General features: G+C 46.6%; 1 protein-coding gene across 1 annotated transcript; it reads left to right on the top strand.

Moving 5' to 3' along the window:
- The first annotated feature begins 29331 nt into the window (after positions 1-29331).
- On the top strand, positions 29332-69388 carry LOC120927333 (fatty acid-binding protein, heart-like). The gene is made up of 4 exons (XM_040337927.1): positions 29332-29457; positions 47570-47742; positions 61581-61682; positions 67891-69388. The coding sequence occupies exons 1-4, from the start codon at positions 29385-29387 to the stop codon at positions 67939-67941; spliced, it is 399 nt and encodes a 132-aa protein (XP_040193861.1). The 5' UTR covers positions 29332-29384; the 3' UTR covers positions 67942-69388.
- The last annotated feature ends 2701 nt before the right edge of the window (positions 69389-72089 follow it).

The following is a 72089-nucleotide window of genomic DNA, read 5'->3' as shown; positions in this document are numbered from 1 at the left end:
TGCTTTGTCGACATAGTTCCTGAAACGTACAACAACATCCCTTGGGCCGTATCTTTCTGTCTGTTGGGGATTCCCCACTCGGTGCACTCTCTCGATCTTAAGGGGCTTCGATTCTGCTGATCTCTCTAGCAGGGGGTTAAAAATTGTGTTCATGATGACTCTAAGGTCTTCATCCTTTTCTTCTACTATCGCTCTGATTCTAAGGTTCTGTCGCCTGTTGCGATTCTCCTGGTCCTCTATCCTATATGCCGCCAGTCTTTGACTTTCGCTCAGGGCCTTTACTTGCTTTTTCAGGGAGTTTATTTCCTGGTCCTGTTCCTCTATTCTCCTTTCCGTCTCTTCCACTCTTTCGCGGAGCCCTCCAAGGTCTGTTCTAACCTTATTCATTTCTGTCCTTATGACATTTTCCATCCTCAGCAGCATTGCGTTCATCTCTGCCTTTGTGGGGGGTTGTGTGTCTTGGGCTAGCTCTTCAGAAATATTATGGTCTTGCTCGCTTTCTATTGTCGTTTCCCCTTTAGAACTCTCCGCACTGCTTGCGCCTTTTTTTGTGTCGTTCTTCTTCTTTTCAGTCTTTTTTGCGAGTCCTGGGCTTTTAAGGCTCCCTTCTTGAGTCATGTATTGCTGAATAGAGCTATTCCCCGAATTATTCTTGGTTGGTTTTGTAGTGACTCCTCTCGTCGATCTATTCATTTTATTGGAGGGTCTGATTCTCTTCCCCAGTTTGGAATGTTTTTTTTGCGATCTAAGGTTTATTTCTTATACTCAGCCTTACTTAGGTGACTACCCACAGGGATATCTATTCCTCTCTCACTATCTTTTCCCTTCCCTTTCCCCTCGCTCCTCTCCCTTCCACTCACTCCCAGAGGTCAAATCGCATAAATTGTTGTATACTCTGCTCTGCTCTAGTTAGGGTGTTTAACACACACGTGACAAAGTATGCTGGTCTATCTGTGGGGGGAGAAATAAGGAGCGGAGGGGAAAAAGGAGAAACTACAGGGTAATCAAATAAAAAAAAAAACAGACAAGGAAGAAATCCAGAGAGGAGACACCAGGGAAAGAGAAAACCCCGGAGCGGAGCTACCACCTGCGGCCTCTCCGTCCCGTTTCCCTGTTAAGTCCTGTCTACTGCCCGTCTAATACCCAGTTCAATTACTACTATGGTCTGTCCAGCTGTAACTTCCGGATTATCTCCTTATGGGGGTGATACCCGCAGTGTATTTTAGTGATTTAACCTCGGTATTTTCTCTGACCAATCCTCCTTTCACTGGGTGGCCTGCCCGAGCCGGTGTTCAGGTGACGCGAAGAAGATGTTTATAACTAGTTTATAACTAATATGAACTTAATTTCCCTTTTCACTGCCACCCCGTTCATGAGCATTGATAATTTACTAGCATAGACCAGACGCCTATGTATCTTACTTCAAATAAATCCTGCAAAGTTGTGTAATTATATAACCATCATTCACATGCATAGATTTCTGCTCTTCAAACCATTAGTACTTCGGTGCCCACATTAACATGATCACCTTCTCATCTTAGCCCAGGGTCTCTTCCCTGGGCTATGCTCCACAGATGTCCTGAGGGATTTTTATATCAGTAACCGCCTTGTACATGAGGATTATACACCCCCTTAAACAGATGAGGCTATGATATCAGATTACCACCCTTCCTCACTGATCTCTGCCTTAGACCACAATCCAGAGTTACTTCCCTATGCTCAATATCTTGGCATACATTTTATGAGTCACCCGACCAGGTAGGGGGGGGGGCGGGGGGGGACCCCGTGGGGGAGGAGGGGGATCGGGACGGCACCCGACCCTGCTCGGCTCAACTGAGCGTCTCACCCAACCTCGGGGTCCTCTCACGACCCGCTGCCGCTGCTCCGCCTTTCCCTGCTGATCTCCTCCTTCGTCTGTGTCCTGGCAGTCTCTATAGCTCAGCGATGTGTCTGTCCGGACCCGCTGCGCTGGGAGACGGAAAGCTTCAGTCACATCGGTCCGTCGGGAGTCTGTTGAGTCCTGGGTCTTGGGTCCCGCCGGTGTGTCAGGTCGCGCTGAGCGGGGCTGGGGTTCCGACTCCGGTCTTCGGGTTGTCAGCCTCTCACGCTGGCTTCCACCGGACCGTTGCTGGCTCCGTCGGATCCCCGCCACTCGCTACCTCGAGCCATGGAGCGCTCCGGCACCTCCCACCCTCACGCACGTCACGTCCTCATTACGTGCGCCATTACCTCAATTGCTTACCAGACTGTTTAATCATGTTCTGATGGGAGGACAATTCCCAGATGACATGCTATTAGCCAATCTATCACTAATCCTCAAACCCCAAAAGGACCATTCCTTACCACAAAATTTCCGTCCTATATCCGTTCTAAATAATGACCTCAAACTATTCGGAAAACTTCTAGCCAATAGATTAGCCTCGGTCATTACCTCCCTCATCAAAGCTGACCAATCTGGTTTCATACCAAGCAGACAATCAACGGACAACATAAGGCTTGCAACTAACATAATACAAGATGCTATCCTCTTCTCTCTCCCGGTCTGTCTATTGAGCCTAGATATACATAAGGCCTTTGATAGTGTCAATTGGTCTTACTTAAATCTTCTCCTTCCCAAATTTGGGATCTCTGATAAATTCATTCACGGATTTAATGCCTTATATCATGCCCCTCAGACTAGGATTAGAATTCCAGGACACAACTCAGACTTTTTCCCCCTTAGCAGGGGCACCAGACAGGGGTGTCCCCTCTCCCCACTTTTATTCGCCCTAGCAATTGAACCTCTTGCCCAAGCGATTAGACAAAACGATTTAATTAAAGGATATCGAAAGGGCCCCGATCAATTTAAAATAAATTTATATGCTGACGACGCACTGCTCTTCATAACAGATCCCTTGATATCACTACCCAACCTTCTGTCAGAATTAGATTCCTTCCACAAACTCTCAGGTTTGTTTATCAACATTAAAAAATGCTCAGCCTTACCAATCAATTACCCCCCAGACACTCTCTCCTTTCTACAAAAGAATTTTAATTTTACATGGTCTTCCACTTCGCTCAAATATTTGGGTGTCAATGTTACCCCCTCCTACAAATTATTATATAACGCAAACTACCTCCCCCTCTTCTCCCATATAAAAATACTGCTCAAAAACTGGTCCTCCTTCCACATCCCTTTTCTGGGGAGGATTTGTGCTGTCAAGATGACAATTCTACCCAAACTCCTTTTTTACTTCAGAGCTCTCCCCATTAACGTACCGAAAACCTGCATAGTTGCTTTACAGAGAGAACTAAATAAATTAATCTGGATGAATAAAAAACCAAGAAGTAGTTACAATCTTATGCATAAAGCACAAATCAATGGTGGCCTGGGTCTCCCACACCTCTGGTATTATTTTTTATCAGCTAGACTCACACAAATAGCTCAATGGCACTCCCCAGACAGATCCATCCCATGGCTGAGATTTGAATCTTCAGTCCTATCCCCTTCTTCTTTAAAAAGTTTATTATGGTCCAACTCCAGAAAATATTTCAACGCCTCAAAGAAGAATGTAATTGTTGCCCACTCTTTGCAGTTGTGGAATAAGATTAAAGAACCTCTCAACCTCTCTTCATTGATCCCCCCTCTGTCTTCGTATATAGGGGACCATAGATTCCCACCTGCATATCCTGACGGCTCGGGGTTCCATGAATGGACACATAGAAATCTGACGGATCTTAACTCCATGCTCTTGGATAAAAAATTCTCCTCTTTTCCCTCATTACAATCAAGATTTAATCTTCCCAGCACTGAGATATCTCACTACAATCTAATCAAAAATGTCTATGCTAAACACTATTCCCTCTCAGTTACATCCCCCCGTACCATCTTTGAGGACATTTGCCTTACTTCACCCAGAGATCGGGGTCTGATCTCTTGTATATACAAATTCCTAAACAATCTTCATCAACCTGATAAAACCGCCCCCATGCTTAGCTGGGAAAGAGATCTAGACTGCACTCTACCCATAGAAACTTGGCATAAAATGATTGACAATCTACGTAAAAGCAATCTGGCCACTAACTTCAGAGAAACCCCACTGAAGCTCTTTACCAGATGGTATTTGACACCTACAAAAATCCACACTTTTTATCCCTCCTCCTCACCAATGTGCTTCAGGGGCTGTCCTGTTGAGGGCTCCTATATACACATTTTCTGGAGCTGTGACCTTCTGGAACCCATATGGCGGGCAGCTGTGAACAGGCTGGAGGCCTCTTCGGGTTGCAAAATCATTCTCTCACCCTTGACTTGCTTACTATTTGCTGACGCTCACAATATCCCCCTACCATGTAATAGATTGCTCCATTCTCTTATCGGATCAATCCAGTGGATGATTGCTTGCAATTGGAAATCAAATAACCTACCATGGCCACAGGTCTTGTCCAGAATGGATATGCTCAATCTATCCGAGAGGATCTTTCACACCCTCTCGGATAGTATGCAAATATACAATGATAAATGGAATTATTGGTTGTTGCCTTGAGATAATGTCCACCTGTCCATAACGCTGACTACCCATGTTTGAAGTACACATTGTATATCGTAATAATGAGTGCCTGACATTATCCCCCATCCTATGTAATATTATCGGCCTCAGGAATGTCCTATTATAACTATTAGATCTCTGTATTACGTATTACATTTTTCAACTTTTACATTTTTATACTGTAAGCGAAATTACTCTGTCTTGTCATTATCTTCCAAATAAAGTTTTTGTAAACAAAAAAAAGAAAGCCTGAAGGCGGTGATTGGTTTTTGGGGTCCCGTACGTGGCTAGGCTCCCAAAAAGTCTCACACATGTGGTATCCCCATACTCAGGAGAAGCAGCAGAATGTATTTTAGGGTGTAATTCCACATATGGGGGGAGTATGCTTTGCGCGTGGGTGTAAGCGTTACTGGCACTAACTAGCTACCTAGCGACACCAGCGACACTAATACAGCGATCAGAAAAATGATCGCTTAGTGACGCTGGCAATAGGGGGGTGAAAGTGTTAACTCTAGGGGCAATCAGGGGTTAAAACCTTTATTAGAAAATGTATGGGGGTACCTAACACTATAAAAACCTAGCGGGCGAACCTCAAAAAATAACTAGCTACCTAGCGGCACTAATACAGCGATCAGAAAAACGATCGCTTAGTGACGCTGGTAATAGGGGTAAAAGGGTTAACTCTAGGGGCAATCAGGGGTTAAAACCTTTATTAGAAAATGTATGGGGGTACCTAACGCTATAAAAACCTGGCGAGCGAACCTCAAAAAATAACTAGCTACCTAGCGGCACGAGCGACACTAATACAGCGATCAGAAAAACGATCGCTTAGTGACGCTGGCAAAAGGGGGGTGAAAGGGTTAACTAGGGGGTGATCAAGGGGTTAAAAGTGTTAGGTCCAGGGTAGCCCCCTACCCCCCCCCCCAATAAAGGTTTTAACCCCTTGATCACCCCTTAGTTAACCCTTTCACCCCCCTTTTGCCAGCGTCACTAAGCGATCGTTTTTCTGATCGCTGTATTAGTGTCGCTCGTGCCGCTAGGTAGCTAGGTTTTTTTGAGGTTCGCCACCATGTTTTTATAGCGTTAGGTACCCCCATAAATTTTCTAACGCTATAAAAACATGGCGGCGAACCTAAAAAAAAAACTAGCTACCTAGTGGCACGAGCGACACTAATACAGCGATGAGAAAAACAATCGCTTAGTGACGCTGGCAAAAGGGGGGTGAAAGCGTTAACTAGGGGGTGATCAAGGGGTTAAAAGTGTTAGGTCCAGGGTAGCCCCCCCCCCCCCAATAAAGGTTTTAACCCCTTGATCACCCCCTAGTTAACCCTTTCACCCCCCTTTTGCCAGCATCACTAAGCGATCGTTTTTCTGATCGCTGTATTAGTGTCGCTCGTGCCACTAGGTAGCTAGTTTTTTTTTGAGGTTCGCCGCCATGTTTTTATAGCGTTAGGTACCCCTATAAATTTTCTAACGCTATAAAAACATGGCGGCGAACCTAAAAAAAAACTAGCTACCTAGTGGCACGAGCGACACTAATACAGCGATCAGAAAAACGATCGCTTAGTGACGCTGGCAAAAGTGGGGTGAAAGGGTTAACTAGGGGGTGATCAAGGGGTTAAAAGTGTTAGGTCCAGGGTAGCCCCCTACCCCCCCAATAAAGGTTTTAACCCCTTGATCACCCCCTAGTTAACCCTTTCACCCCCCTTTTGCCAGCGTCACTAAGCGATCGTTTTTCTGATCGCTGTATTAGTGTCGCTCGTGCCACTAGGTAGCTAGTTTTTTTTTGAGGTTCGCCGCCATGTTTTTATAGCGTTAGGTACCCCCATAAATTTTCTAACGCTATAAAAACATGGAGGCGAACCTAAAAAAAAAACTAGCTACCTAGTGGCAGGAGCGACACTAATACAGCGATCAGAAAAACGATCGCTTAGTGACGCTGGCAAAAGGGGGGTGAAAGGGTTAACTAGGGGGTGATCAAGGGGTTAAAACCTTTATTGGGGGGGGGTAGGGGGCTATCCTGGACCTAACACTAACTGCCTGACACTAACTGCCTGTCACACTGACACTAAATGCAGTGATCAGTAAATGATCACTGCTATTTAGTGACAGTGTGACAGGGGGGGTTGGGGGGGGTGATCGGGGGGTGACCGGGGGGGGATTGTATGCCTATGTGTACTGGTGTCAGTGTAGTGCTTGTGTACTCACTGTGTGATGTTTCCGCTCCTCCGCCGGACGAATATACCGGCGGGAGGAGCGGTGACATCACTTCCTCCTCTGCCTGTGTTTACAATGCAGGCGGAGGAGGGTGGGGGAGGAAGCGGATTGGCTGGGGAGCGATCCGGAGGGGGCGGACAAAAACGAACCGCCGCCCCCTCATCCCGGATCGCTCCTGAAGCTTACCGGACCGCCGCAAGTACCGGGGGGGGGGGTCCCGATTGGACCCCCGACCCACGTCAAGCAGAGCACGTACAGGTACGTTGATGTGCCTGTCCGTGCCATTCTGCTGAGGTATATGTACATGAGGCGGTCCGGAACTGGTTAAGCAGTGGAGAGATCGCATGTCTTGTACTATGTTACAAAAAGGTTGGTTTTAACTGTATTTGATGTAAGTGCAATATATATTTTAAATAAATCAATATCTCAAATGATTTTACACTATTGGAGGCTCCATTTCTCCCTCTATTTTCTACATGTGGAGTCAAACCCTGGCATGTGAACGGAGTATGGCGTTTTACAGCAGCTGTTCAATAAAATCTTTGAGCTTGTTTGCCAAACACGAGAGTGAATGGCAACATTATCTGGTGAGCTTTTTTTATTAACGGGAGTTGATCTCCCATTCATCGCTGTGGTGGAGGAAATGGTGTCATCATAATTTTTGTGCACTCTTCAATAGGGACTGTCTTGGTGTGGATTCATTTTGTATATATATATATATATATATATATATATATATATATATATATATATATCGTATTTTCCGGCGTATAAGACGACCCCCTAATTTTCCAGGAAAAATTTTGGTCTTGGGATATACTCACTGTATAAGACTACCCCCTTCTTACTAGTCTTTCTGGAAGCTTAGGGGTAGCCAGAACCGCTGACAGAAACAGGCTTTTTCAAATCTCACTGTGCCATTACATTACATTTCTCACTGTGCCATTACATTACATGCCCCCACATTGCCATCACTTGCCCCTCAATTGCCTCTCACTGTGTCATCACTTGCCTCTCATTGTGTCATCACTTGCCTCTCATTGTGTCATCACTTGCCCCTCACTTGCCTCTCATTGTGTCATCAATTGCCCCCCAGTGCAATAACCGTAAACACTCACTTTTTTTTCCAGCGGTGACAGTCTCCCGTGCTGCGAGCGCGAGCATCAATGATTTCAAAGCCGCGCCTTCTCTTCAGAGTGTTCTGTGATAGGCGGAACACAAATCTTCCCACCAGCGCCTCTGTTCTGTTTTCCGCCTATCACGGACGTCTTCTCATCTCGTCCGAGGATGAGAAGGCATCTGTGATAGGAGGAACACAGAACAGAGGCGCTGCTGGGAAGATTTGTGTTCCTCCTATCACAGAACACTCTGAAGAGAAGGCGCGGCTTTGAAATCATTCACGCTCGCGCTCGCAGCACGGGAGACTGTCACCGCTGGAAAAAAAAGTGAGTACTGAGACCGTACCCGGCGTATAAGACGACCCCCAACTTTGGATGCATGTTTTTGCATCCAGAAAGTCGTCTTATACGTCGAAAAATACAGTATATATATATATATATATATATATATATATATATATATATATATATATATATATATATATATATATGATTTTTTTCCCATATATATATATATATATATATATATATATATATAATTTCATTATTAGGGAACTTGTAATTTTTTTCACACAATTCTTTGCAAAATCAAGATTTTTTTTATTTTTATTTTTTTTCACAACATTTTCATATTAGCAGGTTATTTCTCACACACAGCATTTGCATACCACAAAATACACCCCAAAACACATTCTTCTATTACTCCCGAGTATGGCGATACCACATGTGTGAGACTTTTACACAGCCTGGCCACATACAGAGACCCAACATGCAGGGAGCACCTTCAGGCGTTCTGGAGCACCCAGACCAATTCTGACATTCCTCTCCTACATGTAAAAATCATAATTTATTTGCTAGAAAATTACATAGAACCCCAAAACATTATATATGCTTTTTTAGCAAAGACCCTAGAGAATACAATGGCGGTCGTTGCAACTTTTTATCATGCACGGTATTTGCACAGCAATTTTTCGAACACGTTTTTTTGGAAATAAAACTGTTTTGTGCTTTTAAAAAAAAAAAAAACATTAAAGTTAGCCCAATGTTTTTGCATAATATGAAAGATGAAGTTACGCCGAGTAAATAGATACCCAACATGTCACCCTTCAAAATTGCACACGCTTGTGGAATGGCGCAAAACTTCGCTACTTAAAAATCCCCATAGGTGACGCTTTAAATATTTTTACTGGTTACATCTTTTTATTTGGAGAAGAGGTCTAGGGCCAGAATTATTGCTCTCGCTTTAACGTTCGCAGCGATACCTCACATGTGTGGTTTGAACACCGTTTTCATATGTGGGCGGTACTTACGTGTGCGTTCGCCATCTGTATACGAGTACATGGGAACAGGGGCACTTTAAAAATGTTTTTTTTTTGTTCTTTTTTAATCTATTTATTTTAGTTTGACACGTTTTTCCCCAAAAATAAATGTTTTGATCACTTTTATTCCTATTACAAGGAATGTAAACATCCCTTGTAATAGGAATATAGCATGACAGGTCCTCTTTACAGTGAGATATGGGGTCAATAAGACCCTCTAGGCTGGGAAGCCTGAAATAATAATAATAAAAAAAAACGATCCTGGCTTCGATCGTAGCGGTGAGTCGGAAGAAGCACCGGAGGGTGACGGGGGACGGGGGGGATGTCCCCTTTCGCCTCCCGTAAGAATGATCAAGAGGCGGAACAGCCGCCATGATCATCCTTATGGTGTAGAGAATCGCCGGATGAAAAAGATGATATCTGAATGATGCCTGTAGCTGCAGGCATCATTCAGATATCCCTGCACAAAGTCAAGGATGTCATATGACGGCCGGCAGGCAGGAAGTGGTTAAAATGCATTTTTTTCCCAGAGTATTTTCTGGGTATTGCAGAGTATTGGTCGGGGTATTGCAGAGTATTGTGCGGGGGTATTGCAGAGTATTGTGCAGGGGTATTGCAGAGTATTGTGCGGGGGTATTGCAGAGTATTGTGCAGGGGTATTGCAGAGTATTGTGCGGGGGTATTGTAGAGTATTGTGCGGGGGTATTGCAGAGTATCATGCGGGGGTATTGCAGAGTATTATGGGGGGGTATTGCAGAGTATTGTGTGGGGTATTGCAGAGTACTGGCAGGGGTATTGCAGAGTATTGCGCGGGGGTATTGCAGAGTATTGTGCGGGGGTATTGCAGAGTACTGCGCAGGGGGTATTGCAGAGTGTTGTGCGGGGGTATTGCAGAGCATTGTGCGGGGGTATTGCAGAATATTACGCGGGGGTATTGCAGAGTATTGTGCGGGGGTATTGCAGAGTACTGCGCAGGGGGTATTGCAGAGTATTGCGCAGGGGGTATTGCAGAGTATTGTGTGGGGGGGTATTGCAGAGTATTGCGCAGGGGGTGTTGCAGAGTATTGCGCGGGGGTATTGCAGAGTATTGCGCAGGGGGTGTTGCAGAGTATTGCTCGGGGGTATTGCAGGGTTCTGTATACAAGCACACGGGAACAGGGGCGCTTTAAAAAATGATTTTTTTTTTTATTGTTCATTTTACTTTATTTATTTTAGTTTGACACGTTTTTCCCCAAAAATAAATGTTTTGATCACTTTTATTCCTATTACAAGGAATGTATACATCCCTTGTAATAGGAATATAGCATGACATGACCTCTTTACAGTGAGATATGGGGTCAATAAGACCCCACATCTCACCTCTAGGCTGGGAAGCCTGAAATAATAATAATAAAAAAAAAACGATCCTGGCTTCGATCGTAGCGGTGAGTCGGAAGAAGCACCGGAGGGCGACGGGAGGGGGGATGTCCACTTTCGCCTCCCGTAAGAACGATCAAGAGGCGGAACAGCCGCCATGATTGTTCTTATGGTGCAGAGAATCGCTGGCTGAATGATGCCTGTAGCTGCAGGCATCATTCAGATATCCCTGCACAAAGTCAAGGACGTCATATGACGGCCGGCAGGCAGGAAGTGGTTAAAACTCATTTTTTTTCCAGAGTATTTTCCGGGTATTGCAGAGTATTGGTCGGGGTATTGCAGAGTACTGGCAGGGGTATTGCAGAGTACTGGTAGGGGTATTGCAGAGTATTGCGCGGGGGTATTGCAGAGTATTGTGCGGGGGTATTGCAGAGTATTGTGCGGGGGTATTGCAGAGTACCGTGCAGGGGGTATTGCAGAGTACTGCGCAGGGGGTATTGCAGAGTATTGCGCAGGGGGTATTGCAGAGTACTGCGCAGGGGGTATTACAGAGTATTGCGCAGGGGGTATTGCAGAGTATTGCAGGGGGTATTGCAGAGTATTGCGCGGGGGGGTATTGCAGAGTATTGCGCAGGGGGTATTGCAGAGTATTGCGCAGGGGGTGTTGCAGAGTATTGCGCGGGGGTATTGCAGAGTATTGCGCAGGGGGTGTTGCAGAGTATTACTCTGGGGTATTGCAGGGATGGCTGAGCAAGGATGGCTGGATTTGTGACTGCAATAGTCACAGATCCAGCCCACAGCGCTGCTGACACCCGCTCTCTCCTCTCACACTGCACCGATCGGTAGAGAGAGAGGATGACTCTCAAATGACGCCGGTTTGTTTACATGTGATCGCTCCGTCATTGGACGAAGCGATCGCGTGGTAAACGGCCGCTATCAGCGGCAATTTACCGTGATCCGTGATCCTCTGGACCAGGCGGTCATGGACATTCCCGTGTGCGCACCCCAGGGGGCGCACGGGAGCGCGATTCTGGGAGGACGTCAATATACGCCCTCCCAGAGTTAACGAACCGCCCTGTAGACGTATTTTGTCTATGGGCGGGTGGTTAAGTGATTAATTACCATCTTAATCAGCCACAGAACCTGTGTAATTAATCTGTGTTTGGTTTTAAAGGGATGAGGTGGCAACCCTAGACAGGCCATGTGCTCACCCTCTTTCCCTGGGCCTAGGGAAGTGCTGTCGGGTGGAGCTTTGCTGTTAGGCCCAATAGCCTGTTTTGGGGCCTAACGTGTGCTGAAGTGGTCCTGAAGTTGTCCTGTCTGGAATGGAGGCAGCTGCACTGAGGAGTAGTGTTGAGCAGAATATGCCATATTCGATTTCGCGATATATCTCGAATATATATTCGAATATTCGAGATATATTCGCTAAATTCGAATATTCGTGATATTTTATCGAAATTAAATGATTGCGATTTTTCGCTATTGCGAATGCGAAAATAATTGCGATTTTTTGATAATTGCGGTAGGAGCACTCTGATTGGCTCAGAATATTCGTGATATTTTATCGAAATATCGCAACATGCGAATGCGATATTTATTGCGCAATTTCGACAAATGCTGTAGGAGCACTCTGATTGGCTCAGAATATTCGTGATATTTTACAATACAAAATAATTGCGAATATTCGGCAAATGCGGAAGGAGCACTCTGATTGGCTCAGAATATTCTTGATATTTTACAATACAAAATAATTGCGAATATTCGGCAAATGCAGAAGGAGCACTCTGATTGGCTCAGAATATTCTTGATATTTTACAATACAAAATAATTGCGAATATTCGGCAAATGCGGAAGGAGCACTCTGATTGGCTCAGAATATTCTTGATATTTTACAATAGAAAATAAAAAGTGTTTTGCATTGGTGGTGATTCTTTACTCTATCCATCTGTCACAGCCATTTGTCAATCAAACACCTTGAAGATTGAACACGTTCATGCTGCATGCTTTGGACTTTTTTTCACTTCACATATCAAAGACATTTTTATGAAAGATTATTTTTCTATTATTGGGACTATATTTCTTTATATATTTGTTTCACTGTGTATTTCACAAGTTATTTGCGCTTGCTTATTTTATTATTTGCCCACATGTCTTGTCACTAGACATATTTTTTATTCTTGTAGAGCGACTCCATTTTCTGTCTTGTATTAATTTATGTTGTATAACATTTTTGAGTTGCTGCTGTATTCTCCCCTTTTTTAAGGTATGCGCAATTTTTTCCTTCTTACAAAAAATAATAATATCAAACATACAAATATTCATAACATACACATACACAAAGCCCCCCCCTTTTGCATCAGAGACAATCAGAGTTCTCCTACCACAGTTATCGAAAATTCGCAATCATTTTCGCATTCGCAATAGCGAAAAATCGCAATTTTTTTTTTTTCAATTTGGCAACATAAAAGGATCGCCTCAGCTTAGCTACTCGGCCCAGGGTCTCTAATCATACCAGCAATGCTTTTAGACGTCGATAGGATGTGATCTGTTTTAAAAATCAAATTGAAAAAATGCGAATATTCGGAATTGCGAATATTCACCGCGAAATTCGAAATATAGCGCGATTTCTCGAATATGCTATATTCGAGTCGAATATTCGCAATGCGAATATTCGTGAGCAACACTACTGAGGAGGAGGAAATCCTGGGACAGCCCCCTTGTTGGAGAGAGCCAGAAAGAAGGCTGGTCTCTCAGAAGGGCCTGGTGACTTATATGGAACACACACTGAAATTTAGGAATGTGCTTACAGTGTCGGCTTAAAGGCTCTGACACTGGGAACCTGGACATTGATCTGGATTCGGAGAGTCTGAAAGTGATCTGACATCTCTAACCCTCACCTCCCTCAACTTTCTGCAATAAAACTTTAAAAAGGCAAAAATGACTGGCGCCCAATACCCTTTCTCGATCCCCCCATTTAAGTCAATGACTCAGCCCTGAGGTGAAATGCTAGCCTGCTCCTGCCTCTGGAGTAGGGTTGCCATCTTTTCTTCATGTCAAACCTGAGCACTTTAGCGGCGCACAGCAATTTTTTAAATAGTATATAACAGGCCTCACAATTTCAAGTCCTGAGCTACTAGCCAGGCCTTAAAGTTACTAGCCACCTGTTGCCCCACCCAAATCCTACCTTGCCTCGCCCCTTAAACACGCCCTTGTAAATGATCAGTGGTGACAATTGATGGCACAGTGGCTGTGTTTGATGGCATGGCACAGTGACTGTGTTTGATGGCATGGCACAGTGGCTGCGTTTAATGGCATGGCACAGTGACTGCATTTGATGGCATGGCACAGTGGTGCGAATTGATGGCATAGTGACTGCATTTGATGGCATGGCACAGTGGTGATGATTGATGGCACAGTGGCTGCATTTGATGGCATGGCACAGTGGTGACAATTGATGGCACAGTGGCTGCGTTTGATGGCATGGCACAGTGGTGACAATTGATGGCACAGAGGCTGCGTTTGATGGCATGGCACAGTGGTGACAATTGATGGCACAGTGGCTGCGTTTGATGGCATGGCACAGTGACTGCGTTTGATGGCATGGCACAGTGACTGCGTTTGGCATGGCACAGTGGTGCAAATTGATGGCATAGTGAGTGCATTTGATGGCATGGCACAGTGATGATAATTGATTGCACAGTGGCTGTGTTTCATGGCATGGCACAGTGGTGACAATTGATGGCACAGTGACTGCATTTGATGGCATGGCACAGTGGTGCGAATTGATGGCATAGTGACTGCATTTGATGGCATGGCACAGTGGTGCGAATTGATGGCACAGTGGCTGCGTTTGATGGCATGGCACGGTGGTGACAATTGATGGCACAGTGGCTGCATTTGATGGGCACAGTGAGGCTGCAATTTTTTTGTTTTGTTTGCACCCCCCCAAAAACTCCAATTCCGTCCCCCTGCCCCCATTCTATCACATCTATGCCTCCAATTCCGTCCCCCTGCCCCCATTCTATCATACCTATGCCTCCAATTCCTCCCCCATCTATCATATGGTATGATTGATGGGGGGAGGCAGAATTGGAGGAATAGGTATGATAGAATGGGGGGAGGGGGACGGAATTGGAGGCATAAGCATGATAGATTGGGGGGAGGGGGGGGGCAGAATTGGGGGCATAGGTATAATGGATTGGGGGGATGATTTAGTCTTAATCTGCAATTACCCATACACCCCCCCCCCCCCCCCACATTCCAGCAAATAGGTTCCTTGTGCCTCCAGAACATTACATCACACCGCACATCTGTTTTAACAACATACCAATCACTGCACGGTGCACTTCCTTGGATGTGTGGGAGCCTGGGAGGTGGAGGGGGGCGGTCCGAGGTGGAGAGGGTCGGTCCCGGGCGGCGTCTAGGATCGTAGCGCTGTGAGAGGTGGTTCCGGGCAGGAGTTGGAGGCACATTTCCATTGGACAGTGGGCGGTGAAGAGGCGGTCCCGGGCGGCATGGTAACGTTTTTACTGGCCTATGGGAGGTGGATAGGGGGGTCCCGGGCGGGCGCTTGTGTCCAATCAGCTGCTAGCCTGTGCTAGCATGTGAAGGGACGGCGCGCCAGCCTGTGAAGGGACTGCGTGCCAGCCTGTGAAGAGACTGGCCGCAATGTGTGTGTGTCTGAGCGGCGCTCGCACGGGACATAAAACTCCTCGCCAAATGCGAGGAGGCGACCACAAATTTTGAGCCCTGGTATATAAGCTATACATATATTTTGCTATTAATAACATTTCCAATCATATAGAGGTAATAACAAGAGCCCCCTCTTTACATCAGAGTCCACAGAGTTCCCCTTTTACATCTGACCTTGCAGAGTTCCCTTACACTGTAAGGGGGAACTCTGCAGTTACCAGAGTATCCCATAGGTTAGAGACCCAGAGTTCATTCTTACATCAGAGTCCACAGAGTTCCCCTTTTACATCTGAACTTGCAGAGTTCCCTTACATCAGGGGTTGCCAACTAGTGGGCCGGGGGCCACATGTGGCCCGCAGAGCTCTCTGATGTGGCCCGCGACCTCCTTCTCTGGAATGGAGGGTTGCCAAGCCCAGATCGCAGCTTGCTGACCAACCATACCACAGCATAAGTGTTGTGAAAGAAGCTGGTGGTAGAGTAAGAAAGCGGCTGCAGAGCAGAGCCCCATAAGCTAGGGTGACCAGACATTCCCAGTTTCAGGGGACAGTCCCCTGATTGAGGACACTGTCCCTGGACCAAGTCTGTCCCTGGTTTTGTCCCCAGATTGGATTTAATATGGGGCAGGGGCAATTTCAAAGACAATCAGTGCAGAATTAAAATAAAAAAATTCGAATTACACCCCCCTGCTCCGCCGTGCCTACTAGCATAGGGGGGTTGTATTTTTCCCATTATCTGTGCCCCTTTCTGATGATCATGTGCTGGTCGGAGCGGAGGAAATATTTCTTCAGTTTCGGGTGCATGCCCATTCAGCTTCGCTCGCATGTTCTTCTGCCTTGGCTCAAATCCTGGCCAGCCACCTGCCTATCTCCTTGCCTTCCCTGGCGGAGTGATCTTCCTCCGCTCCCCATCCAGTAGTAGACGGGGGGCGCGAAGAGTAAGACTTGAGAGGCTGTGAGGCAGGCGGCGATGGGCAGAGAGTCGCTGATTGTTGCCATTACTAGTAAAGAAAAAATATGTCCCCGGATTTCATTTTAAAAATCTGGTCACCTTAGCCTAGGGTGCCCCAGCCACTGGTGTTCCTACTCTCTTCACTCTGCAGCAAGCAACTAAGTTTAGCATCACCAGGCAGCCACCACTCCGTTCGCACATAGTGTCAGAGGCGCAGCAGCAGCGGAGGACTGTGTCTGTGTCTCGACTCCCAAATGAATGGAAGCAAACATTACTTGATGGGCGCTGGTGAGGCTGCATTTGATGGGCGCTGGTAAAGCTGCATTGATGGGCGCTGGTGAGGCTGCATTTGATGGGCTCTGATGAGACTTCATTGATGGGCTCTGGTGAGGCTACATTTGATGGGCACTGGTGAGGCTGCATTTGATGGGCGCTGGTGAGGCTGCATTTGATGGGCACTGGTGAGGCTGCATTTGATGGGCGCTGGTGAGGCTGCATTTGATGGGCGCTGGTGAGGCTGCATTGATGGGCTCTGGTGAGGCTGCATTTGATGGGCACTGGTGAGGCTGCATTGATGGGCACTGGTGAGGCTGCATTTGATAGGCGCTGGTGAGGCTGCATTGATGGGCCCTGGTGAGGCTGCATTTGATGGGCGCTGGTGAGGCTGCATTTGATGGGTGCTTCCTTAAAAAGGTGGGGTCTACATTAGGGTGACCAGACATCCCCGGTTTCAGGGGACAGTCCCTGGATTGAGGACACTGTCCCCCGACCAAGTCTGTCCCCGGTTTGTCCCCGGATTGGATTTGAACAAGGGCTGGGGCAATTTCAAAGACAGTCAGTGCAAAATAAAAAATAAAAATCTGAATTACATCCACCCCCCCCCCCCCCCGCTTCGCCGCTCCTACTAGCTTACTGGGGTGTATTTTTTCCATTATCTGTGCCCCTTTCTGATGATCGTGTGCTGGTCGAGGCGGAGGTAATTTTTTTATTGATGTGGTTGATATAAGTTTTAATAAGTAATGGTATTATTTTAATAATCATCTAAATAAACCAATAGTTATGCCGCGGCCAAATTTATTCCAAAAAAAATAAAAAAATAAATATCTCTTGTGATGTTAGTGAAGTATTTATTAAAGTATCTTGTGTATTTATTTATTTATTTATTTAATTAAAAAAAAAAAAAAAAAAAAAATCTTGGTTTGGTGTGGTCTCAATTCTTTGGTATGTCCAGGCAACCTGCATTTAATCCCATTCATCCCCTTTCATCTGGGCGGATAGGAGGGCCTATAGAGTAGCGGTGACCTGTCTTCCGCCCGCTCCGCTCATAGTGGCCCTCGAATGGTTACCAAGTTGCTTAAGTGGCCCTCGCTCTTCAAAAGGTTGGGCACCCCTGCCTTACACTGTAAGGGGGAACTCTGCAGACTCTGATGTAAGAGAGAACTCTGGGTCTCTAACCTATGGGATGCTCTGGGAACCCTGATATAAGAGGGAGCACTGAGAACTGTGATGTATGGAGAGGACTCTGATGTAAGGGGAAACAGTGTGGCCTCTAATGTAAAGGGGAGCTCTTATGTAAGGGGTGCTCTGAGAACCCTGATTTGCCTTAGTGTACTCACTACAGGAGAGAGAAGGGAGGAGACTTCAGTCACAGACAGGGATGGATGGTGAGCTTACTCACCCCTTGGCAGTCAGCACCTCTCATCCTGATGTATCTGAGGCTGCTGGACTTCAAATTTCCAGCCCCAACTTTCCTTTTCTGAGGTACAGTTCTGGTGATTGGAGTGTGGACAGACACAGAGGGGTAGGGGTGTTTGGGGGGTTGTTAGTGCTGGCTTTGGGCAGTGTGAAAAATGTAACAGACACTCTCGGCTTAGACTACTGCAGCCAGCAACCCTGCTGGGAAGCCACAGTCTAAACAATGTGTCCGGGTTTCAGGCAGTCTGAAACCTGGACGCATGATTTCAAACCCGAACTGTCCGGGTGAATCCTGGTGGACAGATGGCAACCCTACTCTGGAGGTGCCATCCTGCCTTTCGGGTGTCAGTGCGGTGCTACACCTGAATCAGGTGCAGGTAGTTTTAAAGGGGACTATCACCAGAAAATTGTTGTAAATGCTTTAATAATATTTAACAACTTTAGCCCCAGAAGATTTTACCCCCTTCCTGACCAGAGCATATTTTTCAATTCGGAAAATCTGATCGTCTGTAGCAATTCCGATGTGCGAAAAATTCCGACGCCTGCTCGGAAACAATTCGACGCATTCTCGGAATCATTGAACTTAAAGCAGAGATCCGGCGGATTTTTTTTTTTTTAAAGTCAGCAGCTACAAACACTGTAGCTGCTGACTTTTAATAAGCACACTTACCTGTCCAGGTTGCCCACGATGTCGGCCGCCTGAGGCCAATCTGTCCCTCGGAGCGGGTCACAGCGCCACCATACTCACTAAGGGAAACAGGCAGTGAAGCCTTTCCTACTGCGCATGCACGAGACGCGCGGCGCTTTGTGAATGAGCGGCTGTCTCCTGGGACACACACAAGACACCGCTCCCCATTTCCCAGGAGGCCGCGTGAGGAGGAGAAGAGAGAAGACCACCGTGGAAGAGGAAGTGGCAGATTAGGAAGTTTCTGGTAAGTATGAAAAAAAAAAAAAAATTGTAGCCTTTTTGGCTATTTTTTTTTTTTTTTTTTTTTTAGGATGGACCTCAGCCTGCCTGTTTTCATCAGATCCCATCCAATCTGCCAGATGGAAAATAGGGTCACCATCCATCTAGGTTTCACAGACTGGGTCAAATCGTATAGCAGCAGATGTCAGGGGACAAGTCACTGCTGATATCGGCCGCTCCATAGGAGTGCCCAGATAGGGTTTCTACCTGTCCAGGATTCACCCGGACAGTTCGGATTTGGAATCATGCGTTCGGGTTTCAAACTGCCTGAAACCCGGACACATTATTCAGACTGGACTATGGCTTTCCAGCAGGGTTGCTGGCTGCAGTTGTCTAAGCTGAGAGTGTCTGTTACACTCCTTCACACTGCCCAAAGCCAGCACTAACACCCCCCCCCCCACACACACACGGGAGAGGAGAGAGAGCTTGATTTCCTCCAGCCCCTACCCCTCTGTCAGCCCACACTCAAATCCCCAGCGCTGTGCCTTTAGAAAAGGAAAGTTGGGGCCGGAAATTTGAAGTCCAGCAGCCTCAGATACATCTGGATGAGTACACTTAGGCCTAGTACACATGAGAGGATTTATCCGCGGAAACGGTCCGGAGGTCCGTTTCCGTGGATAAATCCTCTGGCGGATTTTGATCCCATGGTTGTACTAACCATGAGATCAAAATCCCTGCGTAATTCCATCCGCGGTGACGTGTCGCGCCGTCGCGGCGATGATGACGCGGCGACGTGCGCGACGCTGTGATATAAGGACTTCCACGCATGCGTCGAATCATTACGACGCATGCGAGGGATGGATTCGGACGGATTGATCCGGTGAGTCTGTACAGACCAGCGGATCAATCCGTTGGACTGGATTCCAGCGGATAGATTTCTTAGCATGTTTAGAAATTTTGATCCGCTGGAAATCCATCCCCGGGGAAAAAAATCAGCGGAAAAATATCCGCTGGATCGTACACACCAGGGGATCTATCCGCTGAAACCGGTCCGCGGATCAATTCCAGCGGATCGATCCTCTCGTGTGTATGGGGCCTAAGGCAAATCAGGGCTTTTAGAGCATACTTTACATCAAAGTTCCCCTTACATCAGAGTCATCTCTGTGCATCAGAGTACTCAGTGTTCCCTCTTAAATCAGAGTTCCCAGAGCATCCCTTATGTTAGAGGCCCCAGAGCTCTCCCGTACATCAGAGTCTGCATTGTCCTCCCTTAGGCCCCTTTCACACTCCGCTTTTTCATCCATCCGTTTGCGGATGAAAAAGGAACATACATTGGTCCCTATGAGATTGCCCGCCTCCGCATTCCTCCGATTCTGCAGATGGAGGAAAAACCTTTTTTTCCTTCCGTCTGCAGATTGGATCGGATGAATACGGACAGACGGTCCGTGTTCCTTCGATCCCCCCATAGGGAAGAGCGGAGAAAAGACAGGGCGGTCCCTGCACAGTGTGCGGGGACCACCCTGTCATCCGCCAGCTCAGCGGGGATCAACGGAGCGATCCCCGCTGAGCAAACAGAGGTTCACGGGGCCGATCATTACTGATCAGCCCCGTGTGAAAGGGCCCTTACAGTGTAAGGGTACTCTGCGATTTCAAAAGTAAAAAGGGAACTCTGTGGACTCTGATGTAAAAGGGGACTCTTGTTATTAACTTCATATGATTAGAAATTGTATTTAATAGCAAAATATATATAGTTTATACAATTAAAAAAAAACTATTGCTGTGTGCCGCTAAAGTGTTCGGGTTTGACTAGAAGAAAAGGAGTGTCCGATCAGGTCCTCCTGAAACACTAAGAGGCGGACCTGATCGGAAAGCCTGTGTGGAATGGGCCTTATGCCGCGTACACACGATCATTTTTCAGCATGAAAAAAAACGTAGGTTTTCAGCATGTAGCCAACTTCATCAATAAAACGATGTTGCATACACACCATCGTATTTAAAAATTGATCTAGCAAAGCACGGTGACGTACAACACGTACGACGGCACTATAAAGGGGAAGTTACATTCGCCTTTGGGCTGCTTTAGCTGATTCCGTGTTAGTAAAAGACGATTTGCGCTTTTTTGTCTGTCACAGCGTGATGAATCTGCTTACTCCATTATGAACGGTAGTTTTACCAGAACAAGCGCTCCCGTCTCATAACTTGCTTCTGAGCATGCGTGGGTTTTTTACGTCGTTTTAGCCCACACATGATCATTTTTTACAATACAAAAAACGACATAGTTTAAAACAACGTTAAAAAATGCAGCATGATCAAATTTTTTTTTTCGTTTTTCAGAACCTGAAAAATTATGTGAAGCCCACACATGATCATTTTAAATTATGTTTTTGAAAAACAACGTTTTTTTCATGCCGAAAAATGATCGTGTGTACGCGGCATGAAAGTGTTTTTACAGTTGAAAAACTCCTCAAAACCCATTAGTTTTGGGGGTTTTTTCCAGCCAGAAAACATCCCTGCCACAAAACGCTGACAACAGCCTATGGGTACATAGGATAACATACTGGCTGCAGAAAAAAACGCCTGAAGCCAAAAACAGCAGCTGTAATAACGTCCAGTCTGCATGAGGGCTAACTGTAATGTAATCAGAACTTCAGTCATTTCTTCATCTTTCCATCTATTAAATCTTCTGTCCTTGGATAGTAAAACATATTTTTTCTGCCAGTAAATAACTTATACAGCCCACTTCCTGTTTCTTGGTAAAAAGCCTAGGCTTATGACATCATGCACAGCTCTCTCTCTCACTCTCAAATCTTGTCAGATTTTTCCTGGAAGGGAGGGGGGGGGGGTGAGTCATAAGAGGGCCAATGAGAGCTGCAGAGCTGGAGGTATGCCTCTGTTTAAATCCAGAAAGTGAACAGGCAGCAGCTTCAGCTGCCCACAGTTAAAATGGATGCAGCCAGACTCAGTGGAGGGAGATTTCTGCAGCATATTTGGCAAGTACATGGGATAGAAAACAGCAGGAATTTAGATAAACAATAAACACACTCACACTACCTTTGGATGAACGTAGGCCCCTTTCACACTGAGGAGTTTTTCAGGCGGTATAGCGCTAAAAATAGCGCCTAATTACCGCCTGAAAAACGCCTGCCCAGCATTCTCAATGTGAAAGCCCGAGGGCTTTCACACTGAGGCGATGCGCTAGCAGGAGAAAAAAATCTCCTGCAAGCAGCATCTTTGGAGCGGTGAGAGGAGCGGTGTGTATACCGCTCCTTCACCGCTCCTTCCCATTTAAAACAATGTGAAACTGCGGTAATACCGCCCGCAATGCGCCCTTGCAGAGTAGGGTGACCACATTTCCAAACTGCCATTCAGGGACACCCCCCCCCCCCCAAAAAAAAAATACGTTTTTTTACATATTTTTTTGCCAGTTTTGGGGGCAGGGGCGTATCATGAAATCAGCGGGCCCGTGACAGGGGACTGGGTGACAGGGGACTGGGTGACAGAGGGCTGGGTGACAGAGGACTGGGTGACAGAGGGACAGAGGACTGGGTGACAGAGGACTGGGTGACAGAGGACTGGGTGACAGGGGACAGGGTGACAGGGGACAGGGTGACAGGGGACAGGGTGACAGGGGACAGGGTGACAGGGGACAGGGGAATGGGTGACAGGGGAATGGGTGACAGGGGAATGGGTGACAGGGGACAGGGTGACGGAGGGCTGGGTGACGGAGAGCTGGGTGACGGAGAGCTGGGTGACAGCCAGGGACTGGGTGACAGAGGGACTGGGTGACAGAGGGACTGGGTGACAGAGGGACTGGGTGACAGAGTGACTGGGTGACAGAGGGACAGAGTGACTGGGTGACAGAGTGACTGGGTGACGGAGAGCTGAGTGACAGAGTGACTGGGTGACAGAGTGACTGGGTGACAGAGGAGCTGGGTGACAGAGGGACTGGGTGACAGAGGGACTGGGTGACAGAGGGACTGGGTGACAGAGTGACTGGGTGACAGAGGAGCTGGGTGACAGAGTGACTGGGTGACAGAGTGACTGGGTGACAGAGTGACTGGGTGACAGAGTGACTGGGTGACAGAGGAGCTGGGTGACGGAGAGCTGGGTGACGGAGAGCTGGGTGACGGAGAGCTGGGTGACAGAGGGACAGGGTGACAGAGGGACAGGGTGACAGAGGGACTGGGTGACAGAGGGACTGGGTGACAGAGTGACTGGGTGACAGAGTGACTGGGTGACAGAGTGACTGGGTGACAGAGTGACTGGGTGACGGAGTGACTGGGTGACGGAGAGCTGGGTGACGGAGAGCTGGGTGACAGCCAGGGACTGGGTGACAGAGGGACTGGGTGACAGAGTGACTGGGTGACAGTGACTGGGTGACAGAGGGACTGGGTGACAGAGGGACTGGGTGACAGAGGAGCTGGGTGACAGAGGAGCTGGGTGACGGAGAGCTGGGTGACGGAGAGCTGGGTGACGGAGAGCTGGGTGACGGAGAGCTGGGTGACAGAGTGACTGGGTGACAGAGTGACTGGGTGACAGAGGACTGGGTGACAGAGGACTGGGTGACAGGGGACTGGGTGACAGGGGACAGGGTGACAGGGGACAGGGTGACAGGGGACAGGGTGACAGGGGACAGGGGAATGGGTGACAGGGGAATGGGTGACAGGGGAATGGGTGACAGGGGAATGGGTGACAGGGGAATGGGTGACGGAGAGCTGGGTGACGGAGAGCTGGGTGACAGCCAGGGACTGGGTGACAGAGGGACTGGGTGACAGAGGGACTGGGTGACAGAGGGACTGGGTGACAGAGGGACAGAGTGACTGGGTGACAGAGGGACAGAGTGACTGGGTGACAGAGTGACTGGGTGACGGAGAGCTGAGTGACAGAGTGACTGGGTGACAGAGTGACTGGGTGACAGAGGAGCTGGGTGACAGAGGGACTGGGTGACAGAGGGACTGGGTGACAGAGGGACTGGGTGACAGAGTGACTGGGTGACAGAGTGACTGGGTGACAGAGGAGCTGGGTGACAGAGTGACTGGGTGACAGAGGAGCTGGGTGACAGAGTGACTGGGTGACAGAGTGACTGGGTGACAGAGTGACTGGGTGACAGAGGGACTGGGTGACAGAGTGACTGGGTGACAGAGTGACTGGGTGACAGAGGAGCTGGGTGACGGAGAGCTGGGTGACGGAGAGCTGGGTGACAGCCAGGGACTGGGTGACAGAGGGACTGGGTGACAGAGGGACTGGGTGACAGAGGGACTGGGTGACAGAGGGACTGGGTGACAGAGTGACTGGGTGACAGAGTGACTGGGTGACAGAGGGACTGGGTGACAGAGGGACTGGGTGACAGAGGGACTGGGTGACAGAGTGACTGGGTGACAGAGAGCTGGGTGACAGCCAGGGACTGGGTGACAGAGGGACTGGGTGACAGAGTGACTGGGTGACAGAGTGACTGGGTGACAGAGTGACTGGGTGACAGAGGGACTGGGTGACAGAGGAGCTGGGTGACGGAGAGCTGGGTGACGGAGAGCTGGGTGACGGAGAGCTGGGTGACGGAGAGCTGGGTGACAGAGTGACTGGGTGACAGAGTGACTGGGTGACAGAGTGACTGGGTGACAGAGGAGCTGGGTGACGGAGAGCTGGGTGACAGAGGGACAGGGTGACAGAGGGACTGGGTGACAGAGGGACTGGGTGACAGAGGGACTGGGTGACAGAGTGACTGGGTGACAGAGTGACTGGGTGACAGAGTGACTGGGTGACAGAGAGCTGGGTGACGGAGAGCTGGGTGACAGCCAGGGACTGGGTGACAGCCAGGGACTGGGTGACAGAGGGACTGGGTGACAGAGTGACTGGGTGACAGAGGGACTGGGTGACAGAGGGACTGGGTGACAGAGTCACTGGGTGACAGAGGGACTGGGTGACAGAGTGACTGGGTGACAGAGGGACTGGGTGACAGAGGGACTGGGTGACAGAGGAGCTGGGTGACGGAGAGCTGGGTGACGGAGAGCTGGGTGACGGAGAGCTGGGTGACGGAGAGCTGGGTGACGGAGAGCTGGGTGACAGAGTGACTGGGTGACAGAGTGACTGGGTGACAGAGTGACTGGGTGACAGAGGAGCTGGGTGACGGAGAGCTGGGTGACAGAGGGACAGGGTGACAGAGGGACTGGGTGACAGAGGGACTGGGTGACAGAGGGACTGGGTGACAGAGTGACTGGGTGACAGAGTGACTGGGTGACAGAGAGCTGGGTGACGGAGAGCTGGGTGACAGCCAGGGACTGGGTGACAGAGGGACTGGGTGACAGAGGGACTGGGTGACAGAGTGACTGGGTGACAGAGGGACTGGGTGACAGAGGGACTGGGTGACAGAGTCACTGGGTGACAGAGGGACTGGGTGACAGAGGGACTGGGTGACAGAGTGACTGGGTGACAGGGGACAGGGTGACAGGGGACAGGGTGACAGGGGACAGGGGAATGGGTGACAGGGGAATGGGTGACAGGGGAATGGGTGACAGGGGAATGGGTGACAGGGGACAGGGTGACGGAGGGCTGGGTGACGGAGAGCTGGGTGACGGAGAGCTGGGTGACAGCCAGGGACTGGGTGACAGAGGGACTGGGTGACAGAGGGACTGGGTGACAGAGGGACTGGGTGACAGAGGGACTGGGTGACAGAGGGACAGAGTGACTGGGTGACAGAGGGACAGAGTGACTGGGTGACAGAGTGACTGGGTGACAGAGTGACTGGGTGACTGGGTGACAGAGGAGCTGGGTGACAGAGGGACTGGGTGACAGAGTGACTGGGTGACAGAGTGACTGGGTGACAGAGTGACTGGGTGACAGAGGAGCTGGGTGACAGAGTGACTGGGTGACAGAGGGACTGGGTGACAGAGTGACTGGGTGACAGAGTGACTGGGTGACAGAGTGACTGGGTGACAGAGTGACTGGGTGACAGAGGAGCTGGGTGACGGAGAGCTGGGTGACGGAGAGCTGGGTGACGGAGAGCTGGGTGACAGCCAGGGACTGGGTGACAGAGGGACTGGGTGACAGAGGGACTGGGTGACAGAGGGACTGGGTGACAGAGTGACTGGGTGACAGAGGGACTGGGTGACAGAGGGACTGGGTGACAGAGGGACTGGGTGACAGAGGGACTGGGTGACAGAGTGACTGGGTGACAGAGTGACTGGGTGACAGAGGGACTGGGTGACAGAGGGACTGGGTGACAGAGGGACTGGGTGACAGAGGGACTGGGTGACAGAGTGACTGGGTGACAGAGTGACTGGGTGACAGAGAGCTGGGTGACGGAGAGCTGGGTGACAGCCAGGGACTGGGTGACAGAGGGACTGGGTGACAGAGTGACTGGGTGACAGAGTGACTGGGTGACAGAGTGACTGGGTGACAGAGGGACTGGGTGACAGAGGGACTGGGTGACAGAGGAGCTGGGTGACAGAGGAGCTGGGTGACGGAGAGCTGGGTGACGGAGAGCTGGGTGACAGAGTGACTGGGTGACAGAGGAGCTGGGTGACGGAGAGCTGGGTGACGGAGAGCTGGGTGACAGAGGGACAGGGTGACAGAGGGACTGGGTGACAGAGGGACTGGGTGACAGAGTGACTGGGTGACAGAGTGACTGGGTGACAGAGAGCTGGGTGACGGAGAGCTGGGTGACAGCCAGGGACTGGGTGACAGAGGGACTGGGTGACAGAGGGACTGGGTGACAGAGTGACTGGGTGACAGAGGGACTGGGTGACAGAGGGACTGGGTGACAGAGGGACTGGGTGACAGAGGGACTGGGTGACAGAGGGACAGGGTGACAGAGGGACAGGGTGACAGAGGGACTGGGTGACAGAGTGACTGGGTGACAGAGTGACTGGGTGACAGAGTGACTGGGTGACAGAGTGACTGGGTGACGGAGAGCTGGGTGACGGAGAGCTGGGTGACAGCCAGGGACTGGGTGACAGAGGGACTGGGTGACAGAGTGACTGGGTGACAGAGGGACTGGGTGACAGAGGGACTGGGTGACAGAGTGACTGGGTGACAGAGTGACTGGGTGACAGAGAGCTGGGTGACGGAGAGCTGGGTGACAGAGGGACTGGGTGACAGAGGGACTGGGTGACAGAGGGACTGGGTGACAGAGGGACTGGGTGACAGAGGGACTGGGTGACAGAGGGACTGGGTGACAGAGGGACTGGGTGACAGAGGACTGGGTAGAGAGAGATTATACAGTCCAGATTACAATTTGCAGGGGCAGCAAAGGTGACAGAGAAAGGGGGGTGCACCATGCAACCCCCCCCTCCCCCCTCTCTCACTGTCACCTCTGCTGCCCCTGCAAATTGTAATCTGGACTGTATAATATCTCCCCCCATTGCATGGTCAACCCCCCCCTCCCCTGCACCTACCTTTTCTGCCCCTGCTCCAAGGATGGCCGGCGCCGCGGCGCAGCGGAAGTCGGGACTCGCGGGAGGTCGGGACTCAGGACGGGCGGCGGCAACCGAGGCCTGGAGGGGAGGAGGTCTTGGTCTGTGCCGCTAACGGTGAGTGACTCACTGCCTGTTACGCTGCTGCTCTCTCTGCAGCAAGAACCGCGGCTGGCCGCTGGAGGAGGAGGAGGTGGGGGTGGAGTCGGAGCCGCAGAGAGAGCGGGACACTGCGGTGACGTCACTGGTTGCTACAAGCCAAGCGGGGCTTCCCTAGCAACCAGTGATTTAGAATCATTTAATTACAGCTGCAGCAGCGGCAGTGAGTGTGGCAGGCAGTTGATTCCGGGACTCTCCATTGTCCCGGTTTGAAGGCTCCCGGGACACGGGACAAAAGTGTATATTACGGGACGATCCCGGGCAAACCGGGACACGTGGTCACCCTATTGCAGAGGCGCATTACGGGTGGTATTAACCCTTTTTCGGCCGCTAGCGGGGGTTAATACCACACCACTAGCGGCCGAATCCCGCTGCAATTTCCAACGGTATATAGAAAACAGCAGGAATTTAGATAAACAATAAACACACTCACACTACCTTTGGATGAACGTAGGCCCCTTTCACACTGAGGAGTTTTTCAGGCGGTATAGCGCTAAAAATAGCGCCTAATTACCGCCTGAAAAACGCCTGCCCAGCATTCTCAATGTGAAAGCCCGAGGGCTTTCACACTGAGGCGATGCGCTAGCAGGAGAAAAAAATCTCCTGCAAGCAGCATCTTTGGAGCGGTGAGAGGAGCGGTGTGTATACCGCTCCTTCACCGCTCCTTCCCATTTAAAACAATGTGAAACTGCGGTAATACCGCCCGCAATGCGGCCTTGCAGAGGCGCATTACGGGTGGTATTAACCATTTTTCGGCCGCTAGCGGGGGTTAATACCACACCACTAGCGGCCGAATCCCGCGGCAATTTCCGACGGTATATCGCCGCTATTTTTAGCAGCGCTATACCGCTTCCGTACTTCCGCTACCCTGTGTGAAAGGGGCCTTATGGCTGTGGCCTTTATTATTATTTTATTACAGTATATGTCCTGCCGAAGCAAGGACGGCTTTATTATTATTGGATTTAATAAATAAAATACACTTTTATTTCCATTTAAAAACACGTAAATAGCTCAGCCACTGCGACTTGAGCTGTATCATCAAAGGAAGAGGGGAATGACATTCACTTTAAATAATATCAACATTTTTATTAATAAATATATTACATTTTTTAAAATGTAAATGGTCCCCCTTAAATAAGGTGACTGCCACATAATAAAATAGCCGCGACTGAAGGGAGGCAGGGGACACAACAGCTTGTTGCTACTGAGGTGACTAAAATCTGGGGCGTGGAACCCCCTTTTTAATTGAAATTCTCCTCACAGATCCCCCTAAGCTGCCCAGCTACAGTGGTCAGCTGACCTCTGCAGCAAACAGGGGCCAATCAGAAACCTTCCCGCATTTTTCTAACCTGAGGGGATCCTAGAAACCCAGCTGCTGCAATCCCATGAGGCTTACAGCTGTTTTTTCTCCCCATTTCCTTTCAGAATCACAGTATATATAAAATAATATGCAAAGTGGTTAAAGGGAACTTTTATGGCAAAGATGTTTTAATTACAAATTATGAGAGCAGACTGCGTTTCTTCTTTAACTAACAAAAGTGTTTCACGGCGCTAAACTTTTTATATATAAAACATTTTATTAATTTTATTTGTTGCCTTTAGCAAAACAAAAGGAGTGAATAAAGCAAAAAGTGTAACCCTTTATTTTTTGCACATTTATCTTGGTGGTCCATGTTACTGGAGGTATGGCGGCGGTCTATCCTTTGCCCTATATGCATTGCTTTGTGCTATATTGTGTCTCTGTTTCCCATCTCACCAAGTTGGGAGGTATGGGTTGGGTCTCATTTACAACAGGCTAAAAAAAAAAAACACTTAAAAAATGTATTTCAACCTTTTTTTTTTACACAAAGAAAGGTACACAGCATACAGCAATAGAGTGAGCGAAGCAATCCTTGGCCTGGTGCAGGGAGGGGCTCTGGTTTCTCACACTGTGCAGACAGACAGTCCAAGCACCATGTGATCACACAGTCAGGCTATATATACTGAGGCTGGGAGCAGTGCTCTGTTAATCTCTGCAGTAGCATTCATTCTCTTTCATCATGGTTGAAAAATTTGTGGGGACCTGGAGGCTGGTAGACAGCAAGTTTTTTGATGACTATATGAAAGGGCTTGGTGAGTATAACCCACATGCAAAATATCTGTGACTGCATAAATACTGCATGCTAGGGAGATGTATTTTTAAACAGAATCATTTTATAGAAAAGGTGATAAGCAGAAAACCATCTGCTCTGTTGCAGGGGGGGGTAAATAAACATGGTTAAAACTTCAAGCCATGGTTAATGATCTCATATCAAATCACTGTGAAGTGCTATATTTCAGTTTTTTTTTTTTTTTAGGTAAATTGTGTGTATGAATTTCTGTAAAGAGAGTGCAATGAATGGGGAGAGCAGTGCAGGGTGGATGGAGATTTGCTGGTGCTGGAGATTTGCAGACAGAGGCCATGTGTGCAGACTAGACTGAAATCAGATCCAATGGGGTGAAATGGTAAAGCTGGGGCTGCCAATGAATGTGGACTAGTAAAGGTGTTATATGAAGAAAAAAGTAAAGGCGTTATATGAAGATGTAAAAGATTAACATAAATTTTCTTTAATTAGAAGATAATCCTGCATTGCTTTGCATTATGACAGGCTGCAAAGAATGTATTGCAGGGATGGAGATTCATACATCTACTCGGGCGCAAAATAAAAAATGTAGTGTTCAAGGATTATTTGATATTGACTATATAATCAAATCCAATATTTTGCTACATAAAATTATATAGATCCTTTAGTGTGTGTGTGTGTGTGTGTGTGTGTGTGTGTGTGTGTGTGTGTGTGTGTGTGTGTGTGTGTGTGTGTGTGTGTGTGTGTGTGTGTGTGTGTGTGTGTGTGTGTGTGTGTGTGTGTGTGTGTGTGTGTGTGTGTGTGTGTGTGTGTGTGTGTGTGTGTGTGTGTGTGTGTGTGTGTGTGTGTGTGTGTGTGTGTGTGTGTGTGTGTGTGTGTGTGTGTGTGTGTGTGTGTGTGTGTGTGTGTGTGTGTGTGTGTGTTCTACTAAATTTGCTAAATCTTATTTTAATTCTTTATATATTTTTTTTTATTTAACATATAAAATGTAGTGCCCATATGCTTCTAGACTAAAATGCATAGTGGTTATAATCTACTAGTTTAAATACTCTTTGCCAATATCTTTGGTTGACACACACACAGCTCCCTAGCAATGCACTCTTGTGTTGCGTTTATTTATATATATATATATATATATATATATATATATATATATATATATATATATATATATATATATATATATATATATATATATATATATATATATATATATATATATATATATATATATTAGGAATGTATAAGCACACTCCAACCATACAAAGGACAAGTAGCATTCTCTTAACAATCGCCTGGATGTTTAAAGTGAACGCAAATCAACGTTAACGGTGATGCTTTGGTCAGCAACTACAAAATCGATCCATACAGTGCAACAAGTGAACCCTGATGGGGATTCTAGATTTCCATGCTTCAGCAAGCTGGTATGATAGGTTGCTGTGACTTTATTGACTCTTTTGTTTGACCTTCATTTTGAAAACCTACACAGCAGCCTGTGTTTATTGTATACACGTTACAGGGCGCACCTTCAACGTGTGTGTGTACCTCAGACCTCTTTAAAAGCACTATCATTGATATTATTCCACAATGAACAATGTTCTTCCTATGAAGTCAAGTCACCAATAGTTCTAATGCCGCGTACACACCATCACTTTATGTGATGAAAAAAAATGACGTTTTTAAAAACGTCACTTTAATTGACTGTGTGGGGGAAAACGTAGTTTTATGTCTTGTAAAAAACGACCAAAAAAAATTGAAGCATGCTTCAATTTTATGTGTCGTTTTTCAAAAGTGCACTTTTTACTTCACAGAAATTTACCGTGTGTAGCAAAAAACGTCGTTTTGTAAGACGTTTTTTCATCCACGCATGCCCAGAAGCTACTTCAATGGTAAAACGTGGTGGAACGTAACCTCACTTTGCAAGAACATTGTGAGAAAAACGATGGTGTGTAGGCAACTTCGTCTTTGAAAATTGAAGTTTCAAAAACGTCATTTTTTACTTCACAGAAAGTGTCGTTTTTTTTCATCACATAAAGTGATGGTGTGTATGCGGCATTAGTGTTGGATTATGTGATCAAATACACCAAGAATGACCTGCATCCCCCCGCACAAACACATTCTCTCCCCTGACATCTGGATGTTTTTTTCTATTAAAATTTAAAGACTGGTAATTCATACTCTGTTAAAGAAAAATAAAATCACCAGGCTGTGTGCATCTTGATGTATACTACGCCTACACAATGTGCCAGAAATGATTTCTTTTCAAATGTGGTTGCCGTTTAATTTTAAGTGGAAAACATTGTGGCTTTTCAGTAAGCATTCTGATTGCATGTCAATTCTGAAGTTCTACATGCATATTGGGTCCTATTTTACATGCTTGCGTTTCACACGTACACAAGCAATCTGGCTGTACAATGCAAGCAACTGTTATTTTCGAAAGCATCTGCTGTGAGAAAATCAATTGTATAAGTCTTGCAGATTTTGTTTTAGGTTCCACAGTGCGTGTAATTTGAGCTAGAAAGGTTCTGTTCAGTGACGTTCCCTTCAACAAATCGCATTTGTTTCAAGGATAAAGAGACACTGTCAACTTGCGAATGCATAACAAATGAGGTGACTGTGAAAAGGGCCTCTGCCTTGCCCTATACAGTAATTTTATTATCGGCACTCTTGTTCCTTGCTCCTTAGAGGGCAGTCAGTACTTGGCATAACATCCAATTGCTATGCCTAGGCACTGTCACATGGGGGGCGGGGCTTGTGACACTACTGCTTACCAGGGTTGCCACCACCAGTCTTAACGCTAACTGAAAATTGGGAAAGTCTGGCAGTGCTAGTAAGGTGATTAAAATGGTTGGTTCATGGGCCACCACCAGAGTGATCTTGAATATCAGTGCCTCCAATAGCTGAACGGCTCGCTTGTCAGCTTCTATTGATCCCTCATTACAAGGGATTGTTGGTGCTTGTGGCTTTAGCCAAGGCCTTTCTCCAGATCCAGATGGTCAGCCAACAAGATCACCCCTTGATACCTTATAAGATGTGAAGATTTCTGATGCATCTCCTCCGTCCGGAGGAAACCGACTTAAAGCAGTTGTATAGTCCCAACATTTTTTTTGTCACCTGTAAGACCAAAGGCATAATGAGCTAGTATGCACTGCATACTAGCTCATTATAAAATGCTTACTTTGGAATGAGTCATCGGTAACTTACCTGGTCCACGCCAAGGTAGCTGACATGTTGCCTCGGTGTGAGACTTTTCTTGCAAGGTCCAGCATCTGCTGGGCCTTCAGACGAGAATCCCCTGTGAGCATGTGCCGCTGCAGTCAGTGGCTCATTGTGAGGGGAATATCTCCTTAACCGTAAAGGTTTAGGGGATATATATTTTATTTATTTTCTTCCTTCCCCCTACAGCAGGGGTCTCAAGGTACCGTCCCGCGGCCCATTTGTGGCCCACGGACCAGTTATAAATGGCCCGCAGGCAAGGCGGGGTACCGCAGAAGTGGAGGAGTAGATTTTCTTCACATGCAGAGTAGTGCAGGAAGTGTCTGTCATAAGTTCACTTCTCTGTCATGTCACGCTGCGGCTGCTTCCCCAGCGGCCCCCCTCTCTTCTCGTCCATCCCCATTTGCTTGTGATCTCATCTGGGATGGATGAGAAGAGGGGGGCGGCGGGGGAGTAGCCGCAGCGTGACATGACAGAGAAGTGAACTTATGACAGACGCTTCCTGCTTTACTCTGCATGTGAAGAAAACGACAACAAGTAAATGCTGACCTGTGCCCTCATGTACCCCGATTGTGCCCCATGTACCCCGATGTGACATGTGCCCTGTGCTGTGCCATGCCCTGTACCCTGATGTGGCCTGTTGTGCTGTGCTCTGATGTGCTGTGCTGGGCCCTGTACCCTGATGTGCGCTGCGACATGTACCCTGATGTGCGCTGGGCTCTGTGACCTGATGTGCTGTGGACAGTGTGCCGTGTAGTGGTCGGTGTGAATAATGCGTCCGCTGACACCAGTGCTGGTGTTAATAATGCATCCACTGACATGAGTGCTGGGGGTAATAATGCGTCCGCTCACACCAGTGCTGGGGGTAATAATGTGATCGCTGACAGCAGTACTGTTTTTGAAGTTTGAAAGTTTGCATGCGGCCCCCCCCATGGGATATGAAAACTTGTCTTGTGGCCCTCAGGTAATTTGAGTTTGAGACCCCTGCCCTACACTTAAGCCTTTTAGGCTTACCTGTAGGTAAAAGTACAAAAGACTATACAACCGCTTTAAAGGAAAAGTGCTGGAACAAAAAAAATCTATACACTCCTAAACCCAGAACTGAGCGATTGTGTGAGATTACTGATTGGCAGTTCCTGGTCCGCTCTGAGCAGAGAATGGTGACTGTTGGGCTACTTAACACTGGAGTGTTGGCGGTAAAGCGCCACAAATTTTTAGCAGCGGTTTACTGCGGTAATAGTGGGAGCTTTTAATCCCTGCTAGCGACCAAATAAAGGGTTAATGGCGTCCACAAAGTGCCGCTGCCAAAACATTTTGCAGGCACTTCAGCAGCGGTGCCCATTGATTCCAATGGCAGGGGCGGTGGTGGAATGGTGTATTCACCGCACCGCCTGAAAGATGCTGTTTCCAGGACTTCTAACATCCTGCAAGAGCACCGCCCCAGTGTGAAAGCACTAGGGCTCTCACTGGGGATGCAGGGAAGGTTTTTCCAGGCGCTATTTTCCCAAAAGGGGAAAAATGCCCGGGTGTGAAAGGGGTCATAAGCCCCATACACATGATCTGAAAGTCGTCTGAAAAATGCTGCATTCGAATCTATTGTACGATAATTGGATCATTAGTACAGAGCTTTCGAGAGCAGATCAGGACAGTTCATCCGATATCGGACATGCACAGAATTTATCGTACCATTTTCATTTTAATCAGTACAGCTGTCGTTTGAAAATGCAATACAAATGCATTGCAACACATTACCAAGCTAGGCTCTGTCTAGTAATGCTATACAATTTTTGACTTGGGCCTGTCCTCTAAAGATTTAAACATTTTTGACGTAAAGACACATGCTAAACCTATTCCTGACAATCTGCTCTAAGCTTTTTTTAATAAAAAAAAAGTTGCATTGACCCTTCCTCATACAATTTCTGCTAGTCCTATATGCTTCAACAATACGTGTGTGTTGCAGGGGGATGGGGACCAATAATGGCATCCTTGTCTAGGGCCCACTTGCATGTTAAACTCTAGTTGGCTGAGTGATTGAAAACAAAGGATACTATGCAACATGTGATACAAAGGATAGCCAGTGTACTTCTATAGAACTACAATATATACATTTACAAAACTCAAGATTTGGTTTGTAAAATAGTAGATTATTCAATGGAATTTAGATGAGAAGTAAACAGTTTTTTGCAAATCTTACTCCATTTTCATTATCTCATATTGTCATGGTCTCCTACAGGTTTCACATGTGTGATTTTTATATATATTTTTTTTTTCCAGCGTATTTTGTAGCTTAAAGCCAGAGCTCTGCTTTAATTTCATGCCATTTCCCTGTAGAATTTTTATAGATACCAACTGTCCCCAATTTTGGTTTTCAGTCCCTGAGATGCTATTTCTCAGGACTTTATTGTAACCCTTAGGGCTTTCACACGTCGGCTCAGTTTCTTTTGTCCGCTCCGTCGGCTCAGCGGGGATCCCAGCTGAGCTCTCGGCGGATAGGGCGGTCCCCGCACACTGTGCAGGGACCGCCCTGTCTCTGTTCCGCTGTCCCCTATGGGGAACCGGATGCAGACGGACCGTCTGTCCGTCTGCATCAGTTCCGTTCCACCGGACGGAAGAAAAATAGGGTTTTCTTCCGTCCGAAACCCGGATCCCGACGGACGCTAGCGGATGCTCCATCCGCTAACGGACGCGTTCCCATAGGGATTCATTACAAGTCCGTTAACGGACTTGTAATGAGCGGACAGGCGGAACGGACATGTGAAAGGGGCCTTATTTGCATTTGGTGTGAACCCAGACGTTGGTTGACATTGCTGGGCAAATGAACTGCAGGTGGGGATTCCTAAAGCTGATGCATGCAAAGGAGCAGGTATGATCGTGACCTCTTTAACCTAAAATAGGTCGGTGTATGGCCATATGAGATCAACTTTGAACTTGTGTGGCCATATTTATGTTGCAAGCATCCATGCCCCTTTTTTAAATGTGGGGCATCCTCCTGCCCACTGGTCCAGCAATGACAGCCAACACCAGGGTTAGGCTTGGACTGAACTTAAAGGGGGTTTAAATTTTTTTTTTTCCCCTTAACCACTTACCCCCCGGACCATATTGCTGCCCAAAGACCAGAGTACTTTTTGCAATTCGGGACTGCGTCGCTTTAACAGACAATTGCGCGGTCGTGCGACGTGGCTCCCAAACAAAATTGGCGTCCTTTTTTCCCCACAAATAGAGCTTTCTTTTGGTGGTATTTGATCACCTCTGCGGTTTTTAGTTTTTGCGCTATAAACAAAAATAGAGCGACAATTTTGAAAAAAATGAATGTTTTTTACATTTTGCTTTAATAAATATCCCCCAAAAATATATAAAACATTTTTTTTCCTCAGTTTAGGCCGATACGTTTTCTTCTACATATTTTTCGTAAAAAAAAAATCGCAATAAGCGTTTATTGATTGGTTTGCGCAAAAGTTATAGCGTTTACAAAATAGGGGGTATTTTTATGTCATTTTTATTATATTTTTTTTACTAGTAATGGCGGCGATCAGCTTTTTTTTTTTTTTCGGTACTGCGACATTATGGCGGACACTTTTGACACATTTTTGGGACCATTGTCATTTTTATAGCGATAAGTGCTATAAAAATGCATTGGATTACTATAAAAATGCCACTGGCAGTGAAGGGGTTAACACTAGGGGGCAGGGAAGGGGTTAAGTATGCCTGGGTGTGTTCTTACTGGGGGGGGGGGGGTGGCCTCACTAGGGGAAACACTGATCCTCGGTTCATACATTGTATGAACCGAAGATCAGCATTTCCCCTGCTGACAGGACCGAGAGCTGTGTGTTTACACACACAGCTCCCGGTCCCCGCTCTGTACCGAGCGATCGCGTGTGCCCGGCGGCGATCGCGCCTGCCGGGCACACGCACGGAAGTCGGGGGCGCGCGCGCCCCCTAGTGGCGGCTGGGAGAGAGGACGTCATATTACGTGCTCTCGCCCAGCTGAGCCAACTTGTCGACGTATAACGGCGGTGGCCGGTCGTCAAGTGGTTAAATAGCTTCCTTTACCTTAGTGCAGTCCTCCTTCACTTACCTCATCCTTCGATTTTTGCCTTTAAATGTCCTTATTTCTTCTGAGAAATCCTCACTTCCTGTTCTTCTTCTGTCTGTAACTCCACACAGTAATGCAAGGCTTTTTCCCTGGTGTGGAGTGTTGTGCTCGCCCCCTCCCTTGGACTACAGGAGAGTCAGGATGCCCACGAACGCACAGCTCCTTTCTCTATCTGCAACGAAGAGCATCCTGACCCTCCTGTAGTCCAAGGGAGGGGGTGAGCAGGACACTCCACACCAGGGAGAAAGCCTTGCATTAGGCCCCTTTCACACTGAAGTGTTCTCTTCCGTTCATGGACGGACACAGCAGCCTTTGACCTTAGGGTTATATCCGCTTCCTTCCAGGAGAGTTAGGCAGAAAAAAAGCACTTTTAAGTGTTAACACTTTCCTCAGTGCAGCTCCTCCCAGGGGGCGTGGTTCCCCGGGTATAACCCACACCCTGCTCTAGCAGCCTGTTTTTCTCTGCCTAACGTCAGGAGAGGACAGGCCCTCTAGAGTCCTGTACTCTGGAGATTTTTTTGCGATTTCTTTTTTTTTTTCCGCTTTTTATTTTGTTCCTGCATTTTTGAATCCTGATTCTTCTATCAACAGCCGACTGGGTGACGGGCTGGTCTCGACTCTTGTAGTCCCCCCCCCCCCCCCATGTTTGGCCATCAAGCGTGTGCCGGCCCTCAGCTCTGGGTCCTCCACGACAGGCCCCATTGCTCCAGGGGTGGCCGGGGAACTTCTTGTTCCAGGGCACACATATGACCGGTCTCTATGGCTTTGTCACAGTGTGTCTGGCCGACAGCCATGCCGTCAGTGGACGTTGATTCTGTCTCGGATACCTCCAGACGGTGGTCGCAGGACGGGTAAGTATGGCCCCTTGCTCAGGTAAGGTGGGATGGCTGGAATTTTCCCCTGGGAAGTCGACTGAGGGTTCACCCTGCTTTCCTCTCTCCCTTATTTCCTCTCCCTCCTTCCCCATTTTGGGTAGCGGCTGTGAGGGGGGGGGGGGGGGCCTTCTGGGGTCTCTTTATTACCACCGGGGCCTGTGTGTAGCGGGGGCTGTGTTTTTTACTCTGGGGGGTGCTGCTGTGTTTGGTGCATCACTGTGGAATTTAAACCCTGCCACGGCCGCCATTTTGCCATGGTCACGATTTACATAGCTCGGCAGCCATTTTTCTGTAGCCCGCTGGTGATTTTTTTTTTACCTCAGATGGCGGCCATTTTGGAAATGTCTTGGCCTCTTGTGTCAGTTTTAGCACTGCAAAACGCCACAAGTCTTCCCAGAGGTGACAGACGCAGCACAGCCAGCACACCAGGGGTTTTCAGCTCTTTGCAACGGGGTGGAGTGGGGAGTCCCTGGGAGGCTTCACCTTCTATTTTTACAGTCGGGAGGTGACCAGTGGGGTGTTCTGCCTTGCAGTACACAGCGGTGGGGCAACATGGACCTGTTTTCTGCCCTAGCAATGCCTGGATTATACTTTAATCCCCCTGCCGCATCTGTTGAGGCAATGTCGGTGAAGCAGCTAGTGCCCAGTAGGGGGGGTACAAAAGCGCCCCCTCCCTGAGCCTGCTTCTGGGGATATCTGATACAGATCTGGTCTGTCATGTCAGACGATGCAGGCTTAACCCACACGGACTGTGAGGATGACTCTGCCCCAGGGTCAGTACATGATGGGGGTTTTGTCTTATTTCTGCGATGTTACTCCTAAACTTTAGGAAGGCCTGGGGCACCGGATGTGCCGGTCCCTTTTGGGTTCCGCAAAAACCGTCCAGCACCGCTAGAGTATTTCCCTGTATTCCAAGTTTGGAGCAATTGCTATGTATGGATTGGACACCACAGAGTTTTTTTATTTTTATTTATTTTTTGCGGTTCCGGAAAAATTTGCGGTCCTTTATCCCTTTTTGAGGAGTCTCTCCTCCATCAGTGGACACTCCCGTGTCCATACTGAGTACAGCCACCACATTGCCTTTGGAAGGGGCTCCCGCTTTTACGGACCCCACTGATAGAGCGGGCCACAGCCTCCACCCTCCTATGTTCACAGTTGTGGGTTCGGCTGTGAGACCGGTTGTGGCCGGGTCTCTGGTGTCGCAGACACTGACTGAACGGGCAAAGTTGTTGCTGCAGAAACTGGAGAAGCAGGATGCTTCCGAGACCTGCAAGGGCCTGGCTGAACAATTGGTTCAGGGTCTAGAATTTGTCTAAGTCGGCTATGGATACGCTTCCCTTGCTTTCCAGAGCCTCCGCCTATGCGGTGGTACTACGCCGCCTTGTGTGGCTGACATGCTGGTCTGCGGACCAATCCTCCAAAAAGGCCTTGGTGGATTTGCCCTTTAAGGGTGAACGGCTTTTTGGGGCGTCCCTGGATGAAATAATTACCGATGCCACAGGTGGTAAGAGCACACTGCTCCCACGGTCTGGGAAGGGCTAGGAGCCTCGCCATAGGCAAGGGCCCTCTTTTCCTACCCCAAAGCGTTTTTTTTTTCGTGTGGTGGGGAAAAGTTTGCAAGGTGCTAAGGCGCCCCTGATTCCTTAAGCCTGCGGACAAACCTGCCCCCACGTGTCTCGGGTGGGGGGCCAGCTTCGCAAGTTCACGGCTCAGGGGAGGTCTATTTTCTCCGACTGTTGGGTTTGCAAAGTAATTTTCTCGGGGGGTACAAGATAGTGTTTCTCTTGTCCACCAAACAGATTTTTTCCTTCCTACCTCCGGTTCGCCGGCGGGCTCTGTCAGGGGCTGTCCAGGATCTTCTGGTCAGGGGAGTGATTGTACCAGTTCCCTCTTTGGGACGGTTTCAGGGGTTTTACTCCAATCTGTTCGTAGTACCCAAGAAGGAAGGGGTCCGTCCAATCCTGGATCTCAAGGCCCTCAATTGTTTTGTCAAGGTGCATAAATTCAGGATGGAGTCGATTCGCTCGGTAATAGCAGCACTCCATCAGGGGGACTTCCTGGCGTCCTTGGACTTCATGGACGTGTACCTACATGTTCCCATATTCACAAAGCACCAGAGGTTTTCTGCGCTTTGCGGTCAGGGAGCACCACTTTCAATTTGTGGCCCTCCCGTTCGGCTTGGCATCGGCACCACGGGTTTTCACCAAGGTGCTTGCCCCGATACTGGCCCTGCTGAGACAGCGGGGGATCATTATCATGGAATATCTGGACGACCTTGTCCTGCGAGCTTCTTCAGGCTCAGAATTAGAAGAGGACGTGTCTATCACGTGTCAGACTCCAAGAGTTCGGCTGGCTTCTGAATATCCGGAAGTCAGTGTTGGTTCCGTCTCAGACTGGAATACCTAGGACTAGTCCTGGATTCCGCGGAGGCGAGAGTTTTCTCCCAACGGAGTAACTTCAGACTCTGCAATCTGCAGTGCAGCAGTTGTCGACCCAGAAGTGGTCATCTCTTCGATTCTGCATGAGGGTTCTGGGTCTGATGGTGGCCTCTTGCGAGGCGGTTCCGTATGCCCAATTCCACACCAGGGTGCTACAGAAGAGTATTCTGTCACGTTGGGACAAGGTCCCGTCATCTCTGGATTACCAGATTCAGTTGAGTCAACGGGTCAAGTCTTCCCTGGTGTGGTGGCTGGCGTCTCCGGGCCGACCGGTCAGGATCCAGTTCGACAATGCCACGGCCGTGGCGTACGTCAATAATCAGGGGGACACGCAGAGTTCAGCTGCAGCGATGGACAGGGCTGTGGAGTCGGAGTCGAGTGAAATTTTGGGTACCTGGAGTCGGCAAACAATGCACCGACTCCTACTAAATTTAGATTGGAATAAAAAAAAAAAAAGCAAGTTTAAATGTCCCAATTCACAAAAAGTTATAATTAATGACTTCTCTACTGTAAGAATAAAGACCAATGCATGCAGTGCCTCACGTAACTGCAAAACGAACACGTTAAGTGACCGTGAAGAAGCATGCTTTTCATGTGCTTCACTATATGGCACGCAACGCACAATTAGGAGCTGCAATACTTATACTTTCCATAGTGTTGTGCTTTTACAGGGAACGCAGCGTCCATGTGTAACCTAGCCTCTCACTGATAAGGGATTAAATAAATGTTTTTTTGCAGGACTAGAGAGTGAGACACTTGTATAAGTGAAGGGAATGGAGGGCCAATAGTTCAAGACTGAAGCTGTAAACCATTGGAAAAACTGCTGTCATTTAGCTAAGGCTATAAAAACTTGTAAACTCCGATTTTTAGCTTAAACTTGACTATGGGATTCTCCTAGGAAAATCATGTTTTAGAATAAATGCCCCTTCCTGGATCCTCCCACTGCCCTATCTTCAGCAGCAGATAAGCACACAAAGGAGAAAGCAGCAGCCCAACTACCTCTCTAAGATTATTTTCAGCCCTAAAAATAATAAAGTCTGACTTGAGAGCCTCTATGAAAGAGGATCTGGCAGAGGCAATTCTCTTCCTTAGAACTCTACATTGAATTGATTTGCATTTGCTAAGCCTATAACTACATTTCAAGATTAATATAAACCATTTCTAGGTTTTACAGATTTTGTTTTTGGTTCATTATAGATGAGCTTTGTTTTTCTAAAACAACCAAATAATGTGGTTTGTATTTTTGAACTGGTAAATATCCTGTTCCTGATGTTTATGCCTGCTGCTACTATCCAGCCACTTGATTGATTAAAAAAAACGTTGTTTTCATTGTGTTTGTCTTTTGCTTAAACTGTGCAATACAGTAGACTGTTGGATTCCCAGCCAGTAGTCCTGTGGTAGGTTGCGTTTCTTTCCCTCAAGGAATGTATAAAATACATTTGCATATTAATAGAGGAGTCGGAAGTACATAAAACTGAGTCGGAACATTTATCTACCGACTCCACAGCCCTGGCGATGGAGGTCGCACACATCCTTCGGTGGGCCGAGAGGTTCGTTTCGGCCATGTACATTCCGGGTGTACAGAATAGGAAGTCGGCTTGCCAAAGTCGCCAAACACTAGACCAAGGAGAGTGGTCACTCCACCCGGAGGTGTTTCGGAGTCTGTGCCAAAAGTGGGGCATTCTGGATGTGGACCTTCTAGCGTCCCATCTCAATCGGAAGGTGCCACGGTTCGTGGCCAGGTCAAGGGACCCGTGGACAGACGCGTTGGTGCCACCTTGGGGTCGCTATCGCCTAATCTACGCCTTCCCTCCTCTGAAGCTTCTTCCTCGCTTGCTGCGCAGAGTGGAAGCCGGAGGGATTCAGACAATCCTGATTGCCTCAGATTGGCTGTGCCGCTCCTGGTCCGCGGCCCCCTGGCGTCTACCCCTGAGAGTAGATCTTCTGTCGCAGGGTCCGATCTTCCACCCTGCTTTACAGTCGCTGGCTTTGACGGCGTGGCTGTTGTGAGCCAGGAACTGAAAGACCGAGGCCTATCGGGCTTGGTGGTCTCTACCATGCTGCGTGCACGGAAGTCTACTTCACGTAGGATTTACCATCATATGTGGAAGGCCTACATCTCTATGCGTGAGGAGATGAAATGGCACCCTCGTACATACGTGGTGTCCAGGATTCTGCTGTTCTTACAGCGTGGAGTGGATCAGGCTCTCTCCTTAAGTACGGTTAAGAGTCAGATTTCGGCTCTGGCTGTTTGCCTTCAGCGATCCTTGGCGTCGCACTCTTTGGTGCGTAAGTTTGTACGGGGGGTCTGGCATGTGGCCCCTCTGGTGCGCCATCCACTGCCCCCATCGGACTTGTATTTAGTCCTTTCGGTGCTTCGGGATGCTCCCTTTGAGGACATTTGGAAGATCCCCTTGTTGACTGTCACAAAAGGTGGTTTTTCTGGTAGCGATTATCTCGATCAGACAGGTGTCTGAACTGGCGACCTTGTCTTGCAAGGCTCCCTACTTGGTCATCCATAGAGATAAGGTGGTGCTGTGGCCTCAGCCATCTTTTCTCCCAAAGGTCGTTTCGGCTTTTCACATTAATGAGGACATTGTTCTTCCATCCTTATGTCCTCAGCTGAAAAACCAGGAGGCCACTTTACATTCCCTGGATGTGGTTCGGGCCCTACGAGTGTACTTGTCTGCTACGGCTTCGTTCCGGAAGTCGGACTCGCTGTTCGTGTCGGTGGCTGGTCCTAAGAGGCCTGGCAGTCTCGTCGGCCACCATTTCTAGGTGGATCTGACAGGTTGTGATTCAGGCCTATGCTCTGAAGGGGTGGGCGCCTCCCTTCCGGGTTATGGTGCATTCGACCAGGGCGATCGGTGCCTCTTGGGCTTTCCGGCATCAAGCCTCTGTTACAGGTATGTAAGGCAGCAACCTGGTCGTCAGTCCACACTTTTTCAAAGTTTTTCAAAGTTTTACAAGGTGGATGTGAGTGCATCTTCTGATGCCTCCTTCGGCCGCAAGGTGTTACAGGCGGCAGTTTAGATTGGAGTTTCTCCGTTGAGTAACTCCGGTTTTGTTTGGGGTGTAACCTGGTTTGCTGTGTTTTCCCACCCCTCTAATTTTTTGACACTGCTTGGGGACGTCCCTAAGGTCAAAGGCTGCTGTGTCCGTCCATGAACAGAAGAGAAAATAGGATTTTTGTACTGACCGTAAAATCCATTTCTCTGAGTTCATGGACTGACACAGCACCCACCCCTCCTTTTTTTTTTACTGCTTGTTACGAACTGAGGCTGCTAGAGCAGGGTGTGGGTTATACCTGGGGAACCACGCCCCCTGGGAGGAGCTGCACTGAGGAAAAGTGTTTAACACTTAGTGCTTTTTTTTTTTTTTTTTTTCTGCCTAACTCTCCTGGAAGGAAGCGGATATAACCCTAAGGTCAAAGGCTGCTGTGTCTGTCCATGAACTCTGAGAAATAGATTTTACGGTGAGTACAAAAATCCTATTTTTACAGCATTTAAAAATAAAAAATAGCGCTATTAAAACGCTCTCCATGCATCTCAATGGACCCTTTCACACAGTCCTGCAAGCAGCAGCTTTTGGGCACTGAAAAAAACGCTCCAAAAACACCCCTCTCAATTTAAATGAATTGAAAGCGCTGTAAAAAAGGACCCGACCATGTTTTGCGATTCGGCGCTGCGTCGCCTTTAACAGACAATTGCACGGTCGTGCGATGTGGCTCCCAAACAAAATTGGCGTCCTTTTTTTTTTTTTTTCCCCACAAATAGAGCTTTCTTTTGGTGGTATTTGATCACCTCTGCGGTTTTATTTTTTGCGCTATATACAAAAATATAGCGACAATTTTGAAAAATTCTATATTTTTTACTTTTTGCTATAATATATTTTTTTCCCCTCAGTTTAGGCCAATACGTGTTTTACCTATTTTTGGTAAAAATCGCAATAAGCGTTTATCGGTTGGTTTGCGCAAAATCTATAGCGTTTAAAAAAAAGGGAATAGTATTATTGCATTTTTATTCATAAATTTTTTTTTTTTTTTTTTTTTTTTTTTTTACTACTAATGGCAGCGATCAGCGTTTTTCGTGACTGCGACATTATGGAAGACACTTCGGACAATTTTGACACATTTTTGGGACGTTTGTCATTTTCACAGCAAAAAAATGCATTTAAAGTGGAGGTTCCACCTGAGAAAAAAATATTCCACCAAAAATCTAAAAAAAAGTAAAAATTGACTTAGCTGTTGCTATGCGGAAGTACCGAATCTGCCTCTTCATCCTCCGGTGGATTATCTTCCTCCTACACTGGGTGTCTTCTTGTGAATGGGGCACGCTGCATTCTGGGAACTGTGTCCCAGAAAGCAGCTGGCCCATTCACACAGCGCCATGCTGCTCGTGCATGGGCAGTGAAGCCGTACGGCTTCACTGCCTGTTTCCCTTACTGTGGATGGCGGCACTTGGAGCTGCAAGGATCAGCCTCGGCAGGGGCTGACATCGCTGGCGGCTAGGACAGATAAGTGTCCTTATTAAAAGTCAGCCGCTACAGTTAGTAGCTGCTGGTTTACTTTTTTTATTTTTTGTAATGGAAGAACGCTTTAAAATGCATTGTTTACTGTGAAAATGGCAATTGCAGTTTGGGAGTTAACCACAAGGGGGCGCTGATGGGGTTATGTGTGACCTCATGTGTTTACAACTGTAGGGGGGGGGGGGGGTGTGGCTGTAGGTGTGACATCAATTGTGTATCCCTATAAAAGATCACACGATCGATGCCGCCTCTGAAGAACGGGGAAGCTGTGTTTACACACAGCTCTCCCTGTTCTTCAGCTGCGGGGACCGATCGCAGGACTCCAGCGGCGATCGGGTCCTGCGGTCACAGAGCTTTGGGGCGGGTGCCCGCGACCGGGTGCTAGCACAGGATTTATCTATACGTGCATGTGCCATTCTGCTGACATAAATGTGCAGGAGGCGGTCCTTAAGTGATTAAAGGCAAAATTGAAGGATGAGGTAAGTGAAGGAGGACTGCACTAAGGTAAATGAAGCTATTTAGGAAAAAAATGTACCTTTACAATCCCTTTTAAGCTCATTCCTATTACCGTGCAGGTAAAGTGCAGCCTTGGTTTTGCTGGTGTTCAGCCCCAAGGGACAATTGTGATGCCAATGTGTTCAGATCAGTAGCTATCTATGTGTATGGGGGAAGGGTGAGCATGTCTCATGCTGTCTAGGCTTCATATAGTAAATGAGTTGCTTTATTAAAACTCCTTGGCACTTTATACAGTTGTATAAACAAGAACAACATTTCCATTACAGCTTCCATGTAGTACACGTCAGTCTTTTGGCTACCAAGGGTATGTGCTTTATTGCATTGCTGGTTTTCTAAAGTCTGCCACAACATTATGGGAGTAAATTGCATGCAATATTTCTGTACCTTCATTTGACCTAATCTATGCCAAGAACACAGGGTTCTTGCCAAAGGAATCACATGTCCTATCTAAATGACCACAACATTATTTTAACTGAGCTTGCCTGACCTTGTCAAGGTTGTAAGAGGCCTGAAGGTTGAGCATTCCACAGGTGTGGTTAATCCTTGTTTTGAATGGCAAAAAACATCTTTACACATTTCTAATACAGTAAAGACAGTAGTATTTAGCATAGATGTCATCTGCTAAAATATCCTAACAAAATACTACAATCATACACATAGTGAATAAATAAACTATGCGATTTGAGAAATTTTTGTCTCTAGCAACAGGCTTTCATTAAACTAATATGGCCATATTAAGTCAACAATGTTAAAAGCATCCCTGTTAGAGTTGAGCGGACACCTGGATGTTCGGGTCCGAAACCGAACTTTAAAAAAAGTTCGGGTACGGGAACCCGAACTCCGAACCCCATTGTAGTCAATGGGACACAGACTTTTAGAAAAAAAAAATGCGCGGAGGTCCCCGCAAATTCAATAACCAGACCCTTTAGGTCTGGTATGGATATTAAGGGGAACCCCGCGGTCAATTTAAAAAAAAAAAAAATGACATCCTCCCCATGTTGAGGGCATGTGGCCTGGTGTGGTTCAGGAGAGGGGGGGGGGCACACTCTGTCCCCCCTCTTTTCTGCGGCCAGCCAGGTCAACGTGCTCGGATAACGGGTCTGGTTATGGATATTTGGGGGAACTGCACTTCTTTTTTTTTTTTTTTTTTTTTTTGACGGCGGGGTTCCCTTTAATATCCATACCAGACCTAAAGGGTCTGGTTATTGAATTTGCGGGGACCTCCGCTTTTCTTTTTTTTTTTTTTTTTTTTCCCGGACCCAACTTTTTCCAATTATTCGGGTCCGGGTAAAACCCAAAGTCCATACCGAACTTTACAGTTCGGGTTCGCTCAACTCTAATCCCTGTGCCTTTTGTAAATCGGCTGTGGAGGGGGGGGGGTTCATCCCCCTTTTAGAATCTTGATTCTATTGCAAAGTTTCTTGCATGCAGATCCTGCCAGTAATGGAATTTCTTGATACAGTAAGACAATAAGACCTCATACAAATGGGGGGGGGGGGGGGGGGGGGCTGGGGAGCTATAGGTGGGGTGTACAGCCAGGCCATAGAAGTGGATGACTGTACTTGGGGGTAAATGGCAATTCTTTCACACGCACATGACTTATTCCCTAAACAGAGTTCTGCATTCAGGGAATATGTCATGCATGCGTCAGAGTTTACTCCAATATACAGCTATTTGGTTCACTAGTGGGCTGTTGGCTCCCTGTGCCACACAACGTGGATGAAGGAATCCTCTCCACTTTGCTATGTGGGACTGCTTCGCTGCCAGAATACACTGATCAGCACTGCTGCCAATTGGCTGCATGTGCTGATCAAATAGCATGTTTGTGAGCTATAAACTGCCATAGATGGATAGTTACTTGGTGCTGACCATGCTCTACTAGAATTTCTAACCCAGGCCCATACTTTAAAATCCTAGAAACAAATGTTTTTGCCTATATTTGAGGCATCCTGTTACATCTAAACTATCCAATCAGTTTGTATGCAATCTGTGAGGCCCTTGCACTGTATAGTAGTTGGTAGAGCTAAAGGAGGTTGTAACATGGATGTGGGTAGAGATGAGCTTAAGCGTATTTGGATTCTAGTGTGAACCTAGATGGGGAGCCTGTCTGCAAGCTATCCCAATCATTTGTGGCTGAGGCATGCCCTGCAGTCACAAGTGTACATGCAGTTCCAGTGCAAGAAATGCCAAGGCCACAGATAATTGGCCCAGTATAGTGACTGCTTGTTGGCAGGCTCCCTCACCTGGGTTCACACTAGGCTGTTAACATGGCAAAGCTTATCCCCAATGGTGATCTATACATTATTGTAGCCGAGTGCAGGTGGGGAGTGGGGATGCTTGCTGTATTTTTGCCTACAGGTGCACCTACATATGGTGCATAGAAGCAGTAGTAAAATAGCAACAGAATGTAATTTCGTTCATTGAAGGTTGATTTAATTTTTTATCTTATTTTCTCAGGTGTGGGTTTTGCCACCCGACAGATTGCAAGTGTTACCAAACCCACAACTATAATCAGTTTGGATGGGGATTTTGTTGTGATACAGACCCAGAGCACCTTTAAGAACACGGAAGTCAAGTTTAAACTCAATGAGGAGTTTGATGAAACTACAGCAGATGACAGAAAAACAAAGGTAAAAAAAAAAAAAACTTATCTTCTCTGATGCCCAAGTGATTTAGAATGGTTGCCTTGCACTGCATTGGTTATGGAAATATTCCCATGAAGTACCCCCATCTGCCCTGAGTTTGTATGTTCCATCTCTTTGCAGTGCAAAACCTGTTAACAATTTAACCTCTTGCCAACCACAATGCATATATGTGGCAGCAAGAAAGGTAAGCATGGATGCCTCATGGTTATTATGTATAAGGCTCCAATACTCCTGTGCTTGCCATCTTTAATGGAGATTTGGTGCAGACCTATTCTGTATATTCCAGGTCTATGGGACCTGGTAGCGACCCTGCAGCATGTCTGCATGTGCTGGATTCCAATGCGCAGAAACTTTGTGCGGTTTCTGCCAATTCCCGTGCAGAGTCACAAGTTTGTGTACGCGCGGTATTGCGAACTGGCATGCCAATGTCGCATCCCAGAAGGCAGTTTGCAAGACTTTGCATATGTGAGAACATGCTCAGGGGCTCGCAGCATTAAATAATATGTAAACCCTCACCTTGTAACACATTCAGTTTAAAAATTAAAGTGTGTGTGTGTGTGTGTTACATTCCCTCTGTTCTCAGCTGCATAAAGGGGAGGAGAAACTGGAGGACACTGATCTTCCCAGTGAAGGGCTGTGCGGGGGGGGGCACGTTTCGGCACAAGACTGATCATTGGATTGGCGCACTTTGGCAAACGGGTGACACTAAACTCTGAAAACACAGCTGTGCTTTTGAGCGCCTGTGGCATAACTGAAAGTCCCAGAGATTTCAGCCAGTATAAATCTGCCCATCCAAAAATGCAATTCCAGCCTCACTGCCAAGCAGACCGACTTCATCTCTCATAAAGCCTTATCCTGTCCCCGTCAACTCTTCTCTACATTCAACTCTCTACTTTGTCCTCTACTGTCTCCAACCACCAACTCACTGACCAGGAGATCGCCAATCACTTCAAACAGAACATTGATACAATTCGTGAGGCGAGATCTACTGTTCAGATACTTTACACTTCATGCCCGCAGGTACAAACGCTACTTTCCTCTTTCAACCCCACCACTATAGATGAGGTTGCTAAACTACTTGCTAACGCCCATCTTATCACGTGCCCTCTGGATCCTGTTCCCTTCAAATGCGATGTTAACCCTCTAGGTCAGGGATCCTCAAACTACAGCCCTCCAGCTGTTGCGGAACTACACATCCCATGAGGCATTGTAAAACTCTGACATTCAGACATGACTAGGCATGACGGGAATTGTAGTTCCTGAACAACTGGAGGGCCGTAGTTTGTGGATTTAAGCTGGGGGCGAGTGATGACAGGGCTACATGACCAATCTCCCTCCAATCTGTGCCTACACTTAGAGTCCTGATGAGATTGGCGGCCGAAGAGGAAAGGTGCATGCTCGGGAAAAGTAGTCTGGTGAGCCGGGCACAGGCAGAGCAGTACACAGGTGCTCTCCTTACAATTCTCATTAAGCCATGGGACCTAACAGTATGACCTCTCTAAACCTGCCCCCCCTCCCCCGACCAATGTAGCTGGAGAGCAGAAAGTAATGAGTGAGGTGGAGGATTGCGAAAATTACCCCTCCGGTGCAGCGCTCACTGAAAGTTGCCCTGACATGACAGCGGCAGCCTTAGTTTTCTTCTCCTTGTGCTCTATGTAAGTGTCCAGCAGTTCAGCCTGAGCACTGTGAACAGACTGGTCTCAATATGTGCTGTGTGGTGTCAGTGTGCGCTGTGCTATGGTGTCAATGGCTGTGCAGTTGTGTGGATCTCAGCGCTGGATTGTACTCCCTCCTGCTGTGCTGCACCTCCTCTCTGCCAGCCTGAATAAAAGGGGGAAGTGGGGACATGCAAGCGTGGAGCCGCACACACAGGCTCCTGATGATGAGATGGATGGGAGTTAGAGACAGCAAGAATGGGGAAGAGACCCAGTTCTAATGCCCTGTCCCTCTGGTCTGACCCCAGAGGCCTGTCCCTCTGGTCTGACCCCAGAGGCCTGTCCCTCTGGTCTGACCCCAGAGGCCTGTCCCTCTGGTCTGACCCCAGAGGCCTGTCCCTCTGGTCTGACCCCAGAGGCCTGTCCCTCTGGTCTGACCCCAGAGGCCTGTCCCTCTGGTCTGACCCCAGAGGCCTGTCCCTCTGGTCTGACCCCAGAGGCCTGTCCCTCTGGTCTGACCCCAGAGGCCTGTCCCTCTGGTCTGACCCCAGAGGCCTGTCCCTCTGGTCTGACCCCAGAGGCCTGTCCCTCTGGTCTGACCCCAGAGGCCTGTCCCTCTGGTCTGACCCCAGAGGCCTGTCCCTCTGGTCTGACCCCAGAGGCCTGTCCTCTGGTCTGACCCCAGAGGCCTGTCCCTCTGGTCTGACCCCAGAGGCCTGTCCCTCTGGTCTGACCCCAGAGGCCTGTCCCTCTGGTCTGACCCCAGAGGCCTGTCCCATTTTGTTAGTTGTTGGTAATATTTAATTTTGTAACTTGATTCTGCATAAAACATTTAACAGTGTCATTCCATGAGATAATCTACAAGGGCGTGTTTACGGGTGCAATTAGGCGCAGGGCAGTGTATGAATTAGGTGGGGCAACTGGTGACTAGTAGCTCTGGACTTGAAATTTTGAGCCCTGTGTGTGATATATATAATGTATTGCTACATTTCATTCTTGGGCTGACCCTGGTCACATTATGAATCACAATCAGTGCTGTTTGTTCATTTTTGTACTACTAAAGCTCAGAGCTGCAGCTCTGTGTAAAGTATATACTGATTAGTGACTGCAGCTGATGGGAACAACTTCTGTTGCGCAGGAACACTCGCGCACTGATCAAAATTCAGCCAGCCTCTGCTGAATGTGATAAATTTCAATCACTGTATGGCAAGCTTAAAGGAACACTAAAGGCAGATTTTTTTTTTTTTTTTTAAATAACAAACATGTTGTACTTGCCTCCACTGTGCAGCTCGTTTTGCACAGTGTCCCCAAATCCGGTCTTCTGGGGTCCCTCTGTGGCTCTCGGCTCCTCCTCGCAAAAGCTTTCCACCTTCATGCAAGCTTGCATGGTGGAAAGATTTTGCGAGTGCACTCCTGTGATACAGCGGCAGGCATAGCCGCCAACTGTATCACTCGGCCCCGGCGCACCACGTCATCTGCTGTGATTGACAGCAGCGCCAGCCAATGGCTGCACTGCTATCAATCCGTCCAGCCTAGCCAATCAACGGCCAGGCTGGGAACTGAAGAGGGATCAGGTAAGTAAAACGGGGGGGGGGGGCGGTACCGTCGGATGTTTTTTCACCTTAATGCATAGGATGCATTAAGGTGAACATTTACCTTTACATCCCCTTTAAGGGACAGATTTGAATGGTATTAAGGGCATCCAGGACAGTGATTTGGTCCCGGCGCTGACCAACCAGAATCTCTGTCCTGGAAGACCTGCAGAAAGAAGGGATAAAAGCAGATTTCAAATTCTCCAGACTGCTACACCACCTTTGTGGGCAGACGGATCACCCAAAGATGAGTAATGTCATAATGGAAATGGTTTTGGCTGAAGTTGTACAGCAAGGCTCCCATTCAGCACTGGAGGCTGCAACTGCATGATTCCAGATGCAGCGACCATTTTGGGACGTAAATGTTACCATGTATAATGCTGCTGGGGTCTGCCCCAAACAAACTAGAATGACTTTCAGGAGATAATGGAAGTCCTGACAGGTTCACTTTAAAGTAAGCTTCATGGAGTACTTGTAACCACTTGTTTCCTCAATGTGTGTTTCTGTTACCAAGGCTCGCTAAAACATGACGCTCAAACATAACTTTTACTCTTGCATTGTTATGCTTTGAATGACAGCAGCAGTTTTCTCTATGGCTAAGGTTGTAAATCAACATTGCGCAAAGATAGGTGCTTTAGACTGTGTAATTGGAATAAAAGTAACATTAAGGCCTAATACACAGTGGACATTATTGAAAATGCCAGTCGCATGAGCTGTAGAATGCTTCTTTTAACTGAGTTTTTACAGCTTAAAAAAAAAAAAAATCCTCTTAACCCACTAGTTCTGGGTTTTCCTGCCAAAAATTACTAACCGCATATGTGTGCATATACACATAGGATAACATGCTGGGGAGTTTAGTGGCTGCAGAAAAACGGCAGCTATAAAAACATTCAGTGTGCATGAGGCCTAAACCCAAAACAATGTAATCTATTCGGAGAGTTTCCAAAATGGCAGCAGCCCTAAAGTGAACATTCCTCTTCTCTCCCCCCCTTTCAGTGCATACAACTGCATGCTGATCTAGAAATATGTTTGATAAAGGGATGTGTTTTTTTTTTTTTTGTAACTTCCTAGTTCCCAAACACACTGGTGCTGGTAGCCCGGGCTGCACAGGTGCCTAATGAGAGCTACAGCATCAGTCTCTTCCAAGGGTATCTCATACATGCACATAGAGCAGTTTGTGAGTGTTCATTAATAAACCCCTTCACCACTGGTACCGCACATGCATGCATTTTCTACACATGCACCTTTTATGGCAAACCACACCTCAGCTGTAAAGTGCGTTTGCAAGATCAGATGAGATGTCAGTGGGCTGGCCTAGAATAATGAAGAGTAAGCAGGTCATCCAATGTTTAAAAAGGCACTTTCCCATCTGCCAAGGGGAACTCGTACCTTGATTGCTGGTAGTTATTAAAAAGTTTATTATGGTTGTCAGAGGAATTGTAAGTGTGTGTTACTTGCCTGAGCCCCTTCTTGCTGCAATGTACACTAGTGTCTTGGCTGTCCCAGACACTCCTGATTGAGACGCAGCCAGCCAATCAGGGGCGGGGCCAGGAGAGGCCTTCATGTCTGAATGGATACAGAGCTCTGACTTGCCGTGGGTGCCCCTGTAGTAAGCTGCTGGCGGAGGAGGACCTCACCAGAGGGACCAGGAGAGCAGAGGAGGATCTGGGCCACGGTGTGCAAATCCAACAGCACAGAGGAGGCAAGTATAACATGTATGTTTTAAAAAAAAAAAATGTTATGGGGAGGGAGGACCTTTACAATAACTTTAAAGCAGAACTTTACCCATGACTTGCTAAAACCATTCTTTAGCAAGGAACATTCCACATTAATAAATTATGGGGGGGGGGGGGCACTGCACCATTTCTTTTGAATGGCAACCCATGTACCAGCACATTAGTGCATTGTGTTTTGTGATGCGGCAGGTACAGTTTTTACATCTATTGTAGTGCCACAGGCAGCCCATTCAAATGGGCTGCCTTAATGCAATGCACCTGTAATAAACCTGCTGTTACAGATCTGCCTGGTGTGAATGGGGGTTCTGAGCCTATTGGGCTCTTCTGTGTGTGTGTGTGTGTGTGTGTGTGTGTACGTACTCAAATGTTAGCCATGTGTCTGGCTGTGTATCCCATGCTTTAAAGACAAAAACCGTACACTTTGCCAAGAGGTATATCTATCATGTGACCTCAGCAGCCTTGGAAAGAAGTAGACAGACTTTGCTGAGGTTTTGGAATGGAAAGTATTTTGTATGTGGCTGTTATGAGAGGGTTGGAAAAAATGTACGTGCTGGCTTGGACTGCAGTGTATTTGGAAAGAATGCCAAATATGTCTACTTTTTTTTTCTTTTATATAAAATGAGGCTTGAGCACCTCCTAAAAAAAAAATGTATACAATGCTTTGTCCTAGCATTCATATCATAAGGACATGGTGCAGCGTATCTGGCTTTGATCTTTTCCTACCAGAATTGCAAATCACTTGGAAGGCACCATAGTTTCAGAAGTTGTGCATTTCATCTATGTACTTGGTAGTTTCCTCAAGCATCACTATAAAGGGCAATTGAGGACATGAGGCTGACAGCTGCTGCAGTTAGGAGCACCTAGTGGTATAAACATTTAGGGCAGTATGTGCCCAGGTCTGAATGACCAGGATGCAAGAAGTCTGTTCTGGTCATTTGTCCTTGGATGCATACTGTCTTAAACTTTCCTACCATTGGGTGCGCCTTCCAGATGCAGCAGCTGTTGGCCTCAGTTTGACAGGCAGCTGGATGGGACACCTGGGCCCTGTGCATGCAGGTAATTTCCAGAACACCATGCAGTGCGGCTAAACACCCAGTGTGCATAGGACTTTCGATGCAATGTGTGTGTTAACCACTTAAGACCCGGACCAATATGCAGGTTAAAGGAGTTGTAAAGAATTTTTTTTCCCCTTAATGCAATCAATGCATAAAATCGGATGCTGCCGCCCCCCCTGAGCCCCCGTTATACTTGCCTGACCCCTCGAAGTCCCGAGATCCTCTTCGCCGCTCAGCCTGGTCGCTGATTGGCTAGAGCGGATGGATTGAGAGCAGCGTAGCCATTGGCTGGCGCTGCTGTCAATCACATCCAGTGACGAGGCGTGCCGAGGGATGCAGTGAGCGGCTATGGCCGCTCGCTGTATCACGGGAGTGCGCCCGCAATTGCTGACCACCATGCGAGCTCTCGCATGACTGGTGCGTAATTGCGGGGAGGACAGACAGCCGCAGAGGGACCCCAGAAGATGTGGATCGGGGCCACTCTGTGCAAAACAAACTACAGTGGAGGTAAGTATAACTTTGTTTTAAATGAGAAAAAAATCCTTTTTACTAACGCTTTAAGGACCTTGCCCATTTTTGTGATTCGGCACTGCGTCGCTTTAACTGACAATTACGTGGTCGTGCGATGTGGCTCCCAAACAAAATTGGCTTTTTTTTTTCACACAAATAGAGCTGTATTTTGGTGGTATTTGATCACCTCTGCCGTTATTTTTTGCGCTACCGTGTTTCCCCGAAAATAAGCCCAGGTCTTATATTAATTTTGGCAACCTAAAACACACTAGGGCTTATTTTAGGGGGATATCTTATTTAATTATGGTATGTACAATGATCTTAAAGTGGTTAGTACAAAAAAGAAATGAGTGCGCAACTCCAAACATTTAAATGTGCAATCACAAGGGAGTGAAATGTTATCAAAACCATAAAGTGATGAAAAAATTGATGTGTTGATACACCCTGTACCAGGTGAACAAAAAATATATAAATAAACCCAAAACGAATAAAAGAGGTAATTGAGTGATCAAAGTCCTCAGAAAAATATATCAAAGAAAATCCTGACCACCAGATACTTCCAAGCAATAGTTCATTAATCGCTGCAGACTAACCCAACATCTTGAAGAAACTTGAATCTTTTTATATTCAGCTGAAGAAATATATAAATACTGACTCTTACCCAATCGTTGGACCCCGGTTTTAAGGAGGTTAGATGAGCTTGTGCATCAGCCTGCCGGCCCCGATGTATAATCACTTATCTTGGGGAGGAGTGCTTCTATCTTGCAAGAAGGAAGAGAAAAGGCTTCAGCTGTCTTTCCAGGCCGTATGACACAAGAAGAATGGTAGTCAGATTTCAGCTTGGAAGATGCAGGATAATAAATTCTGAACCCGTAGACTCAGTGGAAATGGAGGGAGAAAAAAGAGATCCTCATAGTGTAGTATATCCAAAGAATTTATTAAAAAAAACACTTTAAACTTCACAGCAGGCACAAATCCACTTTTAAAATTCTTACAGCAAGTCTCCATCATAAAAAATATGTAAAAACTCAGGATAGAAAAACACAGCATCAAAAAAAATATATTGTAAATAAAATATACAGCCAAGGAGCGAACCAAAGAGCTGGGAGTATGAGACTGTCTCCTTTCCCAGTTGAAGCCAGTTATGAGGAAACATGTCAGGTGGCGTTATTCTTTTATTGATGCTGTGTTTTTTTTTTTTCTATCCTGAGTTTTTACTTTTTTTTTTTTTTTTTGATGAAGTGACTTGTTGTGAGAATTTTAAAAGTGGATTGGTGCCTGCTGTGAAGTTTTTTTTAAAGGGTTTTTTAATAAATTCCCACAGTAAATAGAGAAGCTGCAGAAAAGCATGTAATGTGTTTTTGTGGCAATTTCTTTTATCTGCCCAAGGCTATAGCTATTTTAAGGCTATTATCCGATTAATCGAAACAATCAGCCAGCTAATCGATTATGAAAATAATCGTTGGTTGCAGCCCCGTGTGAAGTCATTGATCATCTTTCCCTATATCGGGGAACAGACGATCAATGACACTGCCACTGTGAAGGTGTGTTTACACACACCACTCCCTGTTCTTCAGCTCCTGTGACCTATCGCGGGACACCGGCAGCGATCGGGTGCCGCGGAGCTTCGGACCAGGTCGCATGCGCGACCCACGGCTGGGCTCTTAAAGGCAACGTACATGTACGTGCCTGTGCCATTCTGCCAACGTATATGTGCAGGAGGCGGTCCTTAAGTAGTTAAGAGCTCAGGCACTTTGAGGAAAAGAAAAATTATTGTGTTTCTCTGCAGTGGTCTATCATGCGCGCACACAGTCCAGAGTACAAGTTTGCAGGCCACTAAATTGTGGCCATGGGCTACTAAAGGGCTTATTTTTGCAAAGCGGTGATCTGGGGCCAAAAGTGGGCCAACAAAAGTATAAACAGATTGCAAGCAGGTGTGATGTTGAAACTATGCTCCTCCCTACACGCTTTGTCCTACAAGACGGGCATCTACTCCGATGCCTTGTAGAAGATGTTTCATAGGATGGGGACATTGTGGTGATGTCATAATGGCTGATCTTCTGTTCTTTCTGCATGTGATGTGGAATTATGCTGTACACTTCTATTCAGAATGAGGGAGCCATCTGGGATTTGAGCATTTTTTTTATAGAGTAATATAAAATCTGTCTAGTGAGGTCTAGGCTTCTGGTTAGTTGGTGGTTGGAGCTCTGGACTTGTTGGAACAGAAGGGAGTGAGTTTGATTATAATTGTGTCTTCAAGAGTGCAACACATATAAAGATTTAAAACAATAGGTTTACTTCCGTTTTAAACTAATACGGTATCTAATGCACGCAGAATGCACATGAAGGCAACTTGCATTTACCCATTGAGACAAGCCACAATGGAACTAAACTGGCATCTGAAATACACAAGGATGCCCTGGTTTTACATGCCAAAAGGTGAAGTTTAGCCAACTTCAGAATTCCCCTTTCTCTGCTGCATTCAAAGCAATACAAGTCTCAGCTGCTTCAGTTGGCATGCCTTACCCAATCTGAATTGTGTTCCGCAGGAACTGCAGATAGCCGATGTAGCACCCTGACGTTCAGGCATGGATGCTCCTCAAATTTACTTGGCAGGAGTAGCTATCCTGGTTTTAGGAGATCCATTCATTTCTCCTAAGTTTGGCCTTGTTGCAATTTTCTCTTCTACCACTAGGTGGCCGGGTACTTGGCGGTATTAAATATGAGACAAGCAACCCAAGGTCAGGTTTTGGGTATATGGGGTATCTCTTGAATCCCTTGGCCTGCTGGTAGAACCTATATATTTGGGTAGAGCCAGGTGATCTATGTTCTGTGCCACCTGGATGGCTGTCTGGATGTGTATCGTGTGCCCTGGGCTGATAGGCTGGAGATTTGGGCCTATCCTCAGGGTGTCTGGCTGCTAGGCTGTGTAAGGGCCTATCCAGAATCAAGAACAGTGCAGGGTTAGGTATTTCGGCTTGCAGTCCAACCAAAAGTGACAGTTCTGCCGAACAGAGAACCTGTCAGTGGTTGGAGGTAGCAGGAAAGCTGTCACCACTAAGGGACCAACCACCTTATTACCAGGGACCGCAGTGAGTAATTGAAGCAAGTATTGGAGCAGCATTCTCACGGTGAAAAATCGGATTCAGGCAGTGAATAAGTCAGGGACTCGACCAGTTAGGTGACGCTTGCAGAGCAACCTTGTGTGTCAAGCTAGGGACTGAGCAGGCCAGTGGGTTGAAGCATTGGGAGTGCCAAGCTTGGGACCCAGCAGAGAGGCCGGGGTGACACTTGAGCTCCTAATCTTCAGTGGTATCTTCCTCGAGGGATTTGGAGTCGGTGAATCAGAGGGTCTAGTGTGGGAGAAGCTGTAGTGAAGGTGGGAAAAAACTGTTAAATATATTAACGGTTTAAAGACTGTTGCCATAGACGGCATTCCCGCATGTGCAGATGTGGCTTCTTGCTGGAGGCCTTTCCCTGCATGGCTGTCCTCCTCCTACTGAAATCTGAGTCTGCTAATTGAACTTTCAAATACTCAAGGGTGTCCTGGCCCTAACCCTCTCCCCCCCCCCCCCCCACCCCCCCCCCCCCCCCCCCCCCCCCCCCCCATATAGAAAGGACTGTAAGAGAAATTAAACCTCTTTTGCATCCAAAAAGTGTCTTGCGCCCAATAACTTTATCCATCTTGCACCCACAATGCCTCGCAACCCACCATATACGGAAGGATGTTGGCTATCTCTGGCCCAGGTGGTTCTCATCAGACTGAAGGACCCTTGAGACCTTGCTACACCAATATAATGGCAGACTTGGGTAGCTTAAACAAGTAATTTATTAACCACTTAAGACCCGAACCTTTAGGCAGCTAAATGACCCGGCCAGGTTTTGCGATTCGGCACTGTGTCTCTTTAACAGACAATTGCGCGGTCGTGCGACGTGGCTCCCAAACAAAATTGGCGTCTTTTTTTTTTTCTTCCACAAATAGAGCTTTCTTTTGGTGGTATTTGATCACCTCTGCGGTTTTTATTTTTTGCGCTATAAACCAAAATAGAGCATCAATTTCGGGAAATTCAATATTTACTTTTTGCTATATCCCCCAAAAATAACTTTTTTTTTTTTTTTTTTTCCCTCAGTTTAGGCCGATATGTATTCTACCTATTTTTGGTAAAAAATCGCAATAAGCATTTATCGGTTGGTTTGCGCAAAATTTATAGCGTTTACAAAATAGGGGATAGTTTTATTATTTTTTTTACTACTAATGGTGGCGATCAGGTTTTTTTTTTTCGTGATTGTGACATGGCGGACACTTTGGACAATTTTAACACATTTTTGGGACCATTGTCATTTTCACAGCAAAAAATGCATTGTTTACTGTGAAAATACCAATTGCAGTTTGGGAGTTAAGCCCTTCAGCGCCCCCTTGTGGTTATGTATGACCTAATGTGTTTCTAACTGTAGGGGGGTGTGGCTGTAGGTGTGACGTCATCGATTGTGTATCCCTATAAAAGGATCACATGATCGATGACACCACCACAGTGAAGAATGGGGAAGCTGTGTTTACACACAGCTCTCCCCGTTCTTCTGCTCCGGGGACCGATCGCGGGACTCCAGTGGCGATCGGGTCCCAGAGCTTTGGCATGGGTCACGCGCCCGAGACCCACGGCTGGGCACTAGCACAGGACGTACCTGTACGTGCATGTGCCATTCTGCCGACGTAAATGTTCAGGAGGCGGTCCTTAAGTGGTTAAACTGGGTTAAATGCAGTATTTTTTAAAGCTACTGTCACTTTAGGCCTCATGTACACTGCTGCTGGTCAACAGCCGTTTAGGAGCAGGGGCATTTTTCACTGCTCAGGAACTCTCCTGTTATCTTATTAGTACATGTACACAGGGTCGTTTATGGGCAGTTGAGTTTAGAGGCATTTCAAGCACCAAATGCAGCAACCTGCGTATTCGTTTACAGGCGTTTTTGCCTATTTAAAGAAAAACACTTTTTTTTTGCCTCCAGCCAGTAAACTCCCCTGCCAAAACAGCCTGTGTGTGCATGGATGCATTGGATAAAATGCTGGGGTAGTTTACTGGTTTTCCAAAAACGGCTGCTGTAAAAGCATCCAGTGTCCATGAGGCCTAATGACTAAGCATTGTATAACAATGTGAAACGCGTCAGCTATATCATCCCACCGTTTGCTGTTTCTCGGTTTGTGCAGTGTTTTTTTACTGGATTAAAGGCTTTTGTTTTTTACATTTATCGGAGTGCAGCTGTCAATACCTTTTTGCTTCTATTTGTGCATGAGGCCTAATGGGCACCGCCTGTTAAACTTGCCCATTGAGTTCAATGGGAGCGCATTGCAAGCCAAAAGCTTGGCTCATTGTTGTGGTGCAAGATCATCCCACCACCCCTATCCCCAGACACTACCCTATGAAACATCCATGCTTTTGACTATTTCCACAGAACTCCAGCCTTAAAGGGTCACTAAAATCTTTTTTTTTTTTTTTTTTTTTTTTAGCTAAATAGCTTCCTTTTTTGCCATGATGTTGCTGTAATCCTTCTGTTATGAACACTTCCTGGTTGTCTGTTTCCTGATGAAAAAAGTTATGGGAGCTTTCTCTGTGGCATTAATCGAGGAGGTGTGATTACTGTGTGTCTTAAACCCCTCAGAACCAATCACTTTTGTTTTACAAACCATCACTGCCCTCTATTGGCTCTGTGTCTCTGTACTTCACAGAAGCATAAAACTAGATGCATAAACGAAACAAACTACAGGTACATTATATGATTGATTTTTATCTATTTTTAATACTTTTTAAAAGGAATCAGTTAACTGTATCTATACCCTGTAAACAGTCATTTCAGCAAAAAAAAATATCCTTTAAGCTTTAATAGTTGGCAAATCTGTCTACAGGAAGCCTGGCAGACAATCCATAGCCAAGTCGATACAATAATTGGCATCCAACTTGAGATAATGGATTAAATGCAGAGTTCCTGATTGGTCCACTGTATCGGGCCAGAATATATTTAACAGTATTCAGAACTCCTAAAGCCTCGTACAGTTTGCTTGTTGACAGACTGTCCTAAAATCTTACTGTTGGTATGCTCATTTTGACAATTGTTCAACTTTCAGCCAACAAATGTTGAATGACAGGCTAAGTTTTTGGCAGACAACTGCTTGACGTCATTTTATTTTTTTCATATGGTCAGTACACAAATCCATCACACAAGCCGAAAGTACAAACGCTCATGCTCGGAATCAATGCTCACCAAACACAAAATTAGCAGAGGGGGCCTTAAGGGTGGCACTCATGAGCTGAAATTCCTCATAGTACGTCACTACGTTCGTGTTTGGCGCAACAATTGCGTACTGTTGGTATGCAAGGCAAGATCCTGGCACATGCCCTTTTGACAAAAATCGGACGCTCGGTTGGCCTACAATCGTACCATGTATATGAGGCTCAAGTATACTGCAGTATGCATTATGTCTGTAGTTGCAGAACTATACAGGTGATTGTAGATTTCACAGGCCAGTTAAAGTTGAACTTCAGGGAGATGTGTTCTTGGGTGTGCCACGGGATCAGGGGAGAGAAGATGTCAGATGAGCCCAATCATCTGCCGAACTGTACATCGGCACTGTGAGAAGCATCGACTGCCTCAAGTGAGTGCGGGAGAGTGCTGTGCAGTACCCGGCTGAATGAGGAAACTGGAAAGGTGCTTTGTTAGAAGCTAGATTTGTTTATAAAAGGGCTTTATATGTTTGTTACTTTTAATCCGGACCCCCCCCCTATTCCTGTACTTTCAGAACTGCTTTTCTAGGGCTTGTTTGATAGCAGCCAGGACTGCTGCTCCTCTGAAAAGCAATTCAGACACAGATCTTTTTTCAAAGGCATTTGACAGACGGTAAAGAGGCATTATGTTGCCTCCTCACCACCTGTTTTAAGCCAGTAAATGCAGCATCACTATCACGACAGTGCAATGCACACAGTTGTTGTGCCATCTGCTGTGAATCACAGGCAAGGCAGACCTGATGGGGAACTATTCTTGGAGTTCTCCATCAGGCTTTGCCCACTGTCGGGTCAGTGTGATTTGCCTCATTGGTTGCTTGGACACCAGCAGCATTCATCTTGGTAACCATCAAAGTGCATGTGACTTGCATTCGCACAGACAAGTCATGCACCATGTTGGTGCTATTAAAGCATTTTAAAATATTTTATTGTATATCTAACACTAAATGAGATTCCCCATAACTACTTGTCTTCCTAATTTTTTTTTTTATTTTTTTTTAAGTCTTTGGTAACTATAGAAGACGGTAAACTGAAACAAGTTCAGAAATGGGATGGGAAAGAGACTACGCTAATACGAGAAGTAAATGATGACAAACTTGTCCTGGTAAGTGTATATATAAACATTTACATAAGTTCTTTAGTTCCGCCTACATTGCACAACACTAAGACTGACAACCATAGGCATTTGACAGTTTGACCTCTATGTCTGACTTTGAGTTGAGATTGCTTTGACTTTCCATTCACTTCAAACAATTACTCAGCTATGTTTGCTGAACTATCTTGTTCAAACCACTTTGCAATGTTAACCCTTATACAGACATGGAGCAGTACTGCATACTTTTGTTATGGGAGCATTAAGTGCCCTCTATTAAAAGGTGTGCAATAGAGATTGGATGTTATGCAAAGTAAAATTTAAAGAATTGTTTTGCTCTGCTAAAGATTAATGTATAACTTGTATGAATGTTTTTTTTTTTTTGTTTTTTTTGCAGTCTATGCCCCTGTTGGGGAGATTCACCCTCTCGCTTTGTCCTGCTAACTGTTAAGACCAATAATAAGATTCAAAATGTATGGGTTGTCCCCCCAGAACAGGGATAATCTTCCAATGGAGACAACCAGGGATTTCCTCACTTTGGAGGGATTCTCATTTCTGATTTCACTGTGGGACAGGAAATGAAGGGAAATCTCCCCAATGGGACACTGTTGGCAAAAAATTGGACAGGTTATAACCCTTCAATACTTAATCCTAAATGAGAACTTTTGCCTTCTACATTTTTGTGCTTCAGTGTTCATCAAGAGGTGCTGTACAAAAGGCATTGCAGACCAAATCACACTGCCCCCTCAGTCTTCCAGATCAGCCCTTGAGATATGGAGTTCCTCCCTCCAAACAGGAAACACATTGCCAATAGTTTCTTTGAGAGGCGGTCCCTGGTCAGTCTGGTTGTGTTCTCCATCCAGAGGAGACCTGTTGCCTGAGGGGACCACCAGAGGTTCCACCTCAAGGGCTGGCCACGGCATGTGTCTCGGGCTATAGCAGGTAGAAGGCAGTGTGGGTCTGAGCTGTGGAGGTAGGTGTCGCTACTACTTTCTAGGGTGGAGGTCGGGTTTGGGGCCACAAGCAACCCTCCTTTGCAGCAGGCGGAATGTGTCCTGGATCTAATCATCCAGGATCTGCTCATCCAGTCCCAGAGGAAGAAAAACCTATAACGGTTTCCTATGCGCCCATCTTTGTGATCAAAAAGCCTATGGGAAGTTTTGACTAGTAAATCCCCTAAATCATGTGATACAATACATTTTTGCATTACATTTATCTTTTCAGTCAGGAACTGTCATGGACCACTGACCATGAATCTCAGGGATGCCTATCTCCACATGCCCATATGAGAATTTGCCAGAGATGGAGGGGGGGTACCATTTCCAAAGCAGGTCTTCCTCTTGGGCCATCGTTGCAGAGGATATTTACCAAAGTCCTACCAGAAGCTCTGGCCCCTCTAGTAAAAGACCTGGCAGAAGCCTAACTATGGCTGGAGTTGTTGGGATGGATTTTAAACCTCCTGTATCCTACCTAGAACATGCAATTTCTGGGATCTGCTCAACTCCACAGAGCAGAAAACATCCCGAACTGTACAGAACCTCCCAATATTATCAGAGCTGGTGTTGGTTCTGGGTCTGACCTCAACAATGTCTGCAGTACAGTGGGCAAGTATCAAAGACCTCTACAAACCTCCCCTGAAAGCAAACAGAGATCTAGACAGGATATTTACTTCCAGCCTCTTTAAAGAGCTTCGCTGGTGGTGGGACCACACATCTGAACCAGGGTCTGGCATGGTCTTTCCTAACCACACAGAAGTTGACCATGGACATAAGCAGTTGGGGATAAGGAACACATCTAGCACTTCAGCCTGCTCAGGGGAAGTGGTCCCCGGAAAAAGCCCTGGCTTCTTCGAACTGGAGTGAGCTTATGGCAATACCCAAAGCCATAGAACAAGACCAGCTAAGAAGTCGGCACAACCTAATCTTGTCAAAGACACGGCAGTAGCCTATGTGAACTGGAGCAAGAGGCGCCCCGCCTTAATCTACGTCTCCAGCCAGATCTGTCAATGGACAGAAGGAAATCTACCTCGTGCAGGGAGAACGGTCCACCCAAATGGGGGGGGGGGGCTTTAGGTAGAAACTATCAAGTGACAGACTTCCTCAGCCACCAAGATGATGGAAATTGCAGCCCACTGGGGAATACCAAAAATAGATCTCTAATTGCTTAACCTGCAAGACTGGCCTCTGGGGATGGATGCACTTCAAAACCCTTGGGATTTCAATATGTGCTAGGCTTCTGAGCGCCAGAAATGATAACACCAGGGCCATCTACAGAAAGACCTGGAAAAAATTGTAACGGCTGGTGCACTGAGAATAACAGACGTTGGATACACTGACTATCCTAGAATTTCTACCGTAGGATGCTGATAAAGGTCTAGTGCTTGGTATGCTGAAGGTTCAGATGGCTTTTGGTGTACCGACACTACAAGACCCATTTTGAGCTTGTTTTTGCAGAGCGTTGGCTAAGTACAGACCACCCAAGACACTATGTCCCACTTGGGGATCTGTGGGTGGTACTGAGGGGTCATCAAAAGCTCCTTGAGCCTCTACAAGTAACATTGTTCAAACGGATTCAGGATTTAAACTGAAAGTGAACTGACTAATGGTAAAGAACAAGAACTAAGCCTTCTATATGTTGGATCCCTACTACAGTACCTCAATGTCAGAAATGAGTTCAGTGTATTACATTCGTCCTGTACACTGGAAAAACAAAAGGTAAACAAGCGTCCAAGAAGATGCTAGCCAGATGGATCAAGTCGGCTATACTAGGCTACGGAGTTAGGCAAGTAACACAGCCAAAAAAATCCAAGGACTCGTACAAGGGCTTCAGCAGACTCATGGGCGAAGAAGGCTGGAGCTACCCAGAAGCAAATTTGCAGGGCAGAAACTTGGTCAAGATTCTTCTTTTTTTTTTTTTTTTTCCAACCTTAGCCTGGATCTGATAGCAAAGACCAGGCTATTGGTAGGGAAGGCCTCCAAGCCATTGTCCCACCCTAGTCTGAGTACTTTATCCTCTTAAAGCGGAGGTTCACACAGTGAACCTCCTGCTTTTCAGAACCCTCAAATTCCCCCCCCCCCCCTCAGGTGCCAAATGTGACACCTTTCAGGGGGAGGGGGTGCAGATACCTGTGTAATACAGGTATTTTCACCCACTTCCGGGCATAGATATCCGCAGAATCTGCGGATAATCTATGCCACTTCCTCTCCCCCTGCTGTCGTTTGGGAGATTGACAGGAGGGACCATTTTGATTGCACTGCGCGACTCTCGCATGCGCAGTAGTAAACCGGGAAGTGAAACCGCAAGGCTTCATTTCCTAATTCACCTAGTGAAGATTGTGGCGGCAGCATCCGAGGAAGGCGTCTGCCTCGGGTGGTGACATTGCGGGTGTGCTGGACAGGTAAGTGTCAATATTTTAAAAGTCTGTAGCTGCTGGCTTTTTGTCCTTTTGTCCTTCTTTTTTTTTTTTTTTTTTTACCAAATATAGGTAGAAGAATACGTATCGGCCTAAACTGAGGAACATTTTTTTTTATATGTTTTTGGGGATATTTATTATAGCAAAAAGTAAAAAATGTTGAATTTTTTTTCAAAATTGTCGCTTTTTTTTTTTTTTTTATAGCGCAAAAAATGTCGCACAACCGCGCAATTGTCTGTTAAAGCGACGCAGTCCCGAACTGTAAAAACAGCAGCATTATGGTCCAGTCCTTAAGTGGTTAATATTCATACCAGACCCAAAGGGCCCAGTAATAAACTGGGGGGGCATGCCGCCCCCCCCCCCCCCATTGACTTGTATGTATTGCCGGGACCCAACAATTCATTATAGCCACAAGTAGTTTTAAATTACTTTTTTCCTTTTTTAGAAATGCCATTTTGTACAGAGATGTTCTAAACACAGGAAAAATGTGCCGCTTTACAGGCATACTATAGATACTAACTTGCATATTAACCTTTAAAATTAGCACTTTTTTTTCACATTCGTGTCCCATAGACTTTAACAGTGTTCGAACAAATCTTTTGCCTGTTGGCATGTTCTGCTGCGAACCAATCCCAGGGGTGTTCGGCTCATCCCTAGTTGCCTGACACTTTACGAAAATAAATCTTTGCATTCAAGAACAGAACTATGGGAGAGGGTTTAGGGCCCGGGACACCCTTTAGTAGTTGCAATGTCAATTGGCAGACTCTGACTTCTACAGGTTAGACGGCCATGCAGGGAAAGGCACCACATCTGCATGTGTAGGAGTGCTATCTCCTATGGCAACAATCTTGGAACGGTTCCGAACACAAATTGTAACGCACTCCTTTACTTTTATACAATCACTTCTTGTATATGCTCAGCCCACTGAGCTCCCAGTCTCCCACTATAGACTTGCTGCTTCACTGCCAATGAATTTAGTGAGCTCTTCTAATCTTAAGTATCTTCCTCAAGTGTTACCCCCAGTTCCCTGCTGGGTCCTTGGCTTGATACTACTTAAGCATCACCCCACTGGCTGGGTCCCTGGCTTGGCACCTGCTGAAGCTTCCTGATTCTTCACTATCCCTGGTTGGTGAGAATACTGCTCCAGTACTTCAGCTACTCACTGTGGTCCCTAGTAACAAGGCGGATGGTCCCTAAGTGACAACAGCTTCCCCCCTCTACTTCTCACCAGGACAGGTTCTCCGAACCCTCACTTCTGGTTGGACGGCAATCCCAATCCTACGCTGCTCTCTTGCTTCTGGATAGGCCCTCAGACAGCCTAGCAGCCAGATGTGCCCAGGATAGGCCCAAACTCTGGCCTAGCAGAACACATGTCCACCCAGACAGCTGTCTAGGTGGCACAGAACCCTGATCCCACCCAAATATATAGGCTCCCCCAGCAGACCAAGGGGCCAAGAAAACCCCTGCCCATTGGATGAGACACCCCATATAGTTGCTCATCTGTCCTTGCATCACCCTCATCTTATCAAATGTCACCAGTCACCCAGCGACAAAGGTGCAGGAATTCCAGGCTTGGGGTGAAATCCATTGATCCCTAACAATTGTCTAAGGCATGGGTGCTCAACCTGTGTCTCTCCAGCTGTTGCAGAACTGAGGCATTGCAAGGTGTTAGGATAATTCTCCCCCTGTGATCAGTCAAACTTCAAGTGTTTGAGAAGCAAGATAATTTATTTCAAATGTACCATAGAGATGGATGAGATCATCATGCTGAGAAGAAAGCAGAAGTCACATACAGACATGAGGTGTGTGACCTTCTTTATAGAGTCAACAGGAAAAATACCATTGGCTAAAAGATCACTGGTGGCTCATGATGCAAAAAAAGCTTGATTGCCAATCACAGTGCCTCTTTACAACTCTTAGCAAAGGTTTGTTATTTCCTTAAATCAACAATAGAATTAGACCAGTTAAAGCAACGTGTCTCTTAGAAACTGGACTCCATTTTACATTCTTATAAATAGTCACACAATGCACATAGAAAACTTTTCCAACACAAGACTAACAGTTACAAGCATGACTTCCAAAGGCATGACTGGACTCGTAGTAGTTTCGCAACAACTGGAGGGCCACAGGTTGAGCACCCATGGTCTAAGGCAGTGGTCATCAACCCTGCCCTACAGGGCCCACTAACAGACCAGGTTTTATGTATTACCATGGGGAGATGCAGTCTAGAATACTGCAATCACTGAGCAGCAAATGATATCACCTGTGATGTATTTGTTATCTTGCAAACCTGGCCTGTTAGTGGGCCCTGTAGGGCATGGTTGATGACCACTGGTCTAAGGCAACTATACCTGGCAGTAGGGTTGCCACCTCATTCCTTTAAAACAGAACACATATGAATTACACAGGTTCTGTGGCTGATTAAGGTGGTAATTGAACCCAAGTGGAGCCTTATCTAAATTAGCCTCAGAACCTGTGGAATTCATATGTGTTCTGTTTTAAAGGGATGAGGTGGCAACCCTACCTGGCAGGTAAATTTAGGAGCAACCCTGCCTAGCCATCGGGGTGCTACATCTCCTACTTGAATGCTTCTAAAAGGTTTACATTGTGGGAAAAAAGCAGTGTGTATGTTGTATCTCTATAGAAAAATGGGACATTGTCTGTTACAGGGTGGATGTGACCTAGGCCACTGCCTTTGACAAGTCCTATTCATATACTGTAAGTGAAATACTAAATATGTAGGTGGGTATTTACTGTATAACATGCTGCAAACCAAGCACTGAACACTTTTCCTTTGTGTCTTAACAGACTCTTACCCTGGGAGATATCGTCAGCACTCGTCACTATGAAAAAGCCTAAGAAGCTACATCACCCCAAGTTCAATGTCGTCTACAAGATGTCTTCTAACCGTTAATTATTTCACTACTTGTTTCCCCAATTGCCATCTGGGCTACAACATCAGTATTATGAATCCTTGAAAGTCTGATGCACTGACTTATTACTTGCTCTAATTTTATTTGTGCCGCAGTGCCAAAGATGTCTGTTTTGCAGTTTTTGTATTCTCATAGCTGACTACTTTTGGGGGGGGGGATGGGATGCAACTCTCTAACACCACTAAACCCATCACAAAGGGAAGAATTCACACTTGTTATACAGGGATGATCCTGTAGCATCACAGTATTTTGTATGCCATTCTCTTTTGCATTTTAGAGGTGTTTATTACCTGCCATTAATACATGGTGGAAGCAGGAAATGTGTGAACCCTGTTTAGTAATCCTTTCTGTTGCTCAGCTTAGAAAATGTAGTATTCAATTCACATCTGCACTTTTTAGGTGTGGTTCATTGAATGCATATTTGCATATGTTGGCATGTAACCTTTGGCATGCACATTAATCGGGCACCAAGCAAGACTTGCTAATGCACCATGCCACCAATGTTGAGGGGGTTGAAGCTGCATTGATGAGGCCCAAGTTTCATTAGGCGATTGCCTATGTTTTCATATATAGGATTTATACAATGTTCCAATCGGCTATTCTCTCCTACATTTTGTGTATGTATATAGGATTTGTACAAGAAGGCAAACAATCAGTTGGCTAGCTCTCATAATCTATATTAATATTGTAATTCACCTAATCTGGCTGGGTTACTGTATTCTGCACAGCACGTTGGCTCTCAGTGACTTGTCAAATAAGCCCCTTAACACCAAATATTCCCAAAACTCCAACATTCAGCAACATTATTTAGGGTTTGTGGCTGGGTACACTAGTCCATGAAACTTGAAACTTTTTAATAATACTATAAGAAGTGTTTGGATTATTACTTTGATTCGTCTAAACAGTATTTACTTTAAAAAAAGTAAAAGCCGATAACTTTGTATTATAAAAATGTAGCAGGCTGTGTACTGTACTAAACACACCAACATAAGTGTTAAAATATTCTATGTGCATATGTTTGTTGGCTACTACAGTGTTCATACTCCTAATTGGGCTAACTCTTGGTAAATACAAAAATATTAAATGTATACAATTCTTTAAAACTTGTGCATACAACATGGCTAAATGCTTCAAAAACTTGAGTGCCCTCATATCTTCTACTGGCTAATTAAACCATTCCTATAGATTGTTTAGAGTCAGAGGTAGCAAGCACTGAAACTTAGTTTATGGTTTCCTTGGTGGCCATATTGTAAAGAGACCTGCAAACACTTCTGTCAATGTTCATTATTGATTTGTCAAAACTATTGTATTCCTACACTGAATGTAGACAAAGGAATTCCATGCCAAATAAACTTCTGTTTTGCTAAACAAGATTTGCTTTACAGTAAATGTATTGTGTTTAATTCTCATGATTGTACAGTATAGTTATAATAATTCTTTGAACGCCTGTATACTGTTCAACAGATTCCCATCAACTTTAAAGCAGGGCTCAACAAAATCCGGGCACCAGGTGGCAATTGTGACCCACACCCGACGGTAATTGAGGCCGTGGCTTTGTGGCCTAGAAGGCCGCAAACCTGCGGCCTCAATTACCGGCCATCGCGGGCCCACTGCAATCGCGTGGCGGCGCACGGAGGCACAGGATCCTTTGTCTCTGTGTGCCCCCACCGCCGTGCTCGGTAATTTAGGCTGCGGCTTTGCAGCCTTGTGAAGGCACAAGCTTCCTTCTGTGACCTAGTGGCCGTTAACATTACAGCAGTTCTAATGTGTGTGTTTTTTACTGTTTTCACTGCCATCTCCTTCCCTCTAATTAGAACCCCCAAACATTATGTATATTTTTTATTCTAACACCCTAGTGAATAAAATGGCGTGCATTGCAATACTTTCTGTCACACCGTATTTGCGCAGCGGTCTTGCAAGCGCACTTTTTTGGGGGAAAATACACATTTTTTTATTAAAAAATAAGACGGTAAAGTTATCCCAATATTTTTTGTAATATTGTGAAATATGGTTACGCTGAGTAAATTGATACCCAACTTGTCACGCTTCAAAATTGTGTCCACTCGTGGAATGCCGACAAACTTTTACCGTTTAAAATCTCCATAGGCAACGTTTAAATTCTACAAGTTGCATGTTTTGAGTTGCAGAGGAGGTCTAGGGCTAGAATTGTTCGAACGATCGCGGCGATACCTCACATGTGTGGTTTGAATACCGTTTACATATGCGGGCACTACTCACGTATGTGTTCGCTCGTGCGGGCGCGGTTTCTGGCTCCTAACTTTTTTAGCTGGTTTCTAGATTCCAAGCAAATTTGTCAAACCCCGCTTTAAAGGTGTAGCGGGGAAGACTTTTTGTGAGGTGGTTGGCTTTTCTGCAACTTGGTCTTTTCTTTTACAATTTTAAACACGTTTGAGCAGTGCTGCATTCGAATGCAAAAGGTAGCATTGGACAACAACCAACTACAGTTCATGTTCTTCCATAGTGTCAGTGTGCTGGCCATCTTTGGCTTTAATAAGAAATTACTGAGGCAACCACTTGGAGAATGTGTATTTTAGACGTGCCTAGTTTTAGACAGACACGCTGTGTGTGTGTGTGTGTGTGTGTGTGTGTATATAGACCTTCAGGATGGCTTCACACTGACAGCCACTACCCTCCTGTGTGTGTGTCCAGCATTTGGCTTGTGGTTGCTGTCTGGAACCAATTTAACTTCATGCACAGGTTTAACAAGCAGCACTGCTTGTCCAAGGGAGTGTGTAATCATCCAGATAGCCACTGGAAGTGAACAGTCAGGGAAGCGGGGGGTTTATACAGGTAGTCAGTACCACCGTTGATCATGCAACTGCACCAGAAGCGTAGCCTGTAATGTACATGATATTGCAGGGACCCAGAGCCACTTGCCATAAGTGCAGGGTGTAGCTTCAACAGCTTCCAAGCAGTATGGAAGCATGCTAAAACCTTGGTGTCAGGACTCCCATCAATAGGATTTGAACAGCATTGAACACTCCATGACTAGAGCGGAGAAGAAACCAGTGATTAGAAATCGTAAAGTTAGTGATTTATTCAGTTTCACTACCTGGCTAATGTCATTTCAAACATTAGCCAAAAGTTTCAGACTTTATTGGCACCATGCTTTTTGCTGGGTCAAAAACTTATAAAGTAGAAAAAACAGAAGCAGGATGACAATCCTTTTATCTGCAGTTTCAGGAACAGTGCTCTATGGTAAGCATATTTTAATGAGTTGCTGTTCTTAAGGCAATTCATGTTCCCAGCATGGCCTGGTCATCTCCGCTGTTTAACTTCCTGGCTACTACTGGAGAAGACAGCTGTGTTTTGAGGTGTATGAGCAGCCTGTCCCCTGGGAGCAGAACAGGAAATGCACACAGCCAGGGGCCTGCATTGCTGAAAAAATATATATATTCAGTAACCTTCATATTGGCCACTTCTAGGAGGCTGTTGCTGGGGGGGAAAAAGTACAAATTTATCTTTAGTAAAAGTGCATTTATAGTTCAAACTTTTAAAATTGGTTGGCTGTCAAAATGATGGGAATACAGGAATGGGTTACAAAAATGAATAGGTCCATCCAGAAATATTTAGGAGTATACAATTTTTAGTGTTTTTTTTTTTTTTTTTTTTTTTTTTTTTTTTTCACTCTGTAAAACTGTTCTTAATCCAAGAACAAGTTGGGAAGCAGCTGTTCCATATTTCTCACACCCTTATAATTCCCCAGGTTAGATACCCCCAGAGAGCTAAAAAAAACTCATGCGCACGGTATATTAAAGTGCAGCTGTTGGCTATCTTTATCATGCAGATTCCTTTTTACTACATGGTTAAAAAAAAGTATCTTTCCATTCATTTTCTGAGTATATGGGTATTTGGACATTATACTAAATGTTTTATATACTTTTTTTTTTTTTTGGGGTGCAAACCTTGTGCCACCTAAAGGACTGGGCCTATTTTTTTTTTAAGATTTGTGTGTGTGTGTGTGTGTGTGTGTGTGTGTGTTTGGGGGTTTTAATTAAGATTTGGGGGTTTTAATTAAGATTTGTGTGTGTGTGTGTGTGTGTGTGTGTGTGT

The sequence above is a fragment of the Rana temporaria genome, chromosome 2, assembly GCF_905171775.1.
Source record: "Rana temporaria chromosome 2, aRanTem1.1, whole genome shotgun sequence".
In the NCBI taxonomy this organism is placed as follows: Eukaryota; Metazoa; Chordata; class Amphibia; order Anura; family Ranidae; genus Rana; species Rana temporaria.
The sequence above is the reverse complement of the archived record's forward strand: the minus strand, read 5'-3'. Positions and strand labels throughout refer to the sequence as shown.

Coding starts and splice junctions, on each gene's coding strand:
- LOC120927333 (XM_040337927.1), top strand. CDS start 29,385: ATGGTTGAAAAATTTGTGGGGACCTGGAGGCTGGTAGACAGCAAGTTT. Junction 47,743..61,580: donor CAGATGACAGAAAAACAAAG/GTAAAAAAAAAA, acceptor TTTTTTTTTAAG/TCTTTGGTAACTATAGAAGA. Junction 61,683..67,890: donor ATGATGACAAACTTGTCCTG/GTAAGTGTATAT, acceptor GTGTCTTAACAG/ACTCTTACCCTGGGAGATAT.